Below are 62,053 nucleotides of genomic sequence, written 5' to 3'. Positions count from 1 at the left end.
TCAACGAATCACTGGACGATCCGCCAACACTTCTTGAGACCCAGAAAGCAATCCGTCTGCTATCCAGTGGCGAAGCACCTGGCTCAGACTCCATACCAGCAGAGGTCTACAAGGATGGAGGCACTGTGCTGACTGAGAAGCTCCATCAGCTGTACTCACTCATGTGGAAAGAAGAGACGATCCCCCAGGATTTCAAAGATGCATCTATCATTCACTTGTACAAGCGAAAGGGGAACCGGCAAGCCTGTGATAACCATCGGGGCATTTCCTTGCTCTCCATCGCAGGCAAGATACTTGCCAGGATCCTACTAAACCGCCTCACAGCACACCTTGACCAAGGTCATTTGCCTGAGAGCCAATGTGGATTCCGGAAAGAGCGCGGAACCACCGACATGGTGTTTGCTGCAAGGCAGCTGCAAGAGAAATGTCTGGAGCAAAATGCTGATCTGTTCTCCACCTATGTCGACCTCACTAAGGCCTTCGACACCGTGAGTAGAGAGGGACTGTGGAAGATCATGGCCAAGTACGGATGCCCTCGGAAATTTATTTCCTTGGTCAGCCAATTCCATGAAGGCATGCAGGCTCGAGTCCAGGACAATGGCGAAACATCTGCTCCTTTTGCTGTCACAAATGGTGTCAAGCAAGGCTGCGTCCTGGCTCCAACGCTGTTCAGCCTCATGTTCTCTGCAATGCTTACTGATGCCTTCAGAGATGGCGATGTTGGAATCGGCCTAAAGTACCGAACAGATGGCAAGTTGTTTAACCTCAGAAGGCTTCAAGCAAAAACGAAGGTCATGACAGACATCATCAGAGACTTTTTGTTTGCTGATGATTGTGCCCTCAACGCTGGATCTGAAGCTGACATGCAACTCAGCGTCGACAAGTTTGCCACTGCCAGCAGGAACTTCGGCCTTACCATCAGCACAAGGAAAACTGAAGTTCTCCATCAGCCAGCCCCAGGGAAACCCTACGTTGAGCCCAACATCACAGTCAACGGTCAGAGACTCAGTGCGGTGGAGCGGTTCACATACCTTGGCAGCACACTGTCACGAAATGCGACCATCGACGATGAAGTGAACGTCAGGATTGCAAAAGCAAGCGCAACTTTTGGCAGACTCAGTGCAAATGTCTGGAACAGAAGAGGCATTAGTCTTGAGACCAAGCTAAAGGTCTACAGAGCAGTAGTTCTCCCCACACTACTGTACGCCTGCGAAACTTGGACAGTGTACCAACGACATGCCAAGAAGCTGAACCACTTCCACACAACATGCTTCAGGAAGCTACTGAACATCAAGTGGCAAGACAGGACCCCAGACACAGAGGTGCTCGCAAAAGCCACCCTTCCCAGCATCTTCACCATCCTGATGCAGTCCCAGCTTCGCTGGGCTGGACACGTGGCGCGCATGCCAGACCATCGGCTGCCCAAAAGGCTCTTCTATGGCGAGCTGCAACAAGGGAAGAGATCACATGGAGGTCAGAAGAAGCGCTTCAGAGATACTCTGAAAGTCTCTCTTAAAGCGTTTGATATCAACCCTGACTCCTGGGAGGAATCTGCAGTGGACCGTGACAAATGGCGCGCTGCTGTGCACAAAGGCGCCAAGTTGTGCGAGGCCAACAGGACTACAGCAGCTGTTCAGAAGAGGCAGGCCAGAAAGTCACGGGCAAACAAGCTCCCTGACAATGATATGCCTGTCTTTGTCTGCCCCAACTGTCAGCGAACATTTCGTGCGCAGATTGGACTATTCAGCCATCTGCGCATTCACAGATAGATTCATGAGCATCCTCCCCCCCACCCCACCACCACCCTCCCCCCATCCCCCAGCTGGATGACAACGATGGTCATCATCGATCTCGATTGACATACCACCACCACCACCAAGGTTAGTCAAGGCTTTCTATCTCCTACACTCTACAACGTCTTCCTATAATGATTAATGACTTGATGCCCTGAAAGGACACTCTGGCACTATCAACACCAGAGGACGTGCCATCACAAATCTCTGATTTGCTGACTATATTGATAGGCTGGTGAGGAAGAACTAGCAAATCTGGTGAACTGCTTGGACGAAATATCAACCAAGTACTGAATGGAGATCAGTGACAAGAAGACAAAACTCATGATGGACAGCAAAGACCCAATTAAGACCAAGATCATTGTCAATGGACAACAGCTGGAAAAAGTGAAGCAGTGTGCTATCATAAGTGAAGAAGGGTCAAAGACCGAAATACTGGCAACAGCTGGAATGGCAAGAGCTGCAAAGACTGCAACAGCACTGACAAGACTAAAGCCCATATGGAGAGAGAAGAACATCAGCCTAAGAACAAAGCAGAAGCTCCTGATGCATTTGTTCTAGTTTCTTGTATGCATGAACTCTGCAAAGCTCCAGATGCATTTGTTCTATTATCTTGTATGCATGAACTCTGCATAGCTCCAGAAACGGACCAAGGAGACTCCTTTGCAGTTACAATTACTCCTTTGAATTACAACAATTCAAAATACACACAAATATCATTGTTCAAGATTGTTGTCCATTTAGAAAGATGCAATGCTCTTGTGGGTCAGGTCAGGGGCATAGCCCTTGCTACTGGTACCATGTAACCCAGTACTACCTGCTGAATGTGAAGTCTCCAAACAGACCAGGTGGAGGAGGAAACCTTTCCCAACCGTGACAGCTGTGAAGGCGGAAGAGTATGACCAAAGGACAGGGGGAGCTCTTTTTTATTTATTTATTTATTTTTATTGCTGCCCCATCATCCTCACCATTCCAGTGGCATAACTCCCACGCCGCTCATTTAGATTCCTCCATACACGGCCACACCCGGGTTCGTCCGCCACAGTTCCAGCGTCGGCAGTCCGCAGGGAACCATCGATGTTAGGTCACCAGGAGGCCACACACCAGAGGAGACCCTGCACTGCTGCTGAGTCACATCGGTGGTGTTCAGTGGTGCCTGTTCTGATTCAACTTACTTAGGATACCACCTACTAAGCCCCCTACTAACGACAATAATGGCTTAGTCGCGGAGCCAGACTGAGTGAGTGTCCCTCCCGGCAGTGTGGAGACCGCCACCACGTCCCTCAAACAACAGTCCCCCATGAATCTGCCGACATTGAAGACACTGACAGGACTCACCCCAAGCACAGAAGTGGAGGGGTATCGAAACTGAAGTCACCATGAGAGCAGGGCATGAAAGGCCACAGACTTTGAGACTGTTTTGTTTATATTGATGATGATGAAGGAGGAGGATGACGATGACGATGACGATGTTGCTATGGTGGTCCATTTTGGTTTGGGACTGTGTGACAAGGCTGTACTCTACGCTTCCTGTTATAATGATATCCCGTTAACCAGGCCCGAGAGATACAGACACTTGCAGTGTTGGTCAGGTAATTAGAGCAACACACCCAAATACCCATCCTTGAAGTGGATGACACTCGACTGTCTGGTCCCAGTCTCCCCATTTAAGCCCACAGCACACTCAACTCTGGAGCCAGCCACGGGCCAAAAAACCCACCTCCGCTGGGATTCGAACTTGCATCCTCCGAGCCGTCAGTCCGCGACGCTAACTACTTCGTCACGGCGGCTGGTGGCAGGGGGAGCTCTTATCCTTGGCTGGAAGTCCTCCTAGGAGATGGAACTCCGAAGAAAAAACCTGCACCTGCCGAGGCCGTCCTACACATGGCAGTATCTGCACCTGTGGGACTGTGAGCATCGGTAGGCGAGTGAGTGGGGAAGGGACTCCACAACTCCTCTTCACTAAAAAAAAAGGTCACCTGTGCTGGTCAGGTAATCAGGCTAATGTCGGAACGACAAGCTAGGCCTTCAACACCCAGCTTTCCCAAGCCCTGTGGCGATGGAGAAGTAGTAACGGGGATAGGTAGAGGATGCTGCTGGCAGTTCCTAGTCACGACTCTGCACGCAGGCGGCTGTGGGGTGATGGTCGACGCCGTAGACTGGGGCAGATGCGGCGCCCGTATCCTCCCACAGTGTCAGAGCAGCCCTTTTTAGGGACAGCACTGCTCTCCCCACATGGGGAAGGGGAGATAAAAGGATCTCTAAACAAATCCTGTCTCGCCTAGTACCTAGTAGGAAAGCGTACCTACTTGGACATCCAACACTAGCGGTCGAAAACAGAAGAAAAGAACCAGGAGTCGTGCCCTGAGTCTTGGTGCCTGGAATGTTTGCACCCTTTTAGACAGAGACAACAGACCAGAAAGGCACACAGCGGTCATTGCTAAAATGCTTGATCGCTGTGGACATAGCAGCCCTGAGCGAAACCAGGTTTGCCGGTGAAACCCAGCTGGAGGAAGTTGGAGGGGGCTACACCTTCTACTGCACTGGGAAACCAGATGGCACCCCAAGAACCTCAGGCGTGGGCTTTGCCATACGAACCAAACTTGCATGACAGCCTGACAGCCTTCCACGTGGGATTAACGATAGGCTGATGACCCTGCGTCTGAAGCTGTCCGCTTCTCCACAGTCATCAGCTGCTATGCCCCGACGATGACCAACCCTGAAGACATCAAAGAAGCTTTCTACGAGGAGCTCAGCCACACCATTTCAGAGGTAGACAGAAAGGACAGGCTGATCATCCTTGGGGATTTCAATGCCCGCGTCGGCGTGGACTTCTCCTCGTGGCCAAAAGTCCTAGGACAGCACGGCACTGACAAGTGCAACTCCAACGGACTGCTTTTGCTCTCGCTCTGCGCGCAGCATGGACTAACCATCACCAACACCCTCTTCCAAAAAGCGAACAAGTACAAAAACACATGGACGCACCCCTGCTCCAATCAATGGCACATGCCGGACTATGTGATTGTCCAACAGAGGGACAAAGGTGATGTTTCCATTACACGCTGCATGAGAGGAGCAGTTGGACCATCGCTTGGTGCGCAGCAAGATGAACATCAGACTTGCACGCAAGCTCCAACCAGGCAGGCAGAAAGCCTCTAGGAAGTTGAACATCCACCACCTCCCTATCACCAAGGACGTGCTGCAGCAGCAAATCCAAGTAGCTCTCCAAGAAATTCCTACATCAACTGATGTAGAAGAGGTATGAAGCACCATTAGAGATGCTGTGTACACAGCAGCAGCTGACACACTGGGCTTTGTACAGAGGAGCCACAAAGACTGGTTTGACGAGAACAACTCTGGAATCTCCAAGCTCCTGAACACTGCATATACAGCATCAGGATCACATTTCCGATAAAGACTGCCAGAGGAAGAAGGACCAGTTCTTGCAAACCAAGCAACTCGTACAGAAGAGTCTGTGAGATGAAGAACACCTGGTGGGAGAGAAAGTCCGAAGAGCTTCAGTCCGCTGCTGATGCTCACAACATGAAGACATTCCATGATGGTCTCCGAGCTGTGTATGGGCCGAGAGTCACAGGATCAACCCCTGTCTGAGCCTTGGACCAGACCACCCTCCTGACAGACAAGAAAGACATCCTTGCCCACTGGGCAGAGCACTTCAACACCCTCCTCAACAGGGACTCATCCATATCTGACTAAGTAATTGCAGCCCTCCCACAGCTACCAGTCAATGACTCGCTAGCTGCCCCTCCAACCAAGGCCGAGAGCCAGAAGGCCCTGAAGCTGACAATGTCAGGAAAAGCACCAGGAGCAGACGGAATCCAGGCTGACGTCTACAAGTATGGAGGCGAGGTGCTGACAGACAAGCTGACCGCCCTGTTCCAGCCTATCTGGGACAGAGGGAAGGTCACCCAGGATTTCAAGGATGCTTCAATTATCCACATTTACGAACGGAAGGGAGACAAAACATCCTGCGATAACCACCGTGGAATCTCCATCCTCTGCATCGCTGGCAAGATCTTCGTCCGCATCATACTTAACAGACTGGTTTACCATGTCTCCAACACAGTCATCCCTGAAGCACAGTGCGGCTTCCACTCAGGCAGGGGAACATGTGACATGGTATTTGCCATACGCCAGATGCAAGAGAAGTGCCGTGAGCAGAACAAGGAGCTCCACATGGTCTTTGTAGACCTGACTAAGGCCTTCAACACAGTGAACCGCCATGGTCTGTGGAAGAACCTCTTAAAGTTCAGCTGCCCAGAGAGCCTAATCCAACTGATTGCGTCATTCCACAATGGCATGCAGGCGAGAGTACAGGAAAATACTGACATGTCCAATCCATTCCCTGTGGTAAATGGAGTGAAGGAGGGCTGCGTCTTGGCACTCACACTGTTCTCCATTCTCTTTTCTGCCATGCTGATTGATGCCTTCCAAGACTGACCGGGCATCTACATTCAGTTTCACACAGATGGCAAACTTTTCAACTTGCGGAGACTCCACGCCAGGTCCAGGGTGTTTGAGGCACTGTTGAGAGAGTTCCTCTTTGCTGATGACTGCACACTTGCTTCACACACCCATGAGGACATGCAGTTCATTATGGACAGGTTCTCAACCTCCTGCAGGCGCTTTGGACTCACCATCAGCCTCAGCAGACCGAGTCCATGTACCAACCAGCTAGCTCACAGAATGCCAGTCCCTGCCCCTCCCCCCCCCCCCCCCCGCAATTGTAGTATGATGCATGCGTTTGTAGTGCTTTGTGTATAGAGACGAGCTAAGGGAAATAACTCCGGTTGATCTAAACTTTGGGGAATAAACGTGGCTTACACAGAAGCACTCTGTCTGGACTCCATTTGTCCCTTTACATAATATTACATGGTGGCAGCGGTCTCATCGACCGCAAAACATGGCAGAAAACCAGCAGGCAAGTGACAACAACGGTCATCGACCCCTCGATCTCCCCACTCCCAAACCGTTTGACGGTACACCAGCAAACTGGCTGAAATGGCGCCAGCGTTTCGAAAGATACTGGACGGCGTTCGGACTGATGAACAGACCACGACGTGAACAGGTGAGCACCTTTCTGTACACCATGGGAGAAAGTGCTGACGACATTCTTGTCACCCTACGTGTAAACGAGGACATAACTGAAATTGAATTTAAAGACTTGCTGCAGGCTTTCAATGGCTACTTCAACGTGAGAAAAAACATCATTGTAGAAAGATCAAAATTCAGCAAACGCTCACAGGCAGTCAGAGAAACCATTGATGCATTCATTCAAGACCTCCACAAATTGGCCGACGAATGCAATTTTGGTGACTTGAAAGAAGAGCTAATAAGAGACAGAATCGTGGTTGGTGTTATTGATGACACACTACAGTCAAAAGCAGAACTGACACTGGCCCAAGCTGTCCAACTCAGCAGGCAGGCAGAGGCCAGGAAAGAAAGCCAGCAGCTAATCAGAGGCAGTCCTTCAGTCAACCTGGTAGACAGGAAACCACCTGCCACTTAAACCAACGCTTCAACTCCAGGAGTCAGTACCAGCACCACTAGGCCAGCAGTGCTGCTGGCAACGTTTGTGGTTATTGCGACAAAAAGCCACACAGCCGAGACAAATGCCCAGCTAAGAACGCAACATGCAGCAAGTGTCACAAACATGGACACTTCTAAGCAGTATGCCACAGTAGCCAAGCTCCTCGACACGCCCGTCACCCAAGGGCAGTCTATGAGCTGTTTGAAGATGAGGAAGATGACGGGGACAATGACTATGACAGCCATTTCCTGGGTCATGTCTACCATCTACATGATGAAGACTGCTGGTCAGCTGAAGTCCTTGTCAATGGCTGTCCTCACACCTTCAAGTTGGACACGGGGGCATCAGTGACAGTGGTTGGAGAAAAATGGGCAGCCTCACATACTTTGACCAAGCCCACCAAAAACCCTGAAGGGACCAGGAAATACCAAACTGAATATACTGGGCACCTTTCAAGCACAGCTGCAGCACAAAGAAAAGACAACAACAGAAACGCTATATGTTATCAAAGGACAGACATGCTCCCTCCTCAGCAGATCAGCCTGCACCAAGCTGGGCTTAGTTGCACGCATCCACAATGTGACACAGACAACGGATTTCAAGCAAGAATTCCCTCAACTTTTCACTGGTCTCGGGCTGCTGCAAACCCCTTACTCCATTTCCCTCAAGCCAGAAGCCCGTCCAACATGCCTGTATGCCCCACGCAAAATTCCCCATCCACTCGTCCCAAAAGTCAAGCGTGAGATCAACTGAATGATGGCAGAAGGAGTCATTTGCCCTGTTATGGAACCCACCAGCTGGTGCTTGGGAATCGTCATTGTTCCAAAACCAAACGGGGCAGTCCGCATCTGTGTGGACTCGACACAGCTGAACAAAGCCGTGCAGCAGGAAGTTCATCCCAAGGCATCAGTGGACAAGAGCTTGGCTAAGATGTCAAAGTCCAAAGTCTTCACCAAGCTTGATGCTAAAAGCGGATTTTGGCAAGTACCTCTAGACCCTGGCTCAAGGCTCTACACCACTTTCGTCACGCCCTTTGGGCGATTTTGCTTCAATCGCCTCCCCTTTGGCATTAGCTCAGCCAGTGAAGTGTTCCAGTTCCTTATGTCTCAGATCCTGGAGAATATCGAGGGCGTCATCTGCCACATGGATGACATCCTCGTCCATGCAGAGGACCAGCAAACACACGACCAGCGCCTGAGGACAGTCCTGCAACGACTCCAGGAAGCTGGCCTCACCCTGAATGACAAATGCGAATTCGCAAAACCATCAATCAGGTTTCTAGGCCACATCATCGATGCAAATGGCATCCACGTGGATCCAGCCAAGGTGGAAGCCATCACTAGCTTCCCACCTCCCACCAACATCACTGAGCTCCAGCGCTTCCTTGGCATGGTAAACCAGCTAGCGAAGTTTACGCCTGACATCACTGCACCACTACGGGGCCTACTCCGCAAGGACACAGCATAGACATGGGGCGACCAACAAGAGGCAGCCTTTCAACAAACAAAATGCCTCCTCACCTCTACACCAGTCCTTGCTCACTACAGCCCTGACCAAGAGACAACCATTGCAGCTGATGCTTCCAACACAGGGACTGGGGCAGTGCTCTACCAAACACAAGACAATGGCACACGACGACCCATCTGCTTCATTTCAAGATCACTCACAGATGCAGTGGCTGACTGGAGCTGCAGGATTGAGAGTCTGTTTGGTCGTGTGCGCAGACTTTCAGACATAAATGGAGGCACTGATGAGGCACTGCGGCAGATGTTCTGGACAGGACTTCGGCAGGAACTCAAGGATGCATCTGCGTATCAGTTCGACACCATCAAGTCCTTTGACGAGCTTCGTAAGGCAATACGACGTGTCGAAAAACAACATCCTCTTGCCCCCGTAAAGACGGAGAAGAAGACAGTATGCAACGTTACACAAAGCCAGCCCAGGAAAGACCACTCTGAATCGCTGGAGGCCATGGTCAGACAGCTTTCATCTGAGCTGAAGGCACTGAAACAAGAAATAAAATCAGCCCACAGCAAGAAGCCTGCAGATACCCAACACAGCGAGCGCAATGACCACTATCAATCGTCGGGTCAAAACCGTCAGATGCCAAGTAACAACCAAGCATCAGACAACCCAGCTTGGTGCCAGGGACGGCACAACTCTTGGCAGGGAGGACGAATCCGTGATAACCATCAAAGAGGAGAGGTTGTCTGCTACCGCTGTGGAGAGCCAGGTCACATCAGAATAGGCTGCAGGACGAACATTGAACATCTACGACGCAAGCAGGATTTTCGACATTAGCCTTCAGACCGGGGCATCTGCAAGGCAAACACGGCAAGCCCCTGTGCCATGAACAATTTGCACAGGAAGACACGGACATCACCGATCTGGTCGGAACTGCCAACGAGACAAGTGTCGGTGTAGAGGGAATAGAGACTGTGGTGCTTCTGGACACTGGATCGTCTGTCTCGACAGTGGGTGAGCACTTCTTCAATACCCACCTGGCTCACCTGGAACTTCAAGATATCAAGGGCCTGTTGAGTGTGGAGTGTGCTGATGGAAACACTCTTCCATACGTTGGATTTATTAAAGCTGATTTGGCAGTACCTGGACTCAGCACCAAGCCCCAGCCATGCCTCTTACTGGTGGTGCCCACTACCACGTACAACCAGAAGACTCCATTGTTGCTTGGTACCAATTTCCTTAAAGGAATAAGCGAGGAATGTCAGAAACAGCATGGCACCCAGTACCTGCAGCACAACGCTTGTCAGTCACCATGGTACCTGGCCCTACGGTGCCTGGCACTAAGAGAGAGACAGCTGGCCAAGAATAAGAACCGTGTCGCCTTGATACGCTCTGCAGAGAAATTCAGGAGAACGGTGAGACCTAACAAGACGGTCACTATTAGCGGTTTCATCGACAAGGCACAGCCATATCACAGAACATGCGCTCTGCTGCAGCCACTGCATAATGTCAACGTCGACCTCGACCTTCAACCCTCCCTGATATGTTACCATGGCAGGAAAACCGGCAATGTTGACGTCACCCTTTCAAACATCTCTACGCACACAGTGACCATAAACTCAAGGGCATTACTGTGTGAGATTCAGCCAGTAGAAATCACAAGTCTTGAGGACCAACCACAGGAAATCCACGATGATTTACTCGCCCAAGTTGATGTCGATGGAAAGCGACTCTCTCCAGAAGAACGACAGAGGGGCATCGATCTTATCGTCGAAAATGGAGATTTGTTTTCATCTTCAGACGTAGACGTAGGTTGGGTGACTCGTGTCAAACACAGAGTTGACCTTCACGATGCACGTCCCTTCAAACAGCGCCACAGACTGATTCCGCCATCGATGCTCGATGAAGTGTGCACGCACCTTCAAGGACTTCTGGCTGCTGGCATCATCCGCCGCTCTCACAGCCCATGGTCATCTAACATCGTTCTGGCATGCCACAAGGATGGCCGGTTGAGGCTGTGTACTGACTTTCGCCAGCTCAATGAGAGGACAGTGAAAGACTCGTATGCTCTGCCACGAGTCGAAGAGATACTAGACTGTCTGTCAGGATCTGAGTACTTCACTGTGTTGGACATGAAGTCAGGGTACTACCAGATTGAGCTGGAAGAAGAGCACAAAGAACGCACTGCTTTCACTGTAGGTCCACTGGGCTTCTTTGAGTATAATCGTCTCCCCTTTGGATTGACCAACAGCCCAGCCACTTACCAGTGCATGATGGAAGATGTCCTCGGTGACCTACACATGAAGACGTGTCTCATTTATCTTGACGACATCATATTCTCACGAACTTACGAAGAACACCTCGAACGCCTCCAACAAGTATTTCAGCACATCCGTGATGCAGGATTGAAGCTGGCACCTAAAAAGTGTCGGTTCTTCTATGAAAAGGTGGTATATGTCGGGCATCAGGTTTCTAAGGATGGCATTGCGCCGGACCCCAACAAGATAGCCTGTATCAATGAATGGCCAACACACAAGGCACCTGAAGACGTTCGCCGGTTCCTTGGCTTCGCCGGATACTACCGGAAGTTCGTCAAGAACTTTTCCCGGATCGCAGCACCACTCTCTGCTCTCATGCCAACACCAATGAAGAAGAAGAAGAAGAAAGGAGCAAAGAGTAATCCGGAACGAAAACCTTGGACATGGGGTGCAGCAGAACAGACTGCGTTCGACCATCTGAGGGAAGCACTAGTGTCACCTCCAGTCTTGGGCTATGCGGACTTCTCCAAACCCTTTGAGCTGCACACAGACGCGTCCAGCCAGGGACTAGGAGCTGTCCTTTATCAAGAACAAGACGGAAAGCAAAGCGTCATCGCGTACGCTTCGAGAGGACTGAGCAAAGCGGAGAAACACTATCCAGCACACAAGTTGGAGTTCCTCGCCTTGAAGTGGGCAGTTACTGACAAGTTCAAGGATTATCTGTATGGTGCAAAGTTCACCGTCCACACGGATAACAATCCTTTGACCTATGTCTTGACCACTGCCAAGCTGGATGCTATAGGACATCGCTGGCTTGCAGCCCTCGCAGCGTTTCAGTTCGACCTGAAATACAAACCAGGAGCATCAAACACCGACGCTGACGCACTATCCCGCTTGCCACGTGAGCCGGACACCAACCAACTACAGGAAGAACTGTCAGATGACGTCGTCCACACCATCTGTAGTATGGCCTTACACGACTATATGCCTGTCGTCGTTTCTCACTGCATGTCAGCAGCAGTGCTGGACGAACCAGAAAACCAGGACACTACGCTTCTCCGCCCCCAGGACGTCAGGAAGGAGCAGAACAATGACCCAGTCATTGGAGTCTGGATGACGTATCTTCGCACCAGGAAGAAGCCAAATCATCGGGCCTGTAAGGTTCCAGATGACTCTGTTATGCTTCGGAACTTCCAGCACTTCCGCTTGAAGAGAGGCGCGTTGTACAGGGAAATGGAGACGGAAGAGGGCACCGTGTCTCAACTCGTCCTACCAAGTTCACTCCGAAAGAAGGCACTGGAAGGCATCCATGACAACATCGGTCACCCGGGCCGGGACCGCACTTTGTCGCTGGCCAGGGAACGCTTCTGGTGGCCCGGGATGAGCACACGTGTGGAGGACTGGATTCGACACTGCCCGCGCTGCATGCGACGCAAGGCTCGTACAGACACAGCACCGTTGGTAAACATCACCACAACCCAGCCACTGGACCTCGTCTGCATAGACTACCTGAGTATGGAAGCATCATCTGGTGGTTATCAACACGTATTGGTGATTACAGACCACTTTACCAGATATGCACAGGCGATTCCTACCAGGAACCAGACAGCAAGGACAACCGCTGAAGCTCTTTTCAACCATTTCATAGTGCATTACGGTTTTCCACGGTGCCTGCACTCGGATCAGGGAGCCACTTTTGAGGGACGAGTGATTAGACAGCTGTGCAACATCACGGGCATGGACAAATCAAGAACATCAGTTTACCACCCCATGGGCAACGGAATGACTGAGCGGTTTAACCGTACATTATTGGTCATGTTGGGAACGCTGGAACCTAAACAGAAGAAATGCTGGCACAAGCATGTCCCATCGCTCGTTCATGCATATAACTGCACGGCACACCAGAGTACTGGCCACTCGCCCTACTTCCTAATGTTTGGCCGCTATCCCAGACTGCCAGTCGACGTCATTTTTGGCATAGAGCGCAACAGCCAAAGCAGGAACCACACAGCCTACATCGCCGATCTCCGCCAACGACTGCAGGACGCATACCAGAAGGCGTCACAGGCAGCAGGCCGAGCACAGGAGAGGCAGAAAGTGCACTACGACCGTCGAGCACGTGGAGCGACGCTGGAGCCAGGAGATCGGGTGCTTGTGAAAGTTCTCGCCTTTGACGGCAAACACAAGTTAGCCGACAAGTGGGAGGAGGACGTCTACATCGTAGCGTCGCAGCCCAACGCTGACGTCCCTGTGTACAGTTTGTACAAGGAGAGTGACCCCTCTCAACGCAAACGGATTCTCCACCGCAATCACTTGCTGCCCATCGGGTCAGTACCGACGGAATCGCTGCGGGAGAATCAGGAAGCAAACAGACCCAAGGAAGCGACCAGAGAAGCGGCACCACGAGGTCATCGTAGCATGACCGACCGTGCGACCCCTGGTCTCTTCTTATCACCCACCGATCCCAACCAGGACACTGATAGTGATGAAGCAGATGTCGATATCGTGGTGCAGCTAGGTCCAAGAGAGGACAACGCAACTGTAGCCCCACCAGCTACAGAACAGACGCTGGCACCAGATGGGAGCAGCGAGCCACCCGCAGACGCTGATGGTGACGACCAGTCAGAGCCTGCTGGTGACGGGGGATCCGACCAGGGCGGTGACGACCGTCGACTGGATCAAGACAGTCAGTCGGATCAGCCCACTGAGGACGCTGAAGACAAGAAAGACGAGGCGAGAGGCAACAACGACGCGTCTGATCAGACAGCGTCAAATGATGCTGAAGAGGATGAAGGTCCCATCCAAGAGCAGTCCAGTGAGCCTGTGAACGAGGTCTTGGAAGAAGAACCAGGAGTAGTGCCGCCGCGTCGCAGTTCACGTGTCAGGAGACAACCTGATAGGTACGGTATTGAGATCACTGGTGGTAATCAGGCACTGATTGCAAAAGAGAGGATGACACTTCTTTCTGACTTTCTACAAACTGGCACTGTGAAATTAGATTCCAAGGACATCACACAACTCCTTGGCAAGGTGTTGAAATTGGATAAGTAGAGTGTCGTAGGATACCCACGTTTTGATTACATCTGCCAGAATGATGTTGTAAATATTTTCTTTATTAATTTGGATTGTTACATTATCTGTTCAGTCATTGGAATTTTGACTGCGTGAAACATAATTGCTTTAGCTAAGTAGCTTGTTTTTTCTTTGCGCCGGTGATAAAGGGATGCGCATAATTAATTACTTGTCAGCCTTTTTTTTTCTTTTTTCTTTTTTTACTACTTGAAGCTTGTTCCAGAAAAAAAAAATATTTGGCTTAAGAAGCGATGTGTATTTGCATCAGTCGAAGACCTCAGTTATAGCAGGTTGAAGTTTGCGTTCCGTATATATTTTTGGACACATATAAATATATTTGTCTGCTTGGAACCACACATTCCATTTGACTGTGTCTTTATCGCATAGGATTATGATCTGACGCATACCTGGATAGTGCAGTTCGTAAGTTGTTCTTAGAGTATGTTTTATAGCTATATAGCAGTTCCCTCTCGTGTGTAAGTTTGATAATGAATTTTCAATGGAACCTATAGTTGTTTCTTTTTTTCTTCTTTTTTTTTGATAACCTGTATTGCTGGTAAATTTGTTCTATTTTTCGGTATTTTTCATGTTTTGCATTTTGATGAGCGCTGTAACACTCAATTTAACTTGGATCTGCTGATGCGAGTGATGGGATCGATATTCTCTCACTTCTTTTCATCAGTTGTGTGTTTATCATTTTCTCATTGCACTGAACCAAATGACGAGGACGTCATTTTTTGTCGGCAGGGGTGAATGTAATAGCATTTATTTTTGTGGCACTTTGAATGAATGTGTGGTTGAGATTGCGCGTGCGTGTTTGTGCTTGTGATGCTAGGGGAAGCAATTGCGTGACGTTAGGTCCTATTATTCTTATTATTATTTATAGGTATTTGGTTCTTCATTATTTGTCAAAACATTTTGTATTTATTCTGGTTATGAATTGGATTACTTAATTTCACTAGTTTAGTAAACGACTGAAAGGTGATCCGTTTCTGGGATTGTTTGGTTATTGTTCATTTCTATTCAATTGTCTTTAATTTCTATGGATCGATTTATCCAAATGATAAAGTGTTATATTTGTGTTGTCAAAATACTTTCATGCTGTACAAAACAAATATAGTTTATACAGTATTTATTATATTGTTTTATAAATAGTTTTTGTATGTTTTATTAAATGGAGTTTATGTACTTTTTGTGCAGAGGCTCGCGCATTGTCGCGCATTGTAGCGCGTTGTCGCGCATTGTAGCGCATTGTCGCAACCACGAGATCAGAATAGAGAATCTTTGCAAAACTACCTTGTGTGAGGTGTTCATTCCTTTTCCTCCCCCTCTTGTTCTTCCTTACCCCCTTGTGGAAAACGCTGTAATAATCGAAGATAGAACCCACCCCAACAACTACAACACGCAGTCATCGAAAAGGAAGCCCTGGCAGCTACTTGGGCCTGCAAGAAATGAAATGAAATGAAATTATGGTGCTTAGAGCCTCGCCGACCACTAAGGCCATCTCAAGGCTCACTCACTCACTCACTCACTCATTCCCTCGACCGCTGGGGTCGTTGGGGGGACATGAGGAAGATGTCATAGCTCGTCACGCCGTTCTGTTGGCAGCTGTCGTGAGGAGATCTGGCGTCATTTTGGTCCATTCCTTGACAATGTCGGACCAGCTCTTTCTCTGCCGCCCCCGTCTGCGCCCTCCCTCTACAGTCCCTTGCTGGATGGTTTTGGAGAGGGTGTTATGTCGTATGACGTGACCAAACCATGCCATCTTCCGTCGTTTGACAGTCGCCAGCAGTGGTTCTTGGGGCCCAACAAGGTTGCTGACCAGGTTCCGCACATAGTCATTGGTCTTGTGCTCCTTGTAGGAGATGTGTAGTAGTCTCCTCAAGCAATTGGTTTCGAATGCTTGGATTCTTCTTTCTGTTTCTGCCATCAGTGTCCATGTCTCACATCCATATAAGAGGATGGAGACCACCAGTGACTTGTAGAGCAGGAATTTTGTGTGGAATCTGATGTTGCTCTTCCATACCCTGTTCAGTCTGGCCATCGCTGCCATTGCAGAATTAATCCTATTTCGGATTTCTGCTGTGCAAGTGCCGTCTTTGGACAGGGTTGCTCCCAGATACTTGAAGCTGGTCACTTCTTCCAAGGGCTCACCATTCATGGTTATGTTGGCACTGATGTTGGCACTCATGCTGACCATGACCTTTGACTTCTCTGTGCTGACCTCCATGCCGTAAGCACTTGCTCTTGTAGTAAGTCTGTTTGTTAGATCCTGGAGCTTGGTGTTAGTGCCCCCCATGAGGTCGATGTTGTCTGCGAATCGAAGATTGCCGACTGGCCTGCCACCAATGGTGATGGAAGTGTGGTGGTCTTTCGAGGGCCTCTTGCATGATTCTCTCCAGAAAGATGTTGAAAAGTACTGGGGATAATAGGCATCCTTGCCTGACTCCGACTGTGGTCCGAAAGAACTGTCCTTATTGATTGTTGAGGAACACTGCGCTGCTGGAATGTTCGTAGAGGGCCTGGATGACTTGAATGAGCCCTTCATCAATGTTGAAGCCTCGCAGTACTTGCCAGAGGCCGCTGTGCCACACCCGATCGAATGCCTTCTTGAAGTCGATGAAGTTGTGAAAGATGTCCTTTTGGTGTTGTAAATGTTTTTCAATGAGGACTCGACAGTTGAATATTTGTTTGACAGTGCTCCGCCCTTTTCTAAAGCCTGCTTGTTATTCTGATAGCAGCTCCTCAGCCTTGGATTTCAGTCGGTTGAGGATGATGCGGAGCATGACTTTGCTTGGGTGGCTAATCAGACTTATAGTCCTGTAATTTTGACACTGCTTGAGGTTGCCCTTCCTGGGTAGAGGAATCACCAGCGATTGGGTCCATTCTGTTGGCCACTTCTTTTCTGTCCAGATCTTCTGACATAGCATTGTTAGTGCTTCTTTGGTCTCCTTCCCTCGGTAATAACTACTACAAGGGAAAAAAAACAAACAATTAAAACGAGTCACCACTTCAAACTTTCCACTCCAAAGTTTAAAAAAAAACAACTTCCATAGTTTAAAACCTTCAAATCTGGTTAAAAATGTTCACTTCTTTTAAGAAGTCCATCAGCGCCCACGGAGGGACATCACGAAACAAGGTCTTCAAAGAAACCGCCGTGTAATGTCTGTGTCTAACGTCATGCAGATCCCAACAGTCAAGGAGCACGTGTTTCACGGTGAGAGACTCATCACAGGGAATACATCAAGGGGCCTCTTCCCCCTTCAACAAGTAAGAATGAGTAAAAAAAAAAAAAAAAAAAAGTGTGCCCCGCATGCAGTCTGCACAGCACAGACTCCTCCTTTCTGTTCTTCACCCCTGAAGGGAGGGTCTCTTTTAGGTCTGGACGGATCTGAAAGAGCTTGTTGTCCGTCTGAGTGTTCCACTCCTCTTGCCAAAGATCCTTAACATAAGTGTTCACCTTCTGCTGCATGTCTGTGTATGGTACAAAGGATCTCGATAATTTTTTCTTTACAGCGTTCCTGGCCAGCAGGCCTGCCCTTTCGTTACCACGAATGCCAACATGTCCGGGAACCCAGGCCAACACAACCTCGTATCCTTTCTTCGTTGCAAGAGTAAAAGCTTCATAAAATTCCAGCAGTTTGGGATGAATGATATTCCTGCAGGTGATCGCCTCCAGGGCTGACAAGGAGTCGGAAAAGATCATGAATCTCTTTTGTTTCGAAGAGAGAACCATTTTTACCGCCAGAACCAGTGCGGTCAGTTCCGCAGTGCACACTGAGCTGTCAGACAGGATATGTTCCGTTGAGGGCCGGTCAGGAAAGGCGGGACAGAACGCAGATGCAGCGACTCCGTCCTCTGACTTGGAACCGTCAGTGAAGATTCTTTGGAAAGTGGGAAATTTGTGGCAGAGTTCTGAAAAGTAAGTTCTGTAGGCCAGAGAACTGATGGAGTCTTTACGAGGCCAGATCGAATCGGACCTCCAGTGTTCTAAAGGTCCACGGAGGGCTGTCAGGGAACTTGGAGAAGTCTGAGATGCCACCGACATCCAGATCGGCATTTTCTATGTGCGGCTGAATGCGGTGTCTAAGAGGAGGGATGCAGTTTGGGTTGTCTTTAAATTTCTTGTTGAAGGGGTTATTGAATACAACGTCGTACGCAGGGTTTGTAGGTTCAGAAAACAATTTCAAGTAATAGTTTAGGGTCAGCTTCAGTCTGCGGTTGGAGAGAGGCGGTTCCCCCGCCTCTGCATGCAGGCTGTGCACAGGGGTGGTGCGGAACGCACCTAAGCTGAGACGGAGCCCTTGGTGGTGTATAGGGTCCAACAGTTTCAGGTAAGACGGTCTGGCCGAGCCGTATACTACACTTCCGTAGTCCAGTTTGGACCGGACCAGGGCTCTGTAGAGGTGCAAGAGAGTTCTCCTATCAGCACCCCAGTCTGTGTGTGCCACAACTCGGATGATGTCCAGGGCTTTTTGACAAGACATTTTCAGCTGTTTGATATGACTGAGGAAGTTCAGCTTCTGATCAAAAACGACCCCTAAAAATTTGGCTTCCTTGACCACCGGGATGGTGGATTTTCCCAGACGGATTTCAGGGTCCGGATAGAACTGGCGAAAGTTGTGAAAATGAATACACTCAGTTTTGGAGGACGAAAAGGTGAAACCATTCTCCTCTGCCCAACACCGGATTTTGTCGACGCAGAGCTGAAGCCGTCACTGGATGCCAGTTGCATACAAGGCGAAATCGTCCACGAACAGCGAGCTGTCCGATCCCTTCTGAACCGATTGAACGATGTCATTAATTTTTATGCTGAAGAGAGCGGGCGACAGAATGCTCCCTTGCGGGACACCCAGCTCCTGCTCGTGAATGTCGGACAGGGTGGTGCCGACCCTCACCTGGAATTGTCTGTCTTGCAAAAAGTTGTGGATGAACTGGGGCAGGTGTCCTCGGAAGCCGAGCTTGTGCAGGTCCGAGAGGATTCCAAATTTCCAGGTGGTATCATAAGCTTTCTCCAAGTCAAAAAATATGGCCACCACATGCTGTTTATTTACAAAGGCATTTCTTACAGTGGTTTCCAGACGAACCAGATGGTCAACGGTAGAGCGATGCTTGCAGAAACCGCACTGTGCTTTCACCAGAAGGCCGTCGGTCTCTAGTTTCCACATCAGTCTACCATTGACCATCTTCTCCATCAGTTTGCAGATGCAGCTGGTCAGTGCTACTGGGCAGTAGTTGGAGGGGTTCGAGGGGTCTTTTCCCGGTTTTGGCACCAGGATTATGAGGGCTTTCCGCCAGGAGGGTGGAAAAAAGCCTGTGATCCAGATGTGGTTGTAAACTTAGAGCAGGGTGTCCAGACAGGTTTCGGGAAGATGTTTTAAGAGTTTATAATGGACCTCGTCCATTCCTGGAGAGGAATCCGTGCAGGTCTGAAGGGCAAATTTTAGTTCATTCATAGTGAAAGGAAGGTTGTAGCTCTCTGGGTTGTCAGAAGAGAAGTTGCAGGGTGTTTTTTTCTGTCAGGTTTTTGGTTTTGAGAAACCGAGCAGATTTGTTGGCAGATCTAGGGTTCAGTTCAATTGTGGAGGCAAGCAAATTAGCCACTGCTTTCTTCTCTGTGACCAGAGCGTCTGAAAGTTTAAGATGATGAAAAGTTGGGCAGACGTTTTTGCCCTTAATTATTTTTAAAACCCTCCACACTTTCTTCTTGGGTGTGTTGGAGGTTAAGAAAGAGCAAAAATCTCTCCATGATTTTCTCTGGCTCTTTTTAAAAACATACCTGGCTTTCGCCCTCAGCTGTTGATGGGTTCGAACGCTATCGGTCTCCGGTCTCTGAAAGACGCGTCGTTGCGCTCTCTTCCGAGACTTATGGGCCTCCCGACATTCCGCGTTGAACCAGGGCGTTCTTGGCATCAGAGACTTGGAGGCAGACGATGGGACTGCTGCTTTGGCGCAACCTAAAACAATCTGAGCCAGAGTGTCAGCAGGGTCCTTGCTTTTAAAGACTGTTTCTTCCTGCAGCTCCGCTCTTAACTTCGTGGTAAAAATTCCCCAGTCAGCTTTGTCACAGTTCAGGTGGTCCAGCAGAGAGTCACCTTCCCCATCTGTGGGGCGGATGACGACAGGAAAGTGGTCACTCCCGTGCAGATCATCGTGCACTCTCCACTCGTAGTCCAGGACCAACGATGGATCGCAGACCGACAGATCTAAACACGAGAGCTTTCCAGAGGACAGATGAAGGTAAGTAGGTGACTTGTTAAGACAGCACAAGTCCATATCAGAAAGAATGATTTCCAAAAGAAGACCTCGGGCTGATGTCATCTCACTTCAACCAGAGTGGGGAGTGGCCATTGAAGTCGCCCAACAGTAGAAACGGTCGTGGGAGCTGGTCGACCAGGTTCATGAGGTCCTGCCTCAGAACACGGACGGAAGGAGGAAGGTACAGAGAACAGATAGTGATGGTTTTCTCAAGTGTGACTCTGACTGCCACCGCCTGTAAAGGGGTGCTTAAAGGAACTGTACTGTATAAAAGGGACTTACGTATAAAAGAGCGACACCTCCCGTCAATCCCTCTTGCTTCGGTTGAGTGGGTTTAAAAATGGAGTTAAAACCAGAGAGAGATAAAACCTTGCCATCTCTTTGCAGAGTCTCTTGCAGCACCAGCACTGAAGGTTTCAAGGCACGACAAAGCAGCTGGAGTTCCTGGAAATTGGCTTAAAACCCACGGATGTTCCAATGGATCACTGCCATAAGAAAGGTTTAAAAAAAATAAAGCAGCAGCCTAATCCATCGTTACCTCCTGCTCCTCTGCTTGTGGTGGCTCAAGGTCGGCCAAGACCGCATATTTTTGGTACTTAAAATTCTGTCTGATTCCGAGCAAGCCGGAATATCCACCACCTCGGCTCTCCCTGACCCCGCCGAGGCCACAACCCTCCCCTCCTTGAGTTTTGGAGGTACAGGGGGTTTCTGGGCACTCCCACTAGCCCGAGGGGCAGGCAGACGAGAGGCGGGACGAGGGGGGCCGGGGGGTTGGGGGGGACGGGAGGCGGACACCGTGCCTCCGCCCGAGGCTTTCCGCTCCCGCCCAGCAGCCCCGAGGACCGCCGCACAGGATGGGAAGGGGTGGACACAGCGCCTCCACCCAAGGCCAACGGTTCTACCAAGGTAGGTACGTCGTCGTCTGGATCGCAACGTCCACCATCCTGGGTCTGACGACAGAAGCGTAAGACGCCTTAGGCAATGTAGCCTCCACTTGTTTACGTGCCTCAAAGAATGATATTTTCTTCTCCATCTTCACCTTCTGGATTTCTTTTTCTTTTTTCCAGGTGGGGCAGTCTTTTGATGAGGACGGGTGGCCGCCTCCACAGTTCGCACAATGGGCTGGACTGACACATTCGCCCTGGTGCGCCACCTTTGAACAGGTGCCACACGCTTCTTCCTCCTTGCAGCAGTCCCGCACGTGTCCAAATTTCTGGCACTTGAAACACCGCAGAGAGGACGGCACGTACAGACTTACGTTCACCTGCAGGTATCCGACTCATATGTCCTTGGGGACATTCGGGCAGCAGAAGGTGAGGAAAAATGTGTTGGTCGGGACTCTGTCCAACCCCTTCCTTACTGTCACCCTGTAAACGTCGGTCACTCCCTGAGAGGACAGCTCGCTCTTGATTTCTGCTTCAGATACTCCTCTCAACTCCGGGCATCTGATAACCCCCTTCGAACAGTTCAGTCCTTTGTGAGGGGAAACCTTCACCGCCCTATCCACAAAAGTGGTTGCTTTAAGCAGAAGCTGTGTCTGCCTTTTTGACGCTGTCTCCACCAGAAATGCTCCGTTCCTCAGCCTCTTGATAGATTTCAGTGAGCCTGCCAGACACTGGAAGCCCTTCTGGATAGCAAAGGGGCTGATAGCCGACAAGGGCTTGTCGTCATCAGTGCCCTCTACCACAAGCCACAACGGCCAAAATCCAGAGGTCTCACGACCTCCGAATCGGAGTCAGAATCGTCAGTTCCTGGTCTCCTCCTTTTCCCAAGTTTAGGGGGGTGTATTTGGTTGGAAGCCATGGTTTTTATAATTGTACATTCATCCCTCCCTTACCCACCCACCATGGGGTCCAACTTAGGGGCCAGGGTCAAGGGAACACCAGCTTGACCCCTTCCAGGTTTCGGGAGGGATATACGACTAACAGTTTAGCTCCAACGCGTTCCCCCCCAATCATGCCCAGCTCCCAGGGACAGAGAACCGAGCGCTACTGGGGTTATCCTCGTTAGCCTCCAAACTGCCAGTCTTGACCCAGCCCCAGGAAGGGGCAGCCGATTGACACACACAGGCCAATGAGTGCCACCTGTCTTAGGAGAGGTCCGAGCCAAAGGGATGTGTTGAGAGCAGCGTGCTCTCTCAATCCCCAGGATCTCATTCCCCTCCATCACAGGTCGTGCCGCACGGCAAACACGGCGGGCCTGAAGAAGGCCGCAGAGAAAAAAGAATGTGGAAAAGAAGGCTTGATGGGGAGCTGAGGACAGAAAATAGGCGGTAAAAAGAAGAATAGAGAATAGCGAAAGGGACAGTGGGTCACTTTTTGTTTGGGCCTCACTCACGACCTGTTCGGCATGGGAAGCCCTATCAGGGGCATCAGTACAAAAACCACCACTTATTCAGCCTGAACAGCTACAATGGCTATGTAGGCTGTCAATTAAGACCTGGGACTAGAGCAGTAAACCCTCAGAAGCACTGATGCCCCCGCCGACATAGCTCGCTCGATCACTGGCCACTAAGCCTCCCGACCACGACAAGGTAGTGACCCCCTGGGAGGGGGTCAAGGGAACACCAGCTTGATCCCCTCCAGGTTTCGGGAGGGGGCCTGCCAGAGACTGAGGGAATATGTCTTGGGACTGAAGTTCACCCTGGAAACAGACCACATGCCATTGATCCCCTCGCTCAACACAACAGAACTGCACAAGATGCCACCACAGATCCAACGTTTTCGCCTCCGTCTCATGCAATATGACACCAAAGTCACCCATGTGGCAGGAAAAAATCAGATCACAGCAGATGCGCTGTCACGCGCACCAGTTTCGCTACCCGACAAAAATGACGTCAACCTTATTGATGATACAACTGCACATGCCCAACAATGCATCAACATCCTCCCAGCATCAGCCGAAAAGTTACACCGAATACAGCAGTCACAAACAGCTGACCCAGAAATCACCGAAGTTCGCAAGTACTGCACCAATGGCTGGCCCGTCTACTTACCTCACTCTCCACTCCTCCAGCAATACTGGACCAACAGACAGCACTTCACAGTCGTCGATGACCTGCTACTCTTTAATGATCGCATTGTCATTCCCCGTGACATGAGAATGGACATCCTCAACCACCTACATGAAGGACACCAGGGCATCACTAAAACCCGTGCCTTGGCCTCATCTTCAGTTTGGTGGCCTTCCATCTCTTCCCAGATAGAAGAAATGGTCAGCAAATGCCGCACATGTGCAATACACAGGCCAGCCCCAAAAGAGCCATTACTTCCCTCTTCCTTCCCCGAACGCCCATGGTCCAGAGTCGGGATGGACCTCTTTGAACATGATGGCAAAATGTACATCATCATCATTGACTACTGTTCTCGATGGATTGAGATTCGACCCTTAGAAAAAACATCAAGCGCCCACACCATCGTCAGGATCAAGAGTGTTTTTGCAGCCCATGGCACACCAGACGTTATTTCTGACAACGGTCCACAGTTCGCCAGCACAGAATTCAGGGCGTTTGCAGCAGATTACTGCTTCACCCACACCACGAGCTCACCACGGTAACCCCAGAGCAATGGTGAAGCAGAGCGCGCAGTCCAAATGGTGAAACAGATGCTCAAAAAATCCAAAGACCCCTATGCAGCCCTACTCCTCTACAGAGCCACTCCATTGCGCAGCGGTCTCTCCCCCAGCGAACTCCTGATGGGGAGGAAACTTCAAACCAAACTTCCCATCCTACCCTCCTCCCTCCGCCCATCAACTCCCGACCACTCTCTCATCCAAGAAAAAGAGAATGACATGAAATCAAAACAATGAACACTCTTCAACAAACACCATGATGCACGAGAGGCACCTCGGCTGAAAACAGGAGAGTCTGTGTTCATTAAAGACATGAACAAAACCAGACAGGTTTTAGCGGAACACCATAATCCACGCTCCTTCATCATGGCAACAGCACAGGGAACAATCCACCGTAACAGGTCACACCTAGTGGCCATGCCTGGTGAAGCCCCACCAACACTGCAGACAGCCACTGCCGCAGGGAATGCCACGTCTTCGGGTTTTCTTCCACCACCATCACCACCTCAACAGATCCCCTCACCTCCCAGACAGCAGCCACCCATACAGATGACCACGCCCAGAGCAACACCCATGGCCCCAGGATCAGCTGTCAACAACACACCAGGTCAACGCCGCACCAGATCAGGCAGACCAGTCAACAAACCGGCAAAGCTGAATCTGTGAAAGTGTACCCAGCAGATCTGAGAAAGGCCCTTATGGCTTATCTGTACGGGGAAAACAAAGTGTAGGAAGTGCAAATGTGCTCCCATACAGGTCTGAGAAAGGCCCCTATGGCTCACCTGTCTTGGGGAAAACAAAATATTTGGTTGAAAACTTCACCAGCACAACAAACTTACTTCACCCTATAACCATACCAAAGTGTGGAACAGTGCAACATTGACGTATATATTCACATGTGTGTACATGTACATTGCTTCTGAACACTTACCAGTAACCGCTGATCTAGTCACATGTCATCATCAAACGTACACTGGTACCAAACCCAATACAAATATATTTAACGTATTTTGTTTGTTTTTCACTACACTTTTTTTTCTTTTCTCCTTTTCACCACAAAATTCTCTTATCACTAAAAGTTTCAAAGCATATCCCATGATATGTATCCGCCCACAAGCCATAATTTCCTTATCTCTTTGGAAGGAAACTATACTGAATTGATTGACATTGTTACGAATCAGTAGAAGAGGGAAGAGGAGAGAAGTGAACTGACTCTCACAAAAGCAGCTCAGTGAGACTCATAGTGCATACTGCATGATCTGTTTTAAATTCATTTTTAGTTCATTGTGTATCTAGATGGAAATGAACAGTACCCCACACAAAAAAGGGGAGTTGTAGTATGATGCATGCGCTTGTAGTGCTTTGTGTATCGAGATGAGCTAAGGGAAATAACTCTGGTTGATCTGAACTTGGGGGGAATAAATGTGGCTTACACAGAAGCACTCTGTCTGGACTACATTTGTCCCTTTACATAATATTACAGCAATCACGATCAATGACACAGAGATCAAGTCAGTCGACAAGTTTTGCTACCTGGGCAGCACCCCATGCAGCAACGGAGCCCTTGATGCAGAAGTGACGCTGCACATCGCCAAGGCCAGCTCTGCCTTTGGCAGACTCAACAACAGGCTGTGGAACAACAAAGGCATCAGGCTCAGCACCCAAATCAAAACCTACAGAGCTGCTGTGCTGACCACCTTGTTGTACTGCTGTGAAACATGGACAATGTATCGCCGTCACATTCAACAACTTGAGCAGTTTCACCAGAGATGCCTACGAAAAAACCTCAGCATAAAGTGGCAAGACAGGGTCTCCAACCTCCAGGTCCTAGAGAGGAGCGGCCTGCCCAGCATCAAAAGCCTGCTGATCCAGTGTCAGCTACGCTGGACAGGACATGTTGTCCGCATGACAGACAGCAGGATCCCGAAGATGCTAATGTATGGCCAGCTGAAGGAAGGCCACCGTGAACTTGGAAGACCCTGCAAGCGCTTCAAGGACACCTTGAAGACAAACTGGAGCAGTTTCACCAGAGATGCCTATGAAAGATCCTTGGCATAAAGTGGCAAGACAGGGTCTCCAACCTCCAGGTCCTAGAGAGGAGCGGCCTGCCCAGCATCGAAAGCCTGCTGATCCAGTGCCAGCTACGCTGGACAGGACACATTGTCCACATGACAGACAGCAGGATTCCGAAGATGCTCTTGTATGGCTGAAGGAAGGCCACCGCAAACTTGGAAGACCTGCAAGCGCTTCAAGGACACCTTGAAGACAAACCTCAAAACCTGTGACATAGACCTCGCTTCCTGGGAAACTGATGTCCTTGACCGCTCTCGCTGGAGGATGCTGTGCTCTAGTGGCATAAAGACATTTGAAAACAAGAGAACGCTGGCCATTAAGGAGAAGCGTGAGCGAAGGAAGCAGGGCTCAACTTCTGGAGATGTTTTCCCTTGCAACACCTGTGGGAGGTGCTGCGCATCCAGAATCAGCCTCTTCTCCCATATGAGGACACACACCGACAGATAAGCCTGCCTGCTACTCATCCGTCAGTCCGATGGGACACTCCATCATCAATGCTCTGAAGTGTCAAGTATAATGGTTTTACTTTGGAACAATAAAAAAACAACAACTGTATGTCTGTGCACATGTGATTCTCTCTCCTCTGAAAGCACACCATTTTCTGTCCTTTTCTTATATCATCATTCAATGGAATGGTTTCACATTTGGTCAGACCTCATACACAATCACAAAATAAGACTGTAAAATTCTGGTACAAGTTTTATTCCATGTGCTTTATGAATTTCTTGGTTCACAAGTGTCAGAATAATAAACCCAGTAGCTGTTAGTCACAAACCTGACATTCCAACTTGTTTGATCTTGTTATAATGTACACAAGAACATCTGCAGAAAGCAGGAACAAAGTGGATAAGATCAAGGGAAAATAAATGAAACATAAGACAGGATATTTCTACTTGCTGCTTTCATTGCTAACCCCCTACCTTAACAGCATATTGTTTTAATCAAAATTCAACAGTTAAAAAAGAAAAAAGAAAAGCCAAAATGTATTAAAAAAAATAATATAAAAAAAGTGCATGCACAGAAAGCACACACACACAAACACATATACACACACACACAGATAACATCATATTTAGAAAACAGACCGACAGTTCCATTAATGTGATCCATATCATTTCAGTTTATATCAATGTGTCTTAACCTTTAAGCAGGTAGTGGCTGAAATCAATCAGTGCTGTAAACTGGTACAAAGTCCACATAGGTATAAAATCCACTGCATCCATGAAGAGTTGTGAGAATAGGTTTCAACTAATGGGAGATACAAGTAAGAATCAAAATATGGCAGTGATTATTGAAATTTGCATATAACTCACCCAAGGTCACTGTGCGTTTTGTGTAATCAGGAAATCAACAGTCTGAAAACTAGACAATATTTCGGATGGCTAATAATAAAGATAATGAGAACAGATGTACAAATGCAATGATGTAAACAATGAAGACATAACATGGACGAGTGTACACAAACCCCAAGGGGGGAAAAACGTTTTTTTAAACAGAAAAAAGTTGACTGGACAAAAGGAAGTTTTCAACTTAATCACAATAATCATGATAATCTGCTGTGAGCATCCATACACTCATGACATGCTATCAGTTCGGTAAATCACTGTCTGCTGCCTGCTGGACTGAAATCTCCCGGTTTGCCTTTCTTGCCTTCATTAATTCACACTTGCAACCACCACCATAACCTTAAATCCATGCGGAACTGTTCTTTTTCGAACACTAGACTGATAAATAATTATAATAAAAATACATGAAAAGAAGAAACAGAAACTGATTACTGATGAAGCTACCACTCACTTCTAATCAAATCAATAACAGTGTTCCTTATCCACTGTAAGGTAACCCAAACAACTTTCAGTGGTCCTTGTAAACAGAAGACCACAACAATAACAACAGAAATAATAATAATACTCACATAAACGAAATAATAACACTAATAGAGTAAGTCACCATAACCGGAGACCAGACTGCTTCCAATTCAGATTCAGTAGCGGGGCAACATCCCCAACTCGGCGGGTCCCTGGGTGGCGGATAAGGGAATGGCCCTCAGATATGGGGGTTAGCTGCGATATAAGTCAGGCTTGCCTGGCCAAATAAGCAGTCCCGGACCAACTGGTGATGTTCCTACCAGGATGGGGTGGGTCAACAGGTGGCACTGTTGTCCTCACTGAAATACCCCATGTGTCCTATGACGGGTTCATCATGCGTTAAGAAGCACGTTATAATCTCTAGCCCCCCGGTGGGGCCCTCGGAGAAACAATCCCCCCTGTGCTCACAGGGCAGGACGTACGGGCCATGAGCTAAGGGTGAGGCACCCTGAAAGAAAACTCCAGCTGAAGACAGTGGTATTGGGCCACTGGCACAATTTAAACCACGATACCACGCATCCACGCTTCCATGATGATGCAGTCCACAGAATCTCGATGTGGCGCTCGACCTTCGGAGACCCGCCGTGGTGGACAGGAGCCGGGCCCTATGCCTCAAAGGGGCCCACCCCAAGCAACCGGTGGTCAGACAAGGAAATTCCGCATGCCCATGTGATGAAGAAGGAGACCTCATCCTCCTGCTGGGGCCAAGCAAACAGTACCACCCAGAACGCTCAACATTCTCCAGTGGAATGCAGAAGGGGTGCATAAGAAGAAACTTGGCCTGGCAGAAAGGATGCACCAAGAAAATATTGACATTGCATGTGTCCAAGAGACACATCTGACTGTAAACCATCGCTTTCAAGTGAGGGGTTATGAGACCATCAGGTTGGACCGTGAGGAAAGAAACAAAGGAGGGGTGCTTGTCTTGGTGCGGAATTCCATCGCCGCACAAGAACTTGAGATCAACACCAATCAACAGGCAGAGATCCAAGGGGTTGATATAGTCTTTAAAGAACACAACATCAGGATCTACAATGTCTATTGCCCTCAAGATCGTGATCTTTCCCTCACATACATGAATATCCCAGACAACAACTGCGTGGTGGTGGGAGATTTCAACAGTCACTCAGAGAGATGGGGCTATGAGGAGATGGACAGGAGAGGCGAAGAAGTTGAGGATTGGGAGATTGACACACATCTTCATCTCATCAACTAAGAAGATGATGAACCCACCTTCTACTCTAGACACTGGATGACCACATCAACACCAGATCTAGTGTTCGTCACCAACGACCTGTTCGTCAGGACCACAAGAACAGTCCTCAACCAGCTTGGAGGAAGTGACCACAAGCCCGTAAAACTCTCTATCAACCTCAACTTGCAGGCTCCTCAAGCAAAGTGTTTTCCCCCGCTGGAATTACAGAAAGGCAGACTGGACCCTCTTTGAGACCCTCACAGATACATACACAAAGCCAATCAATATCAGGCAGAAGGACTCAAACAAGATGGTTCAAGACTTCACAAAGGCCGTCTTGAAAGCTGCTATAGCATCCATCCCAAGAGTAGCACGCAAAGACTACAAGCCCTACTGGACGGAGGAGCTCCAGAATCTGGAAGATGCTGTTACAGAAGCCAGGGACTGAGCAGAAAAGCAGCCATCACTGGAGAACAACATAGTGCTGAAGGAAGTAACTGCCAGATACAAGCTGTCCTGCGCACAAGCTGCAAGAAAAAACTGGCAAGAGAAAACTGAAAGCCTAAATCTCGACAAGGATGGCAGCAAGCTGTGGAAACTGGCTAGAACCCTCAGCAACGAAACAACAAGTCACACCACAATTACAAGAGAATGGAAATTACCTCTTTGGAAAGAAAGCAGCAGACCACTTCATAGACGTCTATGAAAACATCAGCAATCTGGAAATCCCTCCTGAACATAGAGCTGCAGTGCACAGGGCCCAAGGTGAACTTCACGAGAAAGAGCCCCAAGAGGAAGTCATGACCACAGCTTTCACAGAGAAAGAGCTGGAGGAAGCATTGCAGAGCCTCAACCTGAAGAAGTCACTTGGACCAGACAGAATCACAAAAGAAATGATTCTGTATCTTGGGATGAAGAGCAAGGCAGTCCTTTTAACAATCTTCAACTCCAGCTGGAAGATGGGATCAGTCCCACAGTGTTGGAAGGAAGATGACATGATCCCCATTCACAAAAAGGGAAAGGACAAGTCGAAGGCTGACAGCTACAGACCCATCAGCCTTACAAGCTGCTTAGGAAAGCTGCTGGAGAGACTTGTCAACACTAGGCTTGTCTGGCACCTTGAGGAGTATCAGCTGCTGAGCCCTGAACAGGCAGGCTTCCGCCAACACAGGTCAACAGAAGACCAGATCACATTCATCATTCAAAGCACTGAGGACACATTCCAAGAAAAGAAGAACACACTTGCTGTCTGGATTGACATGCAGAAGGCGTTCGACAAAGTATGGAAGGGCAGACTCAGGCTCAAACTACGGCGATGTGGTGTCTGGGAGGATGTACACCTGGATCAGCCAGTACCTACACAACTGCCAAACCCGAGTCAAGATTCAAGGCCAGAAGAGCAAGAAGAAGGTGCTGAGACAGGGAGTACCACAAGGAGGAGTCCTTTCGCCAACGCTGTTCCTCATCTTCATAGATGACATCATCAGAGAACTGCCAAGAGGGGTCAGAGGAGCAATCTACGCAGATGACCTGGTACTCTGGTGCTCTGAAGAGTACACCACTACAGCACAGGAACGCCTCCAGACTGCGCTCAACAAGATCAGCAACCGGACCAAGGAATGGCTTGTCTCTGTCAACTCAAGCAAAACAACCTACACAGTCTTCAGCCTATCCAGCAAGAAGCAAGAGGCGAAGTTGACACTGAACAACCAAAGGCTTGCAGAGAAACCCACACCTACCTACCTGGGAGTGACCTTTGACCACAGGCTCACTTGGAAACAGCAAATCCCCAGATGCTGTAGCAGGGCCAAACTGAGACTGGCAATCATGAAGAAACTTGCAGGGACGGACTGGGGGGTTGATGAACGTATCCTGAAGAGACTCTATACAGGGAGAGTCCAACCTGTAGTTGAGTACGGGACATCAGCATGGGCATTAGCTGCAAAGTCTAACCTCGACCATCTCAACAAGATACAGAACCAAGCTCAGCGTGTCATAACTGGCACCATGAGATCCACCCCAATACTGAAGATGGAGGAGACCACTGGGCTACAGTCATTGGAGGACAGAAGGGACACAAAGATCCTCATCCAGACAGCAAAATTCAAACGCCTTGAAAACCATCCAATGAACAACAGAATGAGCAGACCCACCAAGAGCCGGCTGAAAAGAGGCAGCTTCATCCACCAGTCAAGACGCCTTGAAAGACAAACCCGTCTTGATGGAACACGAAGCAAAGCCTATCTCGGCAAATATCACCCACCCCTCTTGGAAGAGGCGGGTGTTCCCAACAGTTGTCACCAGCATTCCCAGAGTGGAGAAGAGAGGAACACAGTCAGACACCCAAAGGAAGGCCCTGGCCATGGAGTACATCTGCAACCAGTAACCCCAGGAAGACTGGACCCATGTCTTTACAGGAGCAACGAGGGATGGCGGAGCTGGAATCTTCCTCCGATAAAAAGACGGAGATGAAGAAATTGCAATCCCAACAGGAAAATATTCCACCAACTTCCAAGCTGAGTGAGAAGCCCTCTGTGAGGCAGCCACAACAGTCTCACAGAACTCCACAAGAACAAAAGGGCAGATGGTGGTGTTCTCAGACGCTCTCTCCATGCTCCAAGCCCTCAAGAACTCCCGTTGCAATGAACAGAACCATCTCACTTCAGCCCTTGTTGCCCTGAGTGCCAGAGTGGAGAAAGTGGTGATACAATAGGTACCAGCACACTGTGGCATCAGAGGCACAAAAAAAAGCGGACATTCTGGCAAACAATCATCAAGGCACAGCAAGGAATAAAGTGGCACCTCCAGCACCCCAAATATAACTCAGAAGACATACCATTTGATGGAACGATGGGAACAGGTCAAGATCTTCCGCCTGAGGACTGGACACAACCGCCTGCTCCACCCCATGCACACAAAATTTGGCACTGGACAGAGTGGAGAGTGCCCTTGCGGTGAGGGACCAATGACAACCGACCACATCCTTCAAGACTGTACGACACATGCAGCATCCAGGAGGAAGTACTGGCCAACACCGACAGCAGTGGAAGCCAAGCTGTACGGCACCCTGGAGGAGCTGCGACGGACGGCAGCCTTCATCGAGGACACCAGGCTGCTCATCTAATGGGAGGTGAACGAGGAAGAAGAAGAAAGTCACCATAATACTTGACCCATTGCTCATAAACTGAAGATGATGAAAGAGAATAACAGATAATTATAATTACATTCTTACACAAATTAAATGGCAACTGGATCGAACACTCATAAGCAAAGATGACAAAAGAGAAAATAGAACAGAAAAAATATACATTAAGTTTCAATTAATAAGAAGACAACAGGACCCAGTTCTTATAAACAGAAGATAACAAAATAAGAAAATAACAGACAAAAACAAATCCCATACATTAAGTCCCATTGAAAAAAAAAGGCAGCCAGGTGAGCCACCAGAGTGAGCATCGACCCTGTCTCAGGGAGACGCCCGGGACACATAGGACATGATGGCGCTCTGCAGCATCTGGGCACGCTGGGCCTCCTCCTCCCGTGACCGCTGGATCTCCATCTCCCGTGCCCGCAGCTTCTCCTGCAGGCTGATGAGCTCACGGTCCTTCTCCTCCATTGCTTGTCGGTGACGCAGCAGCTGGTCTGTAAAAACACCATAGGTCCTATTTTACTGATGATAGATGACAAGGCAATACCTTTTCCCTGAACTCTGACCAATGTGGTAGAAATCTGTTGAAATGCTATCATGGATCAGAATCGTATCAAGGTCGATCTCCAAACCAAGAGGTATGAGATTTGTGGTGGTGAAAACAAATGAAACCTTCCCATGAATCAGGATGAAAACAGCTCACAAACAACTCGAGTTCACAAAAACAACACACAAGGGGGATCTGGGACAGGATGAATTCAAGATGGCAGAGATCGACATAGCTGATAACCTAGCAGATGATGTAACACGCGGAGAGTTCTGATGATGACGTCAGGGCTTCAACATCAACTTGGGCTGGGGTACAAACATGGCCGCAACAGTGACAGCAATTGACCAAAAGCAATTCACTTCTTATACATCATTTTGATGTGCACCTTATAATTTGCTGCACCTTATGCATTGTTAACCTTCGCCATCATGGGTAGTAAATGACCCAGAGTTATGATTTTCACTTGATAATTGAGTCAGTTTTTAAGTTACCTTCACAAATTTTTTTATGTCATGGGTATCAAATGACCCACAGTCATTATTCTCACTTGATAACTGAGTCAGTTTTTAAGTTACCTTCATGAAATTTTACAACTTTGTCAATAAAGCATGGTCCCACATCTGTACCAAAAATTTGTTTTTGTCAATAAAGAAAGGAGTAAACAAAAAATAAAACTCCCAGTACATTGTGGGTCTGAGCAGACCCACTCTCACAGAAGAAACCTTGAGTGCTGTATGTTGTGGGTCTGGCCAGACCCATACATTCTGAAGACACAGAATCTGAACCTAATCTAAGTGGCCTATCTCCTGTGATGCTCTGGCTGGCTTGACTTTTACAAACATGTGAGCGCTGCGTATGCGGCCCTACATCTTGAGCGTGGAATCACTTTCAATGCGATTTCTACAGTCACTTCATCTGGTGCGTGCGTGCATGTTCCCAGCTTTGACTGAACAAACAATTCAATCTCTAAAGAAGGCAATTACTACATATGTAAGTAAAGCTGTGTTGTCAGAAAACATGCACGCGTGTCTTTTTCCCCCCATTACATATTGAATGGCCTTTACATGCATGTACTACTATCAGCATGTTTAGTGTGAATTCCTCAATGGAGGCTCGGTCACATACTCCTTATCACACACTCCTTCTCTAAATTACAACTATGTGCTCACACTTCTGAGGTGCATCACAAGTTCACCAACAATACTCATTCTGTCATATATATATACACCTGGACGCACACACGCATGCTCACACATGCACACTCATTTGCATACGTGCATTCACACACACACACACACTCACTCACCCACACATCAACTTCAACAACAGCAAGAACACACACACACACACACACACACACACTGCACCTATGAGAGCGCATTTACACCAGACAACACACAGTCAGTGGTATATATCACCTGTATGGATGGGCTATTCACATGTACATAATGAAACAAAGAAGCAAGCTGAATCACTTGCATAAAAGCTTATTACATTCATTTGTCATTTGTAAACTCCACGTCATTTTGTATACACCACTTTGTCTACATATACACAACATAATATACATATACACAACATAAAAAGGAACCAATCCATTCCACACTTCAAAATTTATCACAGATTTCCTAGGTCCATACGCCCACAAATTAGGAATTTAGTTCCTCCAGAAAAATAAGCATGGGTCCCTGGAGACCCATAACATACAGCGAGGCTTTATTCCTTCAGAAGAAAGCATGGGTCCCAGGAGACCCATAAGATATGGCAAGGCTTTAATCCTTTGCGAAAAGCATGGGACCCATGACATATGGTGCACAAAGTTTCAGGTGATGTATATCAAAGGTTAAATTTTTATAAATTTGGACAATGCCCTTGATAATCTGAAGCAATTTATCATCAATCAAATATGGTATGTATATCCATTTCTTAAAATCAGGAGTTACACCGAATCCAGTTTCTAAACTTTTATTGATTTAATCCTTTTTTTGTGTAATACCCCCAATTGTGGTATTTACATAATTTCTAAATTCACATTGCACTTCCTTCCTGCACTTTGGCGTGCATTCACTGGGGCAGCCATTGTACATTTTGTAAACATTGTTCCAGCAGACCGTGATCCCGTTGTCTTTGATCCATGTCAGAATAAAGAAGAATCAAAAATCCAGTTTAGTTTGGTGACAAAACACCTGCAAGCTGGCAGAAAAGTTTTGGTGATAAACTGAATAAGTTCAGTGATGTTTTCATTAAAGATGAGTTTGCCATTAGTCGAGCTAACATTGACACAAAGATTGACATGGAGATTGAACCAGGCCCCAGCATTAGGGAAAGAGCAAGACCCATACCCCAAAGAGACTTTGAAGACTGCAGGCAACACATCCAGGGTTATTAGATGTAAAACAAGAGGCAAGGCCTTCAAGACTCACTTGTGATACACTGAAAAAAAAAATCCAAGCTTTTTATGTATTGTGTATAATTTCAAAATGTAATGTTTAAGATGAGAAAGATCAGTTTAAAGCAAATTAAGTCCCCTTGCATAATTACAGAGTAATTTCCCTTTTTTACTATCTGCACCAAAACGTTTGCAAAATAAATAAAACTTCCATGCTTAGCAAAAGAAGTTCCTGTTTGAACAAAAAATGATAATGACTGCTCTTGTTGTTGGGTCAGAATATCAGATCAAAGTGCCAAGTTTAGAGAATACAAAAAATATAAATATAACAGTAAATGCAGTTTGCATATAATTAGGTTTCATTTTTTATTTTTTTGTGCCCATCCCAGAGGTGCAATATTGTTTTAAACAAGATGACTGGAAAGAACTGAATTTTTCCTATTTTTATGCCTAATTTGGTGTCAACCGACAAAGTAGTTGCAGAGAAAATGTCAATGTTAAAGTTTACCACGGACACACAGACACAGACACACACACAACCGAACACCGGGTTAAAACACAGACTCACTTTGTTTACACAAGTGAGTCAAAAATTATAAACCACCAATCTCCCCCTTTGCAAGTCCCATGGTACTTCTATGAAAGAAAAATAGTTCTCTGAGGATGTGCACCAACTTTTGGAAATAAATAGTCCCACAGTCCCACAGTCAGAGACTTGTACTGTGTTCCCAAGGTTGAGGAACACTTCTCACTGCTTCTCCCTTTAGCACAGGCAATTTTTTTCTCAAGTATGGACCTTTGTGAGGCCTACTATCAAGAAGAAGCAAGCAAACTTTCTGCATTCATTACTCCTTTCGGCCTCTTTGGGTGGGACATGCTTACCCAAGGTCTTTGTAATACCCCTGCCTGTTTCCAGAGGGTAATGGAAACTGTCTTTAGGGACATGAATTTGGTAGAGCTCATAATTTTCCTGGATGATATGCAAAAACATGTACATGCAAAAAACACTAGATAACCTTGAGGAAAGAAATGTGTGTGTACTACAAAAGCTGAGAAAATTTAATCTGAAGTTAGACCCAGAGAAGTGTGTGTTTTGGCACAACAGAAGTTAAGCACTTTGGTAAAGAGGTGAAGAGCTTTGTTGGCTTTGCTGGGTTTTATCATAGATTCATACTCAACTTCACAGCCTTGGTGAAACCACTGAATGATATGACCAGTCTGAAGATGATATTGGCGTCAGGGTACCTGTTGATCAGCCTTGAGGAAGGCCGCTTGTAGTTGATGCACCAGTTTTTGTTCCATATAATCCTAAGAATGGTGGGTTGGGAATTTTTCAAGATGCCTGAGGAGAAAATGAACAGAGACCCAATACAGTGGGAAGGAATTCTCAATTCCTGTTCAATGATGAAAGTGATTCATCGTCTGTGTCCTGTCAAGGCAATGGGTCAGGTGCTGAGCTCAATCAGGACCAAGATAATGCTGATTCCAGTCAAGGAATCAGAGTAGATGATACTGGTGCAGAGCCTAGTACAGGTAATGATGCAGGTGTTGTGACCACAGATGAAACAAGTGTTTGTGACGGTTTTAGCCACCCCAATGCATTAGATGATAATGCTGATGATTCAAGTAATGAATCTAGTTGTGAGGATGTCAATTCCAGTCCTCCAGTTCCTGTTCCAAGGCCCAGTCCCCTAGTTCCGGCTCCTAGGCGGTCAATACGCAGCAGGAAGCCTGTTGATAGGCTTAATTTAGTCCATGCCTGTAAAGCTGAAAACTCAGTGGGCAGTGTAGAATATGATCGGTTAAATACTGATCTTGTATATACAGTTATTTTGAGACCGAGTATGTTGGTGGACCACTGGTTCAATCAAAGGTGCTCCTGATTGAAAAGATGTTGAATTGTTTCTTGTGTTTTCAGGAAGTTTTGTTGTAACTACAAGGGATTTGCTAAACCAAATGCCTGATATGAATCCTTTGAGCTTGTGTGCTTGGGAGAGATATTTTTTTCTGGGATTGCCAGGGATTTGTTGAACAAAATGCAAAATATTATTTTTTGCTCTGTTTGGAAAGTGTTGGAACTTTTGTGAAGTCGTGGGTGTAATTTTCATTTTTTTTCTCTCCATTCATGTTTTAGTGATTACAGAATCAATCAAGGTTTTATTATTATTTTTGTAGTTTCCTATTAGGTGTTTAACACATTTCTGCCCACGGATGTCAAACCAACATCTGTGCAGATCTGCGTTTGTCGCCCGCAGACATAGTTTTGTCGTCTGTCTGATCTATTTTCAGTTTTAGCAGCGATTAAAGGAAAGAAACTCATTCAAACCAAACCAGATGAATTCAATTGAAGGGAAATTCAAGTTTTGCATGTGTGATTTTGGAGCCAAAAAAGATTAATTTTCAATGAAAATTGACTTTGGACGAGGCAGTCAACGAAATCATGATGGACTCCGACAGTGAGGAGGAGAATGATGAATCGGAAAACAAAGTAGAGGAAGGAAATAGCAATAATTTCGTCAAACAGAGTGCAGAGGAAGGTGAAGAAGTGGCAAATGATTCAGACAGTGCATGTTTTCTTCAGATCTATTGTGATGTATTGAGCAAAACAGCATGTTTTATGCATGTTTTTTTATGTTTCTTTTCTTTTAGAAATAATCTGTAATGACTAATCATAAATTCCATGCCTTTAAAGGCTTCAATACTAAACTACAGTTATTTCTGAATAACGATGCCAAATTTGATAAAAATCCACCATATTTAAAGATTTTATGAGCATTTTTCTGACCATGCCCTCTCGCGTCAGCACATAGGTAAAAATTACTTGGGCAGGGGCAGGCAACTCAACATTAAAGGCTTGGGCAAAATAATGTCATTATGAATATATGAAAAAGAGAGAAAAATAGAAAAATATTTGAAGCCATGTATGACTTGTAAACTCCTGGGAAAACGTAAAAGAAAAAAAACCCGACAACAAATTTTGTCACTTTATGATTCGTGTATTGGATCTACGTAGACTTCCATAAGTCATGGGAGTTGTTGCCCTTGAATTTTTTTAATATGGCTGCAGCCAGTACATTTTGCAAACATTGTTCCAGCATTATAATTATACAAGGGTATTTCATCAAAACTTTGTTGCTTGGCTATTTAGTTTTTTAAAGAAAGAATGTTTACATTATTTCATTTGATCCACTGGATTATTTCATTTATTATAAGGAAGAATATTCACATTATTTCATCTATTCCACTGGAATGAGCAGACAAAACTTTAAATTTAGAGGAGGTGACGTGTGGGAACTGTTTGTTACAGGGTTACCAGTTTCAGTGTTCAGTTCCAGTTCGGTGTTCAGTTTAACTGATGTTCAGTTCCACTGTGGGCAACTTTGTTCAACTGGGTTCAACTAGCAACTTTGTTCAACTGGGTTCAACTAACTTTGTTCAACTGGGTTTGAGTTGTGGGTTCAACTTTGTTCAAATGACTTATGGGTTCAAATGAGTTGTTGTTCTTGTGGATTCCAACTGTATTGGGATTCCAAATATTTAGTGGATATCTGGATGTCGGTCAGTTTTCTCATCCATTAAAGTCTTCTTCGTCAACCACATGTGCATGTCCATTCTGTTTACATGTTGTGCCCCTTGCGTGCGGTCCGGTGTGCTACATTTGTTTTCAAAACTGTTAATCTGACACTTCCTCCCTCCCCCATTCACCCCCCCCCCCCCCCCAACCCCAACCATCCACTTGTTTTTACCTGAGTTCATCTTTTTTTCTTTTCTTTTTCTTTTTCTTTAATCATCTGAGTCTATTGTTGTTTTTCTCTGAAATGTACTAAAGGTTATTTCTTAATGGTATCTGAATAAATCTTCTGTGTTGATTCTGAGTTAAACTATTTTCTGAGCTGTAGCCAAGTTCACCTGTTGTTATTTTTTTGTTGTTGAGATGTTAAGCCATTGTGGAACAGTGGTAACTGAAAAATCTTTAACGAAATGGATGGATGTATATTTGAACCTTACCAGCAAGCAATATTACTGTGTGATTTCTTGACCCAGGCGAGCTAGCTATGAAGACAAGCAGGCAGAACTGCTTATTTATTAAATGTCCACAAACAATCTGTATGTAAGTGTCTGTAGCTCTCTGACCTGGCTGACTTCAGAACAGATCATTAAAAACTAAACAAAAACAAACCAAAAAAAGTGTAAATCTATGAAGACAAGCAGGCAGAAACAGCTTATTTATCAAATATCCTACAAACAATCTGTATGTGAGTCTACTTATTCTGCTCTTAAATTTCTATGCTTTCTGATAAGCCTGTTAATTTTCTCATCCTTTTCTTTTCTTTTTTTTCTTTTTGGCTGATGATGTGCAAAGACTTTCCCACACAGACAAACACAAAAAAAACTGCTTTCACCTGAGAGGTCTTTGTCAGCCTGGGCCAATTTGTCACGCAGGTCGGAGTGGACGGAGCGCTCCCCTTCCAGCTTGGTGTGGGCCTGGTTCAGCTCCATTTTTACCTTGCCCACCTCCGCCATCGTGTAGCTGTTCTTCTCCGCCAGCTCCTGTCTCACACACACTGAGTCTGGTTTACACAGGATAATTGAAAAGAAGAAATAAATGGGTGTGATATTTAAGTGATACATAAAAAAGTGGGTGAAATAAATGGGTGTGACAATTCTGTGATACATAAGAAAAAACTTCAGACATTCTGGAATGTATGTTACAAGAGTTGTTGGTTTACTGTCTTCTGGCCAGAATGTGCATGTGTGTGTGTTTGTGTGTGCATGTGTGTGTGTGTGTATGTGTTTGTAGATGTGTGGGTGTTTTGTATGGGGAGGGGTGTGTGTGTGAAAGTGAGGTGAATGCATGCTCAAACACACACATATACATTGATACTGGATATAACCAAGAAAACATTTTCATTTGAACTTTCTAGACAAATGTATAAAAACTTAGGTTATATAAAATGATATCAGCAATGCATGAGTTTGAAGTGTACTTACTACTCTTTTTGTACTTTTCTGTGGTCTCATTTATTTTGCTTATCAAAAGTAATGCAGTCCCAAGAGAAAAAAGTCCCAATAAAAATGCCTCAGCAGCAGTAATGGATTTTTTATCTACGTGTTGAACCAGCATTTGGCAGGTTTCACATAGGTGTCAGGGATAACTCTTGATTTATGTAGCATCAATCTTGCAATTCATATGTAAAAATTGTGAATAAGTCCAAGTGTTGTATTTTATTTCCATGATGATGTGTGTCTGGTCATCAGAAAAGAGACTGACATAAATCAAGAGTTATTTCTTACCCAAATACTCTGAAACATGCCAGTTCAAAAGCATCCCAGGACAATGCTGAACGCCTAACAGCATTCTTTTCAAATTTTTGAATAGCGTTATGCCACGCCAGTTACATCAATGGGTCAATGGTTAGACACGGTCACTGCAGTGAAACTGTCATCTGCATCACGACATGTGCTGTAAGTTGAACTATGGTCATCACAGCCAGCTGAGCGCTTGGCTACATGAAGTTTGTAACAAAGTGTCTGGGGCAGCCAGCAAAAACAGCATTTCCATAATCTAATCTAGACATAACAAAAGAAAAACCAAAGTTTTTGTGGTTTCTTTGGTTAGATATTGGCGAATGGAGCTGAATTGTTGGAGTGCTGCATATGCTGACTTGCAAATGTGGTTGATGTGTATGTTATCTGAAATGCTGTTAGGCATTCAGCATTGTCATCTGCTCCATCCGGTCATTTTCCCTGGCACTGCTCTGCGAAGTTGACATGGAGCGTGTTGCACATACAGTCAGATGCCTACTGGTAGTACTTAGATGTGCTGATGACTTGTATATTGTAGTTTTTACACATTACTTTTGTTCATATGAGTATGCTGATATTGTCTTAGGTTGGTTTACTTGTTTCAATTATTGCTTTGACATGTAGTCACAGCTTGGCTATGATTGATCAAGATAATCGCCATGTCATCACAATATGTTTGTGGGCAGATTTGATTCTTTTCAATGTTACAGTCAGTGACGTCTCCGCTCACTGATAGTTCATTCGACTGTTCTAAAACATTCCAAAGTGATGCGTTCTTTCTCATTTGCTCTCACTGATAAAGGTCAGGCTTTTTTTTTATCCCGCTTTAATGGAGTAAGTTCAAATGTTGAAGCCACTTAATGGTCAAGTCATGATAGTTCTTCCAATCATTGTATTGAGCACTTACTATTTGGTCTCTCAGTTTGCCAGAATTTAATCTCAAAGCCACTTATTCTGTCATCTTGTTTATTATTCATGTATCATTTCATATGCTGATGTCAGTACTGCTACAGTTTTACACTGACTCAGTACTACCGATCTCAGTTACAGTGTCCTTAGTCCTCCATAATGTGCGTGTAGTATTCTGTTGTGGTGAATTCAAGATAGTGTTGGATTAATATCAGTTATTGGTTAAAACCATCTGATATGTATCACAGTCCAAGAATATTCATATTCCTTTTAATGTTTTAAATATTTAATCATTTTATCCAAATCTAAACAGCATAAATTAAACCCCATTACCACTCAGTTACTGCCTTACATTAAAATTTTCAAATCTCTGCAGAATGACTCACTCTAAAAGTTTAAAAACGTCAACACATCACTCCCCTTCTTGCTTCCCTTCACTGGCTCCCCATATACCATACAAACTCTCAGTCCTTTGTCACGATTACTTCACTGATTCTTGTCCTATCTTTCAGATCTACTTTCTGTCTGTTTACTATCCAGACAACTCTGTTCTTCAAATGACAAGGGCACATTATCTATTCCACAGATCCATACAAAAACTTACGGTGAGGTTTCTTTTTGCTTTTTTGTGACTTAACAGTGGAATTCACTACCCTCATGCCTCTGTTACACCCCAACACCTGTGTAGCATTACAATTATTATGGTATAACGTCGCATGCGTTTTAGTCACTGTTTCGGTATTCAGTTTTCATGTTACTTTTGAACCGGAAGTTACTGTTATATATTTCAGTTGTGATGATTTTGGTGTGGTTTTTGTGATGCCTGGTTCCTTGGTATTTATTTTTGACAATGATGAATGTGATGTATTTGTTTTGCTGTCATTTGTGCCTGTGTGATTTGAGACTAAGATGATCCCTGTGCTGATTTACATATTTTTATGTCACTTAGTCTTAATAACTGTATTCAGCCAATGTCATTTGAGACTGTGTTGTGTTGTATATATTTCTATGTCATTTAGTCTTAAATTTGTATATTTTATTGTAAAGCATGGTGAGCCCCATCTGAGATGAGAGTACTGCATTTTGTTATTGTCAGTTAATGCTAATTACTCTAATTGGCAGAATAATTTTCATGCCTTGAAACCAACTAAAACCTAGCTTGGGTGCAAAAGAATACACAGTTTGATGGGAAGCTCATTCCACAGCACTTTTGAGGGAGTAAGCAGACAAAACCTGTCCTGTGGACATCATTTGGTCATATGGCATGGTTAGATTAGATGCTAATAGAAAAAACACTGACCTGCCCCATCTCCTCCATACGACGTTTGAAATTCTCCACCTCCAGTGTCAGACTGCTGTTCCTGCTCTGCAGCTCTGACACCAGGGAGGCCTGCTGGTTGCTGTGGCTCTGCAGCTCATCCTTACTGGTCTGCAGCACACGTACTCTCTCCTCCAACTGACGATGCCGTTGATCCTGATCATAGCAGAAGAGTTGAGTGTAATGACTAAGTTAATGCAGCTATTATGCCAATATGAAAATGTAATCTTTTCATGTGTCTAAGTAGTTCCAGAACTAACCACCTGACAAGTCTACCAGATGCATTCTGACCATTTAAAGATAAAATTTTTGATAGTCACTGCCTTCCCGCCACAAGTCAGTCTGGGCATCCCCTTCAAGTTAGTAACATCTCTCCCAGACTCAATGATAGATAACTTCCTTCCTCCTGGAATACTCTAATCTCAACTCCATAACTTAGAAGAAAATACAGTCTAAAGATACAACTATGTCAGCATACACATGTGTCGATGATGGCATAAAAACATGACAAGTGGTGACAAGGATTATTTCTGTGAACCCAGGACAAGTACAGTGTATTCATTCAGGACTTGTATTTTCTCAGACAGACACTGACGACAGATAAAACTTTTCTTCCTTTTTTTTCTTTTCTTTTAAATACTTCTTTTGCTGTCTCAGTGCTGCAATGTTGAACTGTTGAGCGTGTAACACAGACAATGGCTATGTCAGAAAAAAAACAAATTGTGATAGTGTGTTTGGTGATGCCGCCACTTTGACAGATTAACTCTCTCCGGACGAAGGAATGCTCACGCATTCCTACACAAAATGTTTTCGGATTCGGACGAAGGAATGGAATAGCATTCTCCAAAAGTAAAATTCCATCATGTGCTGTACACGTGAATTTGTGATTAGCCAAGCAGAGTGCGCTATTCTGGGTCACTCCACAATCAAACAGTATGATTGGTCAGCTTGGGATGTGTGGCCCGTCTCGTACACACGCTGACAAAGTCACTGACCGGTCGTCTGCTCGCGTGCCAGCCTGTTAGCAAAGCGGGCTCTTCTCAGAATGTTGTGAAGCGAACAAGGTAGTGACGGCAACGTTTTAGGGTTGCCGAAGTACTTGAAATGCTACAAACTGAAGGGTCGGACATTGAAGAGGTGGATGATGACGAAGAAGAAAGCAAATTTAATGCAGAAAGCGAGCATGGGTATGGTGATTTGGGGTGAAAAATTGGCAGTATTTTCTACATATGGCAAAACTGTACAAATATGAGAAATTTGATTTTTTTTTTATATGTAATAGCTCAACACGTAATAAACCAGTTCTGAAAGTTTCATTTTCTTACACAGTATTTTGTATCTTTTGTAATTTTTTTCCAAACCCTTACAAATGGGCCGTCTGTGGGGAAAAGCAAGGGAGAAAACTTGTCGTCCCGAGTGAGTTAAGATTCATTTTTCAAAGCCAACAAAGGTAATGAAGAACAAGTGGACACCTTCTTAACTGCTGCAAAATTTAAGACACAGTGAACAAGTGGGTGATTTTGTGGCAGCACAGTAAGAACTGGCAGCAGACTGTGCATTTGACAATTTTCTGAATAAAGTGTTTGTTACTGGTTTGAGAGACCAGACACACAGAGAAAACTTTGGGAAGAGAAAACACTAACTTTCAAGAAGGCAGGGGAAGTATTTCTCAGTATGGAACCTGTGACTTTTTGCTGAACAGACAGCATGTTGTTCAAGTGCTGAAAGTATGGGTTCACTCGCATTGCCAAGTATGTCAGCCCTAGTAAAGCAACTCTGTAAGAGAGGAAGAAAGGGGGAGTGAGAGACAGAAAAGCTAGAAGATGCAGATACAGACATTTGCTGCCTTCAGTAGTCTTTGGCAACGTTCTGTCAATTAGAAATAAAGAAACAGAACTTGCTGCATGCATGAAATATTGCTGTGAATGCACAGAGGCAAATTTCATTTGTTTTTCGGAAACATGGCCTATGGAAAATGACGGCTATAAGGGCATTCACAGTTTCACATTTCATTAAGTGGACTGATCCAATATGAGACAGATTAAAGGTGATGGTGTCTGTGTGTGTGTAAACTCCAGGCAGTGCACCAATGTAACAGTTAAGGAGTTTGTATGCTGTAAGGACATTAACTGATCAGTGTTGTCTTTCGCTCCTACCTGCCAAGAGGTTTTTGTTTTGTTTTGTTTTGCTTCCCCATCATCTGCACCATTTCTGTGGCATTACTCCCATACTGCTCATTATGAGTACCCAATACACAACCACAGCTGAGTTCATCTGTCACAGTCCCAGCATCAGCAGTCCACAAAAATCCATTGATGTTTGGTCACTAGGAGGCCACCCACAAGAGGAGACCCTGTACTGCAGCTGAGTCACTTCAGTAATGTTCAGTAGTGCCTGTTCTTATTTAACATACTTAGGACACCACCTACTAAGCCCCCTACTGACTTTTTTCTTTTGTTTTTTGTTGATGTTTTTTTGTCCCTTGCATTGAAGGTTATATTTCTCATACTGAAATATCATCATCATCATAATCAGTATTTTGTTCAGTTCATAATAACATAATGAACAAATAATTGAATAAGTAATGCTTTTTTAAGAAATGTGAAAAAATGAACTGTGATTAAATAAGTAAACAAATAAACAAACGGACAGAACAACAACAACAAAATCAACAACCACTTCTAATAAACATATGAATTGGAATTGTTGTCCAGCAGAAAGAAACAAAAGAAAAAAGAAAAAAAAAATCACTTGTATCAGATTCATCACATTCTTGGATATTACTTTTAGACATGTTTAATATTGTTACTGTACATCAAATACTTGGAAAGTACTTTGAGACATGTTTTATATTGTCACTGTTCTACATTTACTATTTTAGAAACATCTGTAATCAATGTGTTGTAAGACAGCCACTTTGTTTTAAAATCTTGCATATTGCACTGTATTCTTGCACTGTCTTCTTCTATCTCATAGCACCATCAAATGTATCTTTCAAAACTGTTAGCTGTTAGAGTGGGTCTGCATTTGTCAATTTATATTTATAGATGTACTTTTTTCCTAACAGTATCAATAAATTTTACCCTCAGTAAATCTTCAAACCTTCGCCAAAAGGGTTTTAAATGTCTGCATCTCCAAAATATGTGTTTGATGTTGTCCTTTACATTGTTGCAAACATCAAAATAGTTATTATTCACAAACCCTGTTTCTTTCAGAATAATATTTGTTCCAAGTATTCTATGTAATATTGAACTTGGAGCCATTTCAAATTAAAATCTTGAATTTTACTAATTATATGAAATGCCCTTTCCCACGAAAATTCTCTGAAACCACTTTGGACAAGAATTCCTTACAGACTGACTACCAACAATGGAGCCCCACAAGGATGCATGCCAACCCCAGTTCTCGTCACTATCTACACAGCAGGCTGCAACAATAGTGAAGATTCTATCCTGCCGATCAAGTCTGCAGATGACACCTCCTTGACTGGCCTCATGGTGCAGGATGACATGGAGTATCTGTGAGCTGTCCAGCGCTGGTGTGAGACCAACTTTCTGGAGCTGGATGTGTCCAATAAGGGCCAGCCAGTAGAAACTGTCAGCTCCATAAAGTATCTGGGAACCGTTATCGATGACAAGCTGTGCTGGGTTGTCAATGTGGACACCTGCTGCAAGATGATTATTTTCTGTGGAAGCTGAGGTCTTTTCACATCAGACAGCAGATACTGTCCCTCTTCTTCCAGGCAGTTGTCCAAGGTGTCATGCTCTGCAAAGAATGCTATTTTGGCAGCGCCAAGAAAGCTGACACCAACAGACTGGAGAAGACCACCTGGAGAGAAGGTTTGACTCATGAAGGAAGACCTTGTGATGCCAACCACCCCCTTTGAGCAAGCAACCACCAAGAAGCTGAAAGCGATCATGGCATAAGCATCCCACCCTCTCCACTGTGCGGTGCAGTCCTGTGTTCTCATAGCCTGCATTGTTTTAAGGCCAGGACCATGCGAAAGCAGAACTCTCATTCTAGTGGCTGTTCAACCGTTCAACACAGAACTGTGAACCAAGCACCTCATGTTGCTGACAGCAATGACTCCTGCATGTGTGTGGGTGCGAGAGAGAGAGAGGGAGAGAAAGGGTGAGCAAGCGAGCATGCAAGCATGTGCAAGTGTGCTCACAAGTGTACCAGACCTGATTACCCCCAAACAAATACAGGTGTAGCTTGAATGGGCAAAAAGATTAGTTTCAGAGTTGCAGATTGTAGTATTTTTTTTACTGAGCATTTTTTACCACCAAAGTTGACATAAATATTATATCATTATTATGATAAAGACAATTGAATTGTTTTCTTACCTTAGATAAACAGCTTGATAAAATTGTACTTAATGAGTACTGAGACGACTGATAGATGAAGGGAACAGGCAATCATTAGTGTTGATGTTCATCCCAAAACTGGCATTTATTTACATCCATGTCAAATGCCCCCCCCCCCCCCCCCCCCAACACACACACACACTCTAGTATAGTAGTAACCAGGTTTACTTCAATGCTTTCAATTGAAGAAATTAGTGCTCAAATGTGTCAAATGGGAGGAGGCTTCCAATCCCACCTGGCTGCAATCAGATGGGCAATAAACAGGATGAAAAACTTAAATTCATATCCATGAACTGAACTTGATTAGTCCACTGGGCTATAAACAACAGGATTCTAACTGACTGAAAAACTTGAGGAAAGACCATAAACTAAACTTGCATAATCCAGTGGGGTATAAACATGATTCCAATTTCACTGTCCACATGTGTCTTGGTATCACAGTGCCGAGTACAATCAAACAAACTGCCATGCTTACACGAGATGTCAGTTTTGCATGTCGTGGAGAAAACAAAGTATGTCCCCTTCTTTGTTGACACCAGACAAGGGTATTTCTGGTGATACGAACTGATAAACTTTTGCTCCACCTTTTTTTCTTTCGTTTTTTTCTTTGTGTTTGTACTTGTGTTTTTACAAGGGAATTTCCCTTATCTTATGAGGACATAATAAAGTCTGAAGTTATCCAGAAACTTCACAAGCAGAGATTGTGAGGCTTGTGCCAGTGTGAATCAAGTAGTATTAGGTGGTAAGCACAGTGAAAAGGGTGGCAGCTTTCTGCAGAAGAGCAAAGCCAGCCCAGAGAAGGACGGTACAGTGAGAGAAGAGTGGCAGAGCAGTGAGAAGCAGTGGCAAAGACACCCAACGTGGCTTCTACATCTGTGGCAAGGACCATGATCCATAAAGCTGTAAGTATAAGGCCAACAAGTGCAGGAACTGCAGGAGGAAAGATCGCTTGCAAGCAATGTGCAAAAGCATGCCTGCTGCTATAAACCATTTCATCACCAGAGAGGATGAAGATAAGAGTGAAACAGAAGATGAGAGGGATAGTTTCATGGGGATGTTTCACCATTCCACAAAGAAGGCAAAGAACGCTCCATGGGTTCTGTAATGCAAGTGAACAACCCATGGAGATGCAGATTGATACATCATGTTCAAAGATACTTTCTTCAGTAGTTTGGGAAATGAGTTGACAACTATAAAACTGAGGCTCTACGCCTATTCAGGCAAAACTCATCCTTTACTTGGAAGCTGCAAAGAGTCAGAAACTTGTAAAGGGGTCTGGTCAACGAGTTGGAGCTGCTCGTGGGTGGATATCACAGGCCAGCCAACCATAGTCAGCAGAGACTGGCTGGGTGAAACCAGGCTTGACTGGAATACTGTTTTCAGTGTAAAACCAAGATCATTGGAATAAGTTCTGAAAAACCACACAGCAATCTTTCAAAGACTGGGGAAAATGTGGAAGTTTATGGCAAAACTGCACCAGAAATCAAGCTCAATACCTAAGTTTTTGAAAGCCAAACCAGCACCATTTGCAGTTCGCCTGAAAGTAGAAGAAGAGCTGCTGTGATTTTAAATAACAGTGTGAACCCAGCTCTGGACATGGACTAGTACCCACTGCCTGCACCATCTGATCTGTTTGGTACATCGGCCGATGGCAAGGCCTTTTCAAAGCTTGACCTTGCACAGGATTACCACCAGTTGAAGTGGATGAGGATTCACAAGAACTGTTGACAATCACTACTCATCAGGGTCTATACAGATACCATAGACTCACTTTTGGAACTGCCTCTGCTCCTGCCTTGTTTCACAGCACCATGGAACAGATTCTACAAGGCATTCCTGATGAAGTGGTGTTCATGGACAATGTGGAGGTGACTAACACTACTATAGAGGAGCATTTTGATGGCCTTGACCAAGTTTTGAAGCAATTGGAAGACCACAGTCTGCGGCTGCCGACAGAAAAATGCGAGTTCTTAAAAGACCAATACTTAGGGCATCTCATCAACAATACCATCCAATACCAAAGTAAAGACCATCACTGAAGCTCCAGTTCCCACCATAGTCAGTGAACTCAGATAGATCATATCCAGGAATGGTCCAGTACTACACCCAGTTCCTGCTTAACACACTCTTGATGAAAGGCCCTACTGTTCACAACCATTTCAGATGAAGAGCCCCCATCGGGGCCTTAGTTTTGAATTTTTGGACAGGCATCTAATTTCCATGATGACATTATGAGCTAAGAATATCTTAACTGACCTTTCCACTCTCAACTGCGACCAATAAATGCAGTGCTTGTTGCTGTGCTTATGAGCAGGAGAGTTATTTTTGTGGTGACTGGTTCACGTGAACAATGTGTGTCAACAATGGCGTCTGACCCAGTTTCGTCTGTCACAAGGCAGACAACAGAATTAGATGAAGGGACCCTATCATGGCTATTCAACATTCTGAATTTAATCTGTTTCAAACTCTGTGTGCTTTCCTGGATTCGATTACAAGTCATCAGTGTGTGCATATTTTGAATAAAAAATATGGATAATTTCATCATCACACTGTATGATAGCATAACAAGGGAGAAGTTTTAAATTTTGTCCCCAACTAACTCATTATGTTACTGATCAGTCTGGAAGTTTTCAGTTCATAAATTCGAACATTTAATTTTTGGTGATTTTATTTCTTACCCATACAGCTGAGGGGAAAGTCAGGGGAGCTAACTGGCAGTACTAAGTAAGTTAATCTAGTGACAGAACATCCACTTTCAAAACTGCAATTGTCCAGCCTCTTCTGAAGAAACCCAACTTTGACACAAACATTTTGAAAAACTATCGACCAGTTTCTAATCTTCCATTCATGTCCAAACTCCTTGAAAAAGCTGTCCTGAAGCAGCTCAACAACCACCTTTGTTTCGACAATCTCATCCACTCATTTCAGTCTGCCTATCGCGCTGACCACAGCACTGAAACCACTCTCCTCCACATCATGAATAATCTACTGCTAGTGTCCAACTCAGGAAAAATTTCCCTTCTCACTCTTCTCGACTTGTCAGCCACCTTCGACACGATAGACCATTCAATCCTTCTTTCCCATCTTCATTTTACATTTGGTATCAGCGGCACTGTTCTAAACTGGTTCAAATCTTATCTGAGATCACTGATTGATTCCAATCTGTCATTGTTGATCATTTCCAATCTGAACCCGTTAAAATCGAACATGGAGTTCCACAGGGATCTGTTTTAGGCCCAGTGCTCTTCACACTGCTCCTCTCGCTGAAATTATCAACCGCCATAATGTCAGTCATCATTCTTATGCTGATGACACTCAACTCCAGAAGAGTGATACCCCTGAAAAATTGTCGTTGCTCTTGCAAGAAACATCCAACTGCTTCCTGGACATTCAAAACTGGATGACTCGAAATAAGTTACAATTGAACGCGGACAAAACTGAAGCAATGATCATAGGAACTAAACAAAAACTGTCTTCCTTCACAATTGACACAATCAAACTTGGCAGTACATCCATCCCTCTTTCCAGGTCAGTCAGGAACCTCGGTATTGTCCTTGACAACAAACTGTCCATGCAAAAATTTATCAGTCAGACATGTCAATCCTGCTACTGTCAACTGCGGCGCATCAGTTCCGTCCGGAAATATCTGTCCACTGACGCAACATCTAGACTTCTTGTTTCTCTCATTCTCTCTCGCTTTGACTACTGTAACTCTCTATTGTCTGGTTTGCCTGCTTCATCCATTCAGTCCCTTCAGCGCATACAAAACTCTGCTGCCCAACTCATCCTCAGAAAGAAAAGATCTGAGCACATCACTCCTCTTTTGCAACATCTCCACTGGCTCCCTGTCTCACACCGAATAAAGTACAAGATCAGCACTCTATGTTATAGATGTATTCACAAATCTGCCCCTTCCTATCTCTGCGGCTGCCTTCACCTCTACACTCCATCTCGTTCACTACGATCGGCTTCGGATCCACTCTGTTTACGCATACCCAGATTCAAACACTCGACTGTTGGCTGCTGTTCTTTCTCTGTCTCTGGACCTTGCAATTGGAATGAGCTTCCTCTTTCGCTTTGTCAAGTCTCCACACTCAGCTCTTTCAAGTCTGGCTTAAGGCTTAATCCACCTCTTCCCAAAATAGCCTCCCTTCCCTGCCTCTTCCTTGTATTCAGTTTCTCCAGTTTTAGAGTTATGCATGCATGTGACTGACTGGTACGAAAGCGCTTTGACTTGTCTCTGCACAAGATTCAGCGCTATATAAATACCATTATTATTATTATTAGAACATCAGCCTCTGCACAACTATCTCAAGGACAAGGCATTTGCCTTCAGCAGGAAGTGAAGAGGCGGTCTCTGTGTTTGTCTTGACCTCATAGCACTCAACAGGTGTATCAAAAGAACACACTACCAGACTCCAATGTCAGATGAACTCACCAACAGCTGCAGTGGATTGACAGTCTTCAGCAAACTAAACACCAAGCATGGATACTAGATGATAAAACTCGAAAATGAAATCATGCCTGGATAATGAGACAAAGCTGTAATGTCCTGGACTCCAGAATACCAAGCAACATTCAAGAAAACCAAAGAAATGCTGGCATCTGCACATGTCCTAATTTTTACTGCAGCAGACCAGTTTGGCTGGAATGTGATGCACTGTCTGTAGGTCTTGGTGCAGTGATCAGTCATGAGATGCCAGAAGGATATCACCAACCAGTAGCTTCTGCATTAAGGACTCTGACAGGGACAGAGAAAAAGCTGTGCCCAAACAGAAAAGGAGGCTGAGGCTTTGACTCTGGTGTTTGGAGAGAAAAAAAATTCATGTCAGTTGCTGCTTACGCTACCGATTCAGCTAACACACAGGTAAATAAAAGATACATTGAAACAAACCCAGACACTTCCTCAAAAAATGAAGCGCTGGGCCTGTCCTTATACCAATAATTTGACATGTGCACACAGCAGCAAAGACAGAAGAAATGTGCAAACACAAATTAGCTTTTATTCAAGACTGGCATAGCCTCTTTAATCCTGAACAAGCCACACAGAACACATAGACAATACAGAACAAACACATGGTTGCCTCAGTAGTTTTTCAACTGGAAATTAACAAATAATGTGGCCAGGAGATGAGATGATTAACAAATAGTAAAGAGTGGTAACTCTCTCCATTTGCAAGGTCATTTCACTTCACAATCATTTCACTTCCGATTTCTCTACTTTCACACCATAAACTTATCCCAAACTCAGACACTGCTCTTTTTTCATGGCCAAGGGGTGAACTGTGATCATGTTCTGGTAAAATTTTTTGTAGTATGCGGCTTGGTTTCAATTTGATTTGATGGTGAATATGAACCATGTCGAATCAAACAATGGTAAGACTGAAGTGTTGCTGTTCAGGGTGAGTGTGAGAATTTATTGTGATTATTGTCATAGAGTTTGTTGTGTAAGGTGGCCCCACGTGATGGTCAGAATTTAGTTTTCAGACCCAAATATGGTGCATATAGCCGATAAGATGCAGGGGTCGGATTTGAGTAAAAAATAAAAAAGTAATGCCTTATAGGCCAAAAATTACTGTTAGTGATAACGAACCTCAGTTTACTTACTATCTTTTTACCACTTCATGCAACTGAACGGGATCAAGCACAACACTCAGCCCCTTATCATCCAGCATTAAATAGAGCTGCATCTGGTCCACTGAACCTGAAGAAGAGCCTGAAGAATGCAGACCCACACCTCTCCAAGGAACACCAACTATCAAACTGCTACTGGTCTATCACTCTTCACCTCACAATACGACTGGTTTGAATCCTTCCCAGCTGTTCCTGAAAAGGTAACTGTGTACCTGGCTCACCTTGGTGAGGCCAGATCCAGATACGACCATCCAGAGGAAGCAGCAATAGAAAAAGAACCAGTGATTGCATTCTTTCCAACCAGGCAAACTTGTTGCTGTGCGACAGTTCAGGGGCTGTGGGCACTATTGTGCAGCATCTGGGGCCTGTGGACTACATGGTCCAGTTAGCACACAAAACCTTCTACATCCACATGGACCACATCATCAATGAACCAGAGAGGGAACCATCACATGACATGAAATAGACAGTAGCCCTTCCTACTGAACACTCAATTCGGCCGAAATTCTGAATGCAAAGACGCGTAACACCACGCATGCCTCTGGCCCAATCCCTGATATGTATTCTCCTGTGCCTGTTCTACCTCCTGTACCTCTTTAACATCCTGTTCAAAGAACATGAACTTTGTAAAGAATGAAAAAGAATATTGCAACATGTTAGGTCCGATTCATTTCATTTCGACAAGGGGAAAGGAAGTGTCATGACTAGGTATTCATGTATCTATTGTGCTGGTATAAAAATGCAATCTTTTCATTTGCGTTTGCATTCCAGAACTAACTGCCTGACAAGTCTACCAGATGCATTCTGACCCTTTAAACATAAAACCCTTTTAATAGTCACAGCTTCCCACCCCAAGTCAGTCTGAGCATCCCCTTCATGTTAGTAACATCTCTCCAAGACTCAGATAGCATCCTTTCTCCTAGAATAATCTCACCTTCACAAATTACAAGAGAATACAACTAAAAGAAACAGAGCTAGGCTGAAAACATTGTCAATATCGATCCCATAGAACCTGAAAAAAAATTTGAAAAGAAAATTAAGCATAAGTACCATCACAATCATGCAAATAACCCTAGAACATGCCTATGATGTTTAGCATTCTTTTTTTTTTTTGCTACAGGATTAAAAAAGCAATCTGAAAACAATTATAATTAAAAATAATACACAAATTTATAAATAATAAAAGACCAACAAAACAAAAAAATATCACTGGGCAACTCACACTTCCTAGCTGCAACAATCTTCATAAGAATGGCCAATTATCATGGCATCTCACACTTCCTAGCTGCAACAATCTTCATAAGAATGGTCAATTATCATGGCAACTCACACTTCCTAGCTGCAACAATCTTAGTAAGAATGGCCAATTATCATGGTAACTCACACTTCCTAGCAGCAACAATCTTTGTAAGAATGGCCAATTATCAAGTCAAGAAAATACCAAAAAAAATTAATTATTTTTAAAAAATCAAGCTCTCTAGGAAAAAAAAGGGTAAATGGACAAGCAGGGAAGGAAGAGATGACAGAAAGAAAAGGACAATGCCAGAAGCAAAATAAATGAATAAATAAAAATAAAGCAAAATAAAATGAATAAAAAATAAGAATAGAAAAGATGAAATTTCTAGCACAGATGAGAATAAATCTATCATCTCAAATTAGAAATTTGAAATAATTTAGAGAAATCCGGCCAGGTGCACCATCACAATATAAACAAATACTCTACACAGAAATATGGTTGTGAGACAAATATTTGATATGAGATGAATGCCTACACTGTTTCAGACATTCACTCCACACATTACAGGTAATATATCTTAAAAACAGAAAGAAACAATGAACGAGTTTTAAACATAGGAACATAACATACTGTATTGCACATTCATTGCAGACAGAATAATCACACACACACACACACACAGATATATATATATATATATATATATATATATATATATATATATATACATACACTTTTTTAATAACTGAAACAACTGCAAAAAAATTCCTACTCCAACCCTACTTATCAATTCACACACACACACACACACACACTCACACCACCACCACCAACAACAACAACAACAAAAAACACCTAAACTCACATACATCTGAATCTGCAGTGCCCCACTAAGCACTTGAACTCAATGGGCACCTGACCTGGCTAATCTTTTTTCACTCCCTCTCTTCTCATGCTGGCCCCTGTGCAAGCATATCTTATAATGCTGGACACAAATCTTGCTTCCAGGGGTTAACATTGACATGCATTTGCCTGAAGAGGACCTCAAGAGAAGACTATGATATTAACAAGAAAAGCCAACTCTATAGAGGTAAATTATTTTTCAGTTTGATTTTTTTGTTTTTTGTTTTTTGTGCTGCCCTGTCATTTGCATCGTTTCAGTGACATTACTCCCACACCACTCATTCCGAGTTCCCCCTTACACGGCCACACCCGGGTTCATCTGTCACAGTCCCAGCGTTGGCAGTCCACAGGGAACCATTGATGTTAGGTTGACAGGAGGCCACACACCAGAGGAGACCCGCACTGCTGCTGAGTCACTTTGGTATGTTCAGTGGTGCCTGTTCTGATGCAAGGTACTTAGGACACCACCTGTTAAGCCCCCTATTGACAATAATGGCTTGTTCATGAAGCCAGACTGAGTAAGCGCCCTCCCAGAGTAGAGACTGCCACCACGTACCTCCAACAACAGCCCCCCATAAATCTGCTCACACTGAAGACCTTGACAGAACTCACCCCAAGCACAGAAGTGGAGGTGTATCGAAACTGAAGTCACTATGACAGCAGGGTATGCAAGGCCACAGACTCTGGGACTTTTTTGTTTACACTGATGATGATGAAGAATGAGGAGGAGGATGACAATGATGATGACGATGTTGCTATGGAGGCCCATTTTGTTTTGGGACTACGTGACAAGGCTGTACTCTACGCTTCCTGTCATAATGATATCCCGGCGTCAACCAGACCAAAGAGATACAGACACTTGCAGTGTTGGTCAGGTAGTTAGAACAACACACCCACAGACACATCTGTGAAGTGGATGATACTCGAATGTGTGGTCCTAGTCTCCCCATTTAAGCCCATAGCACACTGAACACTGGGTAGGAGCTGGCCGTGGGCCAAAAAACCCACCTAATCTAGAGCAATTTTAAAGCAATATTTTTTCTCTTGCCTCTTCAGCCTTGATGCGTGTCTTGGCAGACTGTAGTTGTTCTTCAGCATTCAACTTGTCCACCATGTTATTGGACTTGAGCCGCGATATCTCTTCTTCCAGTTCCAGACGGTGAGACTCCATCTTATGGATGCGTTCCCGCAATGCACGTTCCATGTCATCAGCCTCTTGCTTCAGGTGTGCCAGCTGTCACAGACAATGGAGACCTTCATCATCAGACAGAGTTCTGGCACTGATGACAAAATCTAAGCAGGTGCGCCATCATTTTCTGATCTTGCTGAAATCTCATGCCTGAGGAGACTGTTTATAAATTCTGCTCATTTATGTTGATATGTCATTGGGATGCATGCATACATTTACATTTGTGTGCACACACATCTGTGTACATACATATATAGTGTGTGCGTGTGCGTGTGTGCATGTGTGTCTGCGTGCTAGTGTGTGTGTGTGTGTGTCTTGTGTGTTTCAACTTTGGATGCACTGACCAGTCTAACAGAATTAAAAACTGCATCATTAAAAAACTTAGTATTTGATCGAACTATTCATAGGTATATTTTTCACTGAAGATATAGCATCATGAATTATTAGCTGACCCCATGCACAAACACAGAAACTGAAGACACTGTTTTGCACACAAACACCTATGTGTACTAACACAAATGTTAAGTGTATGTGCATTGTTTGAAATGAAGGTTTATAAGTAGAAATACACACACAAGGGCAAAAACAAATGTGATCATTCACATACACACACTCACATCAATCCTCCAGTATCAACCATACTGGAAAACTTACTCTTTCCTTTCCCCATATCATCCTTTCTCTCCTTCACGCACACACACTCTGTCTCTCTCATACAAACACACATGCATACACTTACTATACCCCCCCACAGCAAAGTACAGTACAGGACACTACAGCACGGTACAACATAACAGCACAAAATAATAATTATCAAAATATTGGTTTCATAAGTACTGTGATTCCATGAATTCAATGATTATAACAGTAAACCTCATCAACTCTATAAATCAAAATTCAAATCAAATTCAGAACTTATTTGCAGCGAAAAAAATAAATGATTTCATGGTAACTGTGGATTCATGAAAATTTATCATTGTTTTTGTTGTAGTTGTTGCTGTTGATGTTATTGTTGTTTTATAATTAATCACACTGATGCCAATAACAATTATTAACCACATCTAAACTAACACATACCAGCAGTCATGAAAATCTAACATAGAATGGAACATGGCACAGACAATAAATGTGTCAGAAAGCTCTTTGTTCAGTAATGTCCTTCATGGGAAGAAACCACCTTGACAAGATGATATTAATACCTTTTATTTTGGATAGTAGGGAAGATGTTTCGCTTTTCCTCTACCATTATTTATGCATGTATGCGTGTGCATGCGTGCGTGCATGCGTGTGTGTGTGTATGTACATATTGATATAATTGGCTAGTTTGATCTGAATCTCAACCCATCACCCTTTTCTCACTCTGTCTCTGTTTTCCATTTGTCTCTGCCTTCCTCCCTTGAACCCTCTCTCTTCTCTTCTTCTAATTGATTATTATATTTGTATTTCTTTTTATCACAACAGATTTCTGTGTGTGTGTGTTTTTTTGTTGTTGTTTTTTTGTTTTGTTTTTTTTCCCCAGTGTGCAGTTTTATTTGTTTTTCCTATCGAAGTGGATTTTTCCACAGAATTTTGCCAGGAATAACCATTTTGTTGCAGTGGGTTCTTTCACATGTGCTAAGTGCATGCTACACAAGGGACCTCAGTTTTTCGTCTCATCTGAATGGCTAGCGTCCATACCACCATTCAAGGTCTGGTGGAGGGGGTGAAAATATTGGCGGCTGAGCCATGATTCGAACCAGCGCGCTCAGATTTTCTCGCTTCCTAGGTGGACGTGTTACCTCTAGGCCATCACTCCACATTCCTGTAAGTGTAAACCTAAATATTTAGCAAAGGAACAGATGTCATTTCAATTAATTACATCAATGCACTGTCTATTTATTACACAGACCATCAGAAGATCCGTGGGAACTGTTATCTAGGTATGTACCATTTGGTTTGCTTTCTGTTTACACTAGAATGCGACAGAGACTCCTTCACAGAAACCATGCAATACTGAACCTGTATGTCATGAGGATAGTATTACTGAGAACGTGGCTGTGTCTATGAATGAAGAAATGGTGACTGCTGGACCTTGGAAAATGAACTGAAAAATAACTGGTCTAAAACCGTAAGAAAATGGTGGGGCAGTGGGGATGATGTTTCAAGTTGTAGATTCTTTCTCAAGTGTCTATGGATGTCAAAATGTATGACATGAGGGTAATGCCACTAAGAACATGGCTGTGTCTATGGATGTCTAGATGAATAACATCAAGGTAATGACACTGGTGGGAAAGATGGGTCACAACAGATACTAGAATATATCGACACTGTCAGCACAGCTCCACACACAATGAAAGAAATCACCTCTTTGTTTTTGGTGGATTCCAGATCACGCTGCATGTCTTTTTGCCTCTGCTTTTCTGCTGACAACCGCTCTGCCAACAGAATTCAATACCAGCACAAATAAAATCAATCTGATTTTGATACAGAAAGCACTGTTACATGCTGCCAATTTCAACAGACTGCATATTCTAAGCCAGTAAATTATTTTAGGATCAAAAGACAATGCCAGAAGAAGCTTCAAACCTGATAAAATCTCCAATAACTAAATTATTCATGACAGAGTCAAATGCATAATGCACCACACACACAGAGACACAGACACAGACAACTACTTATTTCCAGACTTCATTCCTTCATTCAATATGACAAAGATGAATATATCAAAAGGGAGAGAACCCACCTTCAAATTGTGACCCTTTGAGTTTGAGTTCAGACTGAAGGTGAGTGACCTGTTCCTTCAGCTCAAAGATCTGTTCCTGCTGCTGCCGACACTTACGGTCCAGGTCGTCACACTGCCCACCATGAAAAGCACAACACTTCATAGAAAACAGAATGGGTGCAACAGCCGAGTGGTTACAGTTCTGGACTTTCAGTCTGAGGGCTCTGGATTCCCCGTCATGGCCATTCCAAGGTCAACAGATATGCAGACCTGCTAGTGCTTGAATGCCCTTCATGTTTATATGCTTACAAAAAACGATATTCTGTAATCTGAGTCAGATTTCAGCGGGTTAAGGAAACAATATATGCAGCATGCAACCCCAGAAAACAGAGAATGGCTGGGCAAAAAAATCTTCTCATTCAAAGGCAAAAAATGAAATGAAATAGAAAAAAAAAAAAAGAAATAAAAAATAGAAAATAAAATGAAACAAATAAAAGCTCACTTGTACATACGTGTACATGTCAACCCAAGAAAGCAGAAGAAGAAAATGGAAATAATTAAACTTTTTAATGATTTATAGTAATTTACAATCATGTCTTTTTCCCTCCAACACTAACCAGTTTGGTTTTTTTGTTTGCTTGTTTTTTGGTGTGTTTTTTTAACAAATGCAGCTTATGAAAATGTAAGTAGCTTAAGTCATTCCCATTTGTTCTGGAAAATATCAAGAGATCAGTTCATACATTAAAATTTGTGGGTTTTTTCCCAAAGTCATAAGCATGCACTGTACAAAAACAGCTATGAATGCAGCCAGCAACACTTAGAGATAACTTTTTGATAACAGGTGAAAATGATGAAAAAAAAGGACTTTGGCACATTTTTCAGTCTGCTTACAGACCCAGTCACAGTACAGAGACAGCTTTGCTTCGAGTTTTCAATGACCTGCTTGTTGCTGGTGATTCTAATCAGATTTCTGTTTTGACGCTTCTCAATTTAAGTGCTGCATTCAATACAATCGATCACAGCATTCTGTTAGAGCTCTGAAGCTTCACTTTGGTGGTCAGCATACGGCACTTCATTTCTTCGAGTCATATCTGAATGAAAGAAAGCAGGTTGTCTCTGTCCTGGGATATGATTCTGATCCATCTCCTCTTTGTACGGAGTGCCCCAGGGCTTGGTTATGGGGGCAATTTTGTTCATTCTGTATGCCCAACCTTTGTCTGAGGTGATTTCCAATCACAACATTCAGCATCATATGTTTGCTGATGACACTGAAATGTGCAACTCTGGTGATTGATCTCAGTCTGACATTTTGTTTTCTACCTGCGATCCTGTATTAACTCATTCCAGACGAATAGTTTTCTCCCTTGCTTTCCCCTGCAGACGACCCATTTGTTAGGGTTAGGAAAAAAATCACAAAAAATACAAAACACAAAGAAACTGAATGAAACTCCCAGTACTTGACCCACTGACCCATCTTCTAACATCGTGTGTATGCCGACACCCCTCCCTCTCTTCACAGCCCTCAGAAGCTGAGTCACTGTCAGTACCTTCTTGCTGGTAGCTTTCTTCAACGCAGATACTTTATTCAACATCTTCATCATCCTCGTCGACATCAAAACCTTCAGTTTGAAGCATTTCAATCACTTCAGCAGCAGTAAGAATCCGCTGTCGTGATCTAGTTTGCTCCCAAAATTTCCACTTGTATCGCCTGTGACACCATTTTCGATACATATGGAGATTAGCTTGTCATGTGGGGTACCAAGGTGAACAGCTGGGCAGCGAGTGTATAGTCATGGAAACCTCATGGAGAAACTTTCCATTCGACCCTTGCCTGGTGTAGCTGCTATTTTTATGCTACCCCATGAGGAAAATGTGGACAAATTTTTAATCATTGAAACCGTCGTCCAGAACGCTACCTTACATCAGGAACTATATAGCGTTCCATCATCCGGAATGAGTTAATGATATGAAGGCATGGACCCTCGTAAACAAGTTACAGCTGAATGAGGATAATACTGAAGTAATTCTAATTGACTATTCCAACCTGTCAGAATGTCTGTCATCTCTGCCTCTTGAAGGACAGAGAAATATCCCCTTTTCCAGCAAAGTTCGTAATCTTGGCATTGTCGTTGACAGTAAGCTTTCAACGAAAGATCAGGTTTAAAAAATTTGCCAAGTTGCCTACCTTGAAATCTGCAGAATGGCTTCTATCAGACCATTTTTGACTGTTGACGCAACAAAGATCCTTGTTAAATTCCTTGTTCTCTCATGGTTAGATTACTGCAATTCTCTGTTAGCAGGTCTCCCCCAGCAGTACGTTGAAAAAATTCAAAAAGTGATGAATTGTGCTGCCCGCCTTGTCTACAAGGCACGCAAATGTGACCACATCTCTCCCCTCCTTCCAGAACTGCACTGGCTGCCTGTATCTTTCAGAATTCAGTACAAGATTGTCACTATTTGTTACAATGTTATCTCTGGCTCTGCTACTCCTTATCTCCAGGAACTCCTCCAGATCTGTTTTCCATCTTGGTCTCTGCGTTCCTCCTGTGACACTCGCATTTTTCGCATACCAAACAGGCGAAAGAAACTCCATGCGGAACGTGCTTTCTCTTTCATTGGACCTGTCATCTGGAACAAACTCCCGTATTCTGTCCGACACGCTCAGTCTTTGTCCTTGTTTAAATCAGCTCTCAAAACTCAAAACTCACCTTTTCCACAGTTGTTATGATTAGTTTTCCCGCCCTGTGTGTCTGTCTGTGATTGTTGGCGGATGGAGAGAGGAATGGAGCTGTACTGGTATGAATGCCTGGTGTGTGCGTGCATGTGTGCATGCGTGCCTGTGTGTGTGTGTGTGTGTGTGTGTGTGTGTGTGTGTGTGTGACCTGTTTATTTTGTGATGCGTATAGGCAAATGAATATTGTGAAGTGTATCTGCATCAATGTATGCATGTGTAATTGTATCTGTAAACGGTATGAGCTCTCCGGAGATAGGGCGTCCAAATATTCATTATTATTATTATCATCATTATCATTATTATTATTATCAAGTCATACATCAGTCACTGCAGCTGACAACATGAGTGATTCTGAGATTGATGTCAACACTGTCATGTGTCTGTGTATTCACTTGCATGTCCCATAAACCATATTAGTGCAGTCTGCCTGTGACAAAACGCACTATGACCCAAAACTAATTGGTACACAAACTTTTCTTGATTCAACATATTCACTATCACCTTGTAAAACAATTGAAATATGTTTGCCTTTGCATAACTGTTTTATGATGATTTGATTATGTCA

At 44.8% G+C, this 62,053-nt stretch overlaps 1 protein-coding gene across 1 annotated transcript; it reads right to left on the bottom strand.

Annotated features, from left to right (window-relative positions):
* Window positions 1–26,728: 26,728 nt before the first annotated feature.
* LOC143282601 (leucine-rich repeat-containing protein 45-like) lies at window positions 26,729–61,631 on the bottom strand. The gene is made up of 7 exons (XM_076588269.1): window positions 61,463–61,631; window positions 58,776–58,887; window positions 58,397–58,467; window positions 55,913–56,098; window positions 42,706–42,879; window positions 39,593–39,740; window positions 26,729–32,744 (listed from the first exon to the last, which is right to left on the bottom strand). The coding sequence occupies exons 1-7, from the start codon at window positions 61,583–61,585 to the stop codon at window positions 32,569–32,571; spliced, it is 990 nt and encodes a 329-aa protein (XP_076444384.1). The 5' UTR covers window positions 61,586–61,631; the 3' UTR covers window positions 26,729–32,568.
* Between the last annotated feature and the right edge of the window lie 422 nt (window positions 61,632–62,053).

The sequence above is a fragment of the Babylonia areolata genome, chromosome 1, assembly GCF_041734735.1.
Source record: "Babylonia areolata isolate BAREFJ2019XMU chromosome 1, ASM4173473v1, whole genome shotgun sequence".
Lineage (NCBI taxonomy): Eukaryota > Metazoa > Mollusca > Gastropoda > Neogastropoda > Buccinidae > Babylonia > Babylonia areolata.
This window is presented reverse-complemented; position numbering and strand designations above follow the sequence as displayed.

What these genes read in the sequence shown, in the direction of transcription:
- LOC143282601 (XM_076588269.1), bottom strand. Translation starts at nt 61,585, where the DNA reads ATGCACACATGCACGCACACACCAGGCATTCATACCAGTACAGCTCCA. An exon ending in CACGCATCAAGGCTGAAGAG is followed by an intron (nt 42,880 to 55,912) that starts GCAAGAGAAAAA and finishes TGCTATGATCAG; the next exon opens with GATCAACGGCATCGTCAGTT. An exon ending in GGCTGACAAAGACCTCTCAG is followed by an intron (nt 32,745 to 39,592) that starts GTGAAAGCAGTT and finishes GTGTTTTTACAG; the next exon opens with ACCAGCTGCTGCGTCACCGA.